Source organism: Geotrypetes seraphini, chromosome 5, assembly GCF_902459505.1.
Source record: "Geotrypetes seraphini chromosome 5, aGeoSer1.1, whole genome shotgun sequence".
In the NCBI taxonomy this organism is placed as follows: domain Eukaryota; kingdom Metazoa; phylum Chordata; class Amphibia; order Gymnophiona; family Dermophiidae; genus Geotrypetes; species Geotrypetes seraphini.
The window spans coordinates 50,666,511-50,738,599 of record NC_047088.1 but is presented as its reverse complement, the minus strand read 5'-3'; the positions used below and the strand labels follow the sequence as shown (position 1 = coordinate 50,738,599).

Sequence of the window (72,089 nt, the reverse complement as noted above, 5' to 3'; positions counted from 1 at the left end):
GTATTGTTGTCTTTGACTTTGACTTTGTTGTCTTTGTTGTTTTGTATTCATAATAAAACAGATTTGAACATAAAAACCTGGATGAAATATTAAAATAGTACAATATACAGTACCTTTGCTTATACACCAAATTAAGTTTGGAGGGTAGAATGTTGATTATGCACGCTAGGATTGGAGCATCAATGATATCTGTGGCTGGTGTAGAATTATGGAATGCCTTGCCTGGTATGTTGTGGTTTTGTATGGGGAGGATCAATTTTAAGAAAATGCTGAAAACTCAATTATTTGCCAATACCTTCCTATGCTAAGGCTTATTCCAGCTGATAATCTCCTTTTTAGACTTTTTTTTAAATAGTAATGTATGATTTAAAGCCTGCTTGTATTTCTAAATTGGTTGAATTTGCGTTCTATCCCTGTTCATAACAGGGACGATTATGATGTATGTGATATGGAAACCGCATAGTCGTATGCGGTATATACATTTTTAAATAAATAAATAAATAAGTCAGTGTATTGTCAGAACCTTCCTTAGCTTAATAGTTCTGTCCCTTTCAGTTTTTAAAAACTTCTTTTTATTAAACCATGTTAGAAATTTCTACTTTGGGCCAGTGAGGTAAATGCTCCAACGCTCTTAGGAATTCTATGAGCGTCAAAGCATTTACCTCGGCAGCCCGCAGTAGAAATCTCTAATGAGGTTTAGTAAAAGCCAGTGTAAAATAACAACAAAACAAAACAAAAAAAACTACATTTTTAGGACTAAAATACAGTTATTAAATAAACTATTATTAATGACCAGCAACATAACCAATACATTTTTAACTGTGCAAAAATGTATCAACACATACAAGAAAATTCTGACCAAAATGGAAGGTAAAGTTGAGCAATCTTTCTTACTCAGATACATCAGATGTTTTAATTTATTTATATTTTGAGTTAGAATAGTAACAGATGGGAAACAGAAACATAGAAACATGATGGCAGATAAAGGCCAAATAGCCCGTCCAGTCTGCCTATCCATAGCATCCATTATCTCCCCCTTTCCCTATTGGCTTTTTACACCTGCATCGTGATGTCATAGAACTTTATGGTTATAGAAACATTGTTATAACCACACCAAAATGATATTCATACACTCTTAATATCAGAAATTTATAAAAGCGGAAGAGACCTCAGTGTTTCTCAGGAATATTCCTGTGAAACCATCTATGGCAAAGATATCGTTGTCATAGAGAAATACATCCTTGGTCTCATATAGCACCGCTTTAAATTCACTATTTTCTTATTTTTCAAAGTGATCCTTATTCAACATTTTTGTCAAAAATTAGTGAAGATAAAAAAATGAACACTTATCTCAATAATCTCTTCAGATATTACAAAATCACCGCAGTTTGCAGTTAAAAGTCCAGCGCGGCTACCAATCTACCCCACTTGGAAAGTTTAATTCAATCTCATTTATCACACAGATATCCCGACAGGCCCTGTTTCGCCCTTCGGCTGCATCAGGGGATTATCTGAAAAAACAATACATCTAATAACTTTCAAGAAAAGATATTTGTTTAAAAAGTTCTACCCCTACTATAAAGCTACTTGCTTTAAGTTACGAGCCACCGCTTCAATGATTCTCTTCTAAAGAAATGGCGGCTCGGCGTTCGACCGGGCTTATCAAGAAAAGCAGAAAATAGCACCGCACCAATCACCATTTGTGAAACACGGAAGAATCAACCAATCATAGTTACTTCCGGTTTTCACTTTAAAAAAATGCGCGCCACTCTATTCTAGCATTTAAACCATATGGGGTGCAGGTTTTCAATTTAAATATCAATTTTTGTTCAAAGTAAGGTATACTTTGAAATCACCCCCCCCCTTACTAGAAGGATATAGCTTTTCTATAATCCAGCAGCGCATTTCAGAAAATTTGTGATTGGTGTCTAAGCAGTGCTGCACCATAGGTGCCTCTATTTTACCACAGGTCCAACAAGACCTATGCTCAATAACTCTTGTTCTAAATTGTCGTGAGGTCTGCCCGATGTACAGTAAATTACAGGGACAGCTGATAGCATAAATAATTCCACTTGTGTCACAGGACGTATATGATGTCAAAATATACTCTCTGCGATCAGATGGATTAATGAAAGATACACCTTCCTGCATGTTATTACATACTGAGCAATGCCCACATTTAAAGTGACCCACTTGCCCACCTTGCCTCTGTCTTGCCTTGCCACCTGAGTTTGGATAGCCCCCTTACTCGTAGGACTAATTATCTCTTGTAAATTTTTATTCCTAGAGTAGGCAGTTGTTATTTGTATATTCTGGAAACACGGATGTATGGATAAACAATTCCAATGTTTTTTCAGAATTTTAGAAAACAACTGAGTTTGTTGAGAGTGCCGTAGCACACAATACAATATTAGTAACTCTTGATGTACAATCTTTGTACACAAGTATTCCACAAGATCAAGTTTTAACTATTATAGAAGAATTCTTGGACTAAAGGATGCGTCAGCATTTAGTACCATCCGAATTTCTAATTAAATTGTTAGATATATCGCTTAAGAAAAATTATTTCATGTTCCAGGGGGTCTTCTATCAACAATGAAGTGGAACAGCAATGGGAGCTACACGTGCTCCGTCGCTAGCCAATTTGTTTATGGCTAGCTTTGAAGACAAATTTGTATATAAATCTGAATGGTTTCTGAAGATAACTCTTTGGTGTCGACATCTTCCTATTATGGGAGGATACAGTATCTAATCTATTTTTGTTTGTAGACTTTTTGAATACCTGTCTACCTATGATCAAATTTGAAGTATCTTTTGATACGTTGAAAATTTCATTTTTAGACGTATTAATTACAATAAGTGAGGATCAGTTCGATACTTCTATATATAGGAAAGAAACGGACAGAAATACGCTCCTAGAATTTTCTAGCTCTCATCTAGTACACCTTAAGGAAAGTCTCCCATATTCACAATTCCTCCGTTATCGAAGAGTATGTTCTACTAAAAGTGAATTTAAAGAACATGCTAAAACTTTAAGTGAGAAGTTTTTCACTCGTGGGTAGTCGGAGACATGTATAAAAAAAGCTTACACAAGAGCATTATATAATCAGAGAGACTTACTCCTAGAATATAAGGAGCCTGAACCTGAAACTGAAAAGTTAATATGTTTTATCTGAATAATATTGGCTAAAATAAAGGGTGAAGCAGTATTCACCTTTGTAAAAGAGGGCCATGCTCATCCTTCAAAGAAAACATCTGCTATTTTTTTTTTTTTTTTTGGGGGGGGGCTATACAAAATCCTCCTCTATAAATCAGGAGAAATTCTGTGAAGACTTCAAGCCTCTGTTCTGCTTCTCCCTTTATTTTTCTGTATCTCAACTTAGCCAATATTATTCAGATAAAACAGTGCATGGCCATAATCTATGCTCCCACAATCACAATTTTGACTTTTACTCTGTGTTGACATTAGTTTTTCACCATTGCAATCAAAGAAGCAACTCCCTGAAGAAGCAGGTCTATGGCAATACATGAACCCACACTGGACATTCTGAATATTATTTTGGGATCTGACTTGTGATACATATGGCGAACTACATTGGAGGAGGATTATTTTGAAAAAGCTGTTTGCAAAAGTTCTGGGTGATCACTGTAATGATTTCGCCACATCAAAGAAGGATTTCATGGAATACATAAATGTTTTATATATTTTTGAATATCTTGCACATACTAATGCTTTTCTCTGTGGGACCTTAGATAGTGAGTGCTATGTGCAATTATTATATTCGGTAATTGCCAGAGACTTGCATTTGTAAGACAGCAGCGACCCCTTCTGAGCACATATGAGGGTGGTTTGAAAAGTTCGGTAAAAAAGCAAGTTAAACAATATAAGGCTCCTTTTACTAAGTTGTGCTAGACAATAACGCCTCCATTGAGCTGGCATTAGTTTTTCCGCATAGTGCGGGGGTTAGCATGCGCTAATCTGCAGCGTGCGCTAAAAACACTACCGCAGCTTAGGAAAATGAGTCCATAGTCTTTATTGAGGGCCACACACTTACCCCCTGTTTTACTAAGGTGCGCTAAGTGTTTTAGTGCGCGTTTAGTGTGCACTAAATCTACACACGTGCTAACCGCTAACATGTCCATAGACTAACATGCATGCATTAGCGTTTAGCGTGTGGTTAGCAAGTGTTACAAATCATAGCACACCTTAGTAAAAGGAGCCCTAAGTCCAGCATGTTTCCAGTATTCCTCATCCTACTTCAGTTTTAGAAAATTAGTAAAAACAAAATTATTTAATCAATTTGTAAGTTAAAGTTTTACTGTTTCTACTTTCACATTGTATGTACGTACTGATGATTTTATATTGTGTTTTATTCCCTGATTGTCCAGCACTTCTTGTTGTAAACCGCCTCGAACTATTATGGCTTTGGCGGTATATAAGAATAAAATTATTATTATTATTTTTGTAAGCTATTTTTCCTAAGATATGAAAAAACTGGAAACTTGCTGGACTAAGTGTATAATTTTTGATGGAGACTATATTGTTTAACTTGCTTTTTTACCAAACTTTTCAAACCACCCTCATACACCAATATAATATAAGAAATGGTTTGGGAAGTTTTCTGTAATATTTGACATTGAAATAAATAACCCCTCTTTTTCAAAAGCGTAGCGCAGTTTGTAGCGCCGGTCATGGTGGTAACAGCTCCTATGCTCATAGGAATTCTATGAGCGCCAAAGCTCTTACCGCCATGGCCGACACTAAAAACCAAGCTATGGTTTTGTAAATGGGGGGGGGAGGGGATGTAAATGATTTATGTTGGCTTGCCCTGTGTCTACTATGTGGATATATAATTCTTTTTTGACCATATATTTTTGGGTTATTTTGAAAGATTTGCTATATTCTGTTGAGTTGCAACATGTGGAAAAAAAATCTTTATCCTTACTTTATCAAATAAATCCAGTCAATTTTTGAAATGAGGACAGAGAACCAAATCATAGTTAAATTTATGCAAAAAGCGATAATTGTAGAAGGATGAGCTATTTCCTCCAGAGATGTTTCTAAAGAAACAGATCTATTCAAACTGCCAGTAGAAGCCAATTATTCTTCTAGCTGAGCACCATCATGGGATCTCTTTCTAGGCAACAGAATATACCGTAATAAGTAAAATACACTAATGGAAAAGAGTCTAATGGTAACTTCAGTTTTTCAATTATATATTTTCCTTGCATATTCTATTATGATACTGAAAGTTTCTTTGGAAATTGGTAAAATATATACTCCTTGGTCTCAAAGTGTTCTCTAAAAATTCCAATTCATGGCAAATTAAAATGTCATCTCTTATCAAAGTTAGATCCTCCTGCCCTAACTTATCTATCTTATTCTCCAAAGAGTCCAACTTCAACCTCAACTTAGGGCTCCTTTTACTAAGGTTCGCATTTTTAGCGCGCCCTGAAGATTAGCACGCGCAAACCCCCGTGCTACATGAAAAATACTAGCGCAAGCTCTATGGAGGTGTTAACGTCTAGCATGCATGGCATTGTAGCGCGCACTAAGCGCACGCTAAAAACGCTAGCGCACCTTAGTAAAAGGAGCCCTTAATGTATAGCTAATTTAGGGCCTTTTTACTAAAGGGTGTTAAGCCCTAATGTGCATTTAGCATATGAGAATAAAAGGGTTACCACAAAATGGATTATAGCATTTTGAGGTAATTTGCCAGTCTGTGACTTTTTAAAAAGTAATCAGTATTTTGGGGATGAGATGGGGATTGGCTGTGGAAATGTTATCCACCTAGTGTATTCGCATTAGCATATACAACTTCCCTCCCCCCCCCCCCTTTTTATAAAACCGTACCATGGTTTTTAGCACCAGCCATGGCGGTATTAGCTCCAACACTCATAGAATTCCTATGAGCGACAGAGCTGTTACCGCTACGGCCAGTGCTAAAAACCACGCTATGGTTTTGTAAAGGTGGGGGAGGGTTTAATGTGGGAGCACTTAGGTTTTGATTCTATAATAGATGCCTAAAGTTAGGTACCTAACTTAGGGTTCCTTTTACTAAAGCCCTCTTTTACTAAGGTGCGCTAATTGATTAGTGCAGGCTAATTGATTTAGCACACGCTAAACGCTACTGCGTGTATGTTAGTCTATGACCGCATTAGCGTTTAATGTGTGCTGATTTGATTAGCGTGCGCTAATCGGTTAGCGCTCCTTAGTAAAATAGGTTTCTAAACTGATTTAGCATGCGCTAAAGTTTGTGCACGCTAAATGCTAAGGCGCCCATAGAATATAATGGGCACCTTAGCATTTAGCGCACGCTGAATTGATTAGCGTACACTAAATCGGTTAGCGCATGCCAAATTGGTTAGCGCGCCTTAGTATGAGGACCCCTTAATGTTCTTAATTGACTTAATTGTCATTTATAATTGAGAGTGCTATTACAAACAATTAGGAATCCATTAGATAGGAGGCGTCTACACCGAGGTATCTACCAGCAAAAGAGGAGAGAACAAAGGTAATAGAAAACCAAAATTTAATACTGCGTAAAAGGATATTCATAAAGGAAGAAGCCATGGAGCTAGAAAAGTACAGTCTATTGAAATAAAGACATGATCTTAAGAGTTGGACAAAAAGAGAATAGTTTTCAAAGAAAGTTGTCTCTGTCACCTGGGAAAATTCCCCTGGCTGAAAACTGTCCTCCTTTCACCAACTACCAAAACAGCCAGGGCCAGGAAGGATTCAGTCCATGTCCTCTTGTCCGTGTCACATTAGACATTGTAAATAATTTTTTATCGTTCTCTATTTGGTCGATTCCTTTCATGATCGAGACTTTCAAGATACTGAAAGGAATCGACCAAATAGAGCACGATAAAAAATTATTTACAATGTCTAATTTGACATGGACAAGAGGACATGGACTGAAGCTAAGAGGGGACAGGTTCAGGACAGATATCAGGAAGTTCTGCTTCATGCAACGAGTAGTGGACACCTGGAATGCTCTCCCGGAAGAGATAATTGCGGAATCCACCGTTCCAGGGTTTAAAGGTAAGTTAGATGTACATCTCCTTATGAGTGGCTTAAGGTGACATAGGTAAGGGTAAGCTAGATGTGCATCTCTTATGAGAAGCTTAGAGTATGGGGACTAATATTATGCCAGGGTACACCTGGCGGGGCCTCTGCGTGTGCGGATCACCGGACTTGATGGACCTAGGGTCTGTTCCAGAGATGGCACTTCTTATGTTCTTAAGAAAAGACATCATGACATCCTCACCTGTACTTTACCGCATCAACTTTGTTCTTGCTATAAAACAGAGGCAAAGTGCCTGGGCACATTTTTACCTCTATGGTCATTATCCTTAAAAATTGGCTTGCAGATCATTGGCACAAAGCCGCTCACAGACCTTCAAACTCACCGCAACATTTGAAAATTGCTCCAAAAGAGGCAAAATAATGAAAGAAGAGAGAGAAGAGATTACAGATAGGTCACATTTTTACAAGTGAAAAGAGTGATAAGTAGAATGTTCACCTTCAAATTATTTGTGAAGCACTTTGCTTTTCATCAAAATTTCTCTCCCTTGTAAACAACTAATTTATTCTGCATTATTTTTGAAAAAGTTCAAAACTTCTCAGAACTTGTGTTATATTCATTTTCTATTTTTTTTTTCTTTCTTTCAATGCCTCTCCGTGCAAACATTGATGTCATCAATGATGCTTGCATATTGATTGTGAATCAATCATCCAACTTCCCAGGAAGATTTTAGTTTTCATAATGAATCACAGCAAAGTTGGATGAGCCCATCTCTTCCATATCCCCGAAACAAACAGACCACTCACATGCAGGCTTAGCAACCAGTGAATATTCTTTTAATAAACATGTCTAAACTAGGCCAAGAGCCACGAGACCTCCAGGCTAGAGCTTCCTTCCTTGGTCATTTTTAGTCCCGTTTGTAAGTAATAAAACGGATTGTCTATCATTTACATTAGGTACGTGAGCACAACCACATCATTTCCACTGTTATTAAATGCGTCACACTGCTTTTGCCTCTGGTCATTCTTTATTGAAGACAAACGGCAAGTATTTATCAATCCCAGCAATAAACTGCACTGGCAGAAAACTTTATCTGGTGCTAATTAGGCTTGTGGAAAACTTAATCAAGCATCAAAAACCACAGATTATCTTAGGCTTCTTCTTGCATAAACAAAAAGGTTTGAGCATCCATACCATATTATTTTTGTTGACAGCTTTCCACTTTTCCCCAAACCTTTTTCATGTTTCTGATAGGTTATACCTTGATTGCTTTTAGCCTAGCCTGGTCTTGGCCTCTGAGCAGCAGTTTGTTAATACTTCCTATCTTGTGTGTATTTAAGAAGGATTACAGACTTCAAATGCGTTGTAAAATGAACCTGTATACAATCCTTCAAACCCACTTAAGTAGCCCAGTGCTAGAAATACCAGTCTCGTAAGGAAATACAGAACCTTTCGGAAATATTCCAGAGTGTTTATTTGTAAGCCATTTTTAATTACTATGCAGAAATAAATGAAAGAACTAGAAAATATGAAATGACAGTGGGGCTAGCATTAAGTTACAGCTCACTAAAAAGGAAGGGAAGGATCATACTACTTTTAAATTCACATAATTTAGTTATATGATTATGGCCTGATGGTAGACTGTGAAAATATAAATTGCATAGATCGTTATGGTATTTAACATTTTGGTGAAATTAAAGAGCAAAGGACTTTAAGGTCCTCTTTTACTAAGGTGCGCTAACCGATTAGCGCACGCTAATTGAATTAGTGGGCGCTAAATGCTAACGCGTGCATGTTAGTCTATGGAAGCGTTAGTGTTTAGCGCGCGCTAATCGGTTAGCACCCTTAGTAAAAGAGGGGGGTAAGATTGGGCTTCCCAAACCTGTTTTGGGGACTCCCTGCAGTCATTCAGGCTTCTTGGCTATTCACAATGTGAGAATGAAATAAGCAAGAGACGATGTTAAATGTGTTATCTCATACTTCATTATTGTGGATATTCTGAAAGCCTGGTTGGCTTTGGAATCACCAAGACAAGATAGGAAAGCCCTGATTTCAGATGAAAAGATGAATGAGGTGGGTTTGTTTGGTGTGAGAACAAACTGAGAAGCAGAGCAATGTAGTAGCCAACAGTATAAATATCAAAGAGAACATTGATGAGATGGCACTTTTTGTCATTAAAAGCCTTTAGATGTGTAAAATTGTGCAAAGTGGAATCAAATGAAATGGATTTCAGTTTGGTTCAATTATAAACAAATGAATATAATTTCTGTGAATCCCAGTAAAATCCATTGAAATATACAACAGTTCTTTGGAAACTGACTGATCCTCAGCTACCATGGGCTCCTTTTACAAAGGTGCGCTAGCCACTACCGCTTCCTTTTATGCAGGCAGTAGTTTTTGGGCTGTAATCGTGTGCGTGCACTAAAAATGCTAGCGCACCTTCGTAACCTTTGTTGAATTCATTTGCAAATTTTTTGTTTTTTTAGTATATCCATTCCCTTTCTTTCTCCCCTCTTAAAGTCAATCAATTTGTACCTTTGCTTAATCTTTGTAAACCGCATAGAACTTCACGGTATTGCGGTATATAAGCTGTTATTATTATTATTACTAGTTTTATAGCCCGTTACATTAACGGGTGCTAGAATATATGTGTGTGTGTCTGTCTTTATTTATTTTTCTCTCTCCTTAGCCGCTTTCTGTATTTCTGTCTTTCTTTTTTTTTTTTTTCCTTGGCTGTCCACCACCACCCCTTGCCTGCTCCCCCTGTCCATTCTCCCTTCCTTTTACCTCCCCTGTGTCCTCCACCACCCCATCACTGCTCAACTTATCCAGCAGCAGCACTTCTCCCTTTGTTTTACCTCCCCCCTGTCCATCATCACCTCCTTCCTGCTTCCCCTGTCCAGCAGTAGGCCTCACTTCATTTTTCTGCCCCCCCTGTCCATCAGCACCTCTTCCCCTGTCCATCAACCCCTTTTTCCTGCTCCCCCCGTCCAGCAGTACGCCTCCCTTCCTTTTTCTGCCCCCGCTGTCCATCAGCACCTCTTCCCCTGTCCATCAACCCCTTTTTCCTGCTCCCCCTGTCCAGCAGTATGCCTCCCTTCCTTTTTCTGCCCCCCTGTCCATCAACACCTCTTTCCCTGTCCATCAACCCCTTTTTCCTGCTCCCCCTGTCCAGCAGTATGCCTCCCTTCTTTTTTCTGCCCCCCTGTCCATCAACACCTCTTCCCCTGTCCATCAACCCCTTTTTCTTGCTCCCTCTGTCCAGCAGTATGCCTCCCTTCCTTTTTCTGCCCCTCCATTTCCCTGTGCTGCAACATTTCCCTCCCACCCCACTTCCCTGTGCAGCATTTTCCTCCCCCTCCCCCATACCTTCCTCTTTACATCCATGCCTTACCATTCTCTGCCCCTTTGCTCCCTTTCCTCCTTTTAGCGCGCCGGTGCGCTTCTCTTTGTTAGCTCCGCCCTCCCCCAGCCGGCTCGATGATCTGTAGCATTTTATGCTTCAACTATGGGTTCCTGAAGAAGGGGATTTGGTTTCCCGAAACCAGGCTTGGTTGGACCTGGTATTTAGCGATCCCTCATTGTGGGCAGCCGCTTCCGTGACAACTACTTAAGAACATCTTCAGTTAAGTCATCTTTTTGATTTTGGGAATTGTTTGGGGGAGGTTCTCTGAGTGGCTCCTTTATTGACCTCATCTGTGTTCACTGGTCTGGTGACTTATTTTTTCACTTTAAATTTTGATTTATTGCACACAAGGAGGTACCCTATGATGGTGTGGGGGCAGGGACTTGTTGGTCTCTGTCTCATGTTGTAAAGCGCTGGAGAATTTCTCCCCTCGCTGCTCTGTCACATTGAGGGTGCCCCAACACTAAATTCTATTATCTCTTAAATTATTCATGCTCTTTAGTGTGTGTGCACAGCTGGTTTGGTCATTAAGTTGCCACTCTTTGAACCGTGTGATCCATCTGCCTCTTGGTTGGTCCCTTTCCTCCTTGAACATCATCGGGCAGCAGCAGCAGTATTTACAAATAATTGCTGTTGCCGGCTTCAGGTCTTCCTCTCTGGCAGGTCCTGTCTTCATGAAAACATGAAGTAAGCAGGACCCACCAAAGAGGAAGGCCTGAAGCCGGCAACAGCAGCGAATTTTAAACGCTGCTGCTGCCCGAAGAGGAGCGGCAAGGTCGGAAGAGGCGGAGCTGAGGCTCCCCGCGCTACGATTTCTGCCGTTGGCTACTTCGGTCCCGGCTGTCTCTCTAAAGACGCAGTAGCGGCTCCTCTCAAGATCCCCGACTGCATCGGACTTCCGACGCAGATGGGGATCGCGTCCCGTTTCCTCCTCCCTTCCTTCCGATGGCAAGAGCCACCGCAGCCGACAGGCTCTGTGCTGCCGTGGCCGACAGGCTCCGCACCGCCGTGCGCATGCGCACTCCTACCTACGGGTCCCCACAGCTCACGGAAAACGGGCTCACGCAGGTGGGAGTGTGTATGCGCGGCTTAGGGTTTTATTATATTAGATTCAGATGCAGCTGAACTTTATTTAAAATATCTTTATTCATTTTGAAGCCAAAAATAAGTGCAACAATATTATACAATCATATTACACTATAATAGCACCTAAATTCAATCAAAATTGTAATCCATGACATATATATATCACCCCCTCATCTTCATATTCAAAAATTGCACTCAAATTAAAAATTAAACATATTTTCCAGCCCCCCTCCCACCCACCCACCCTGGACGTGCATGATCAAGGGCCAAGTTCAACAATCACTCTTTTGCAAAATTTTGATGCAGCTGAACTTTATTTAGATATACAGATATAATAAGCTGATATGCTAAGAACAGTATTGAGGCTATTGCAAAAGTTGATCTTCGATCATGGAAAACATGCTTGAACATCACCATAAACTTTCTTGCCGTACATATGGACATTTTGTTTGCTTTTAAGTTCAGATCTTTATGGCTGAGCTTTGTGCTTGATTGTGGAATTAAGGCTGTCTACAGTACATGTCTGTTATAATCATGCAGACCTTGAACCTCTGTTTATGTTTTCATGCTACAGTATATATTTTACATAGCTTCAATAAAAAGAAAGTAAAATAACTCTACGAGACTGACTGTGTAACATTATCCTGTCTGTCTACGCTTATGGTATCTTGGAGAATGTATACTGATGGTGACCAAATACAAATTTTCTTCCAAAATGTTCTTTTTTTTCACATTTCCCTCTCTGGCTGCCATGGAAAATGGATTTACCTAGTCAATACATAGCAAAAAAAAAAAAAAAAAATCTTTGTTAGTCTCCAAGAGAAAAGAAACAAATAAAGGTTAGGACCAGGCATTGGGTCCTTTACAGGTGAAAATTGTGGGATTGTAAGCGATGTGCCTGGGCTGCTTTAATAATGCAGCAACCAGATATTGCAGTCTGGCGACTCAAGCTGTGGTAGATCTAGGCCCTCTTTTACTAAGGTGCACTAACTGATTAGCGCGTGCTAACCGAATTAACACGCGCTAAACATAATGTGTGCATGTTAGTCTATGGACGCGTTAGCGTTTAGCGTACACTAATTCGATTAGCTTGTGCAAATCGGTTAGCACACCTTAGTAAAAGAGGGGGCAAGTTGTGGTAAAAGATCACCTTTTATTTTACTTTGGACCTGATTCTATAAGAAGTGCCTAGGTTAGGCGCCGCTAGGCACCCTAATTGTGGATGCCTAGCTTAATCTTCACCTAACTTTTAATTTTTTAATGGGTTAAATGGCAGGGTAATTGACCACGCTATTAAAACCCATGAAAAAACTATTAATTGTCAATTTGGACTGCACGCGGATATCCATCTGGCGCTAGCAACACCTATGTTAAGGTATCCTGCGATGCCTAAGTCGAGGTGGCAAATATAAATTTCTTAAATGCATCATAAGCAAAAGATACTAAGGGGAAAATTTATCAAGCTATATTAGGATTTAAAATTTTGTTATTTGCCCCCTTATACCACTTAAAAGACCCCAACGAAGCTTGACTGTTTTAATCATGGTGATGTTCAGGTCATTGTGGGTTGAATAGCAATGAGATACAAAACAAGAAGATGCATTCAAAACAACTCATTACTATCCCCCTGTTTTACTATGGTGCGCTAACCGATTAGCGCACGCTAAACACTAACGTGTCCATAGAATAACATGCACATTTTTTTTTATACTTGAATCTTTATTGATTTTCAATTTAAATTTCAAGAATTACACTTGTACAGAAAGCAATAATAGCATAGATATTAAATACAATGTAAATATAACTTTATAAGTTGATAAATTTACTATTTATGTTCAAGTCCTCAACTTAGGGTCCAAGAATCAAGGGAAAAATGGCGAAACATAAAGAAATAATACTAATAATTACACAAGAAACTGAAAGCTATAGTACTGAAATGAGGTCATCAATAATCAAATTATAGGGCTCATCCATTCAGACGAGACATTGCCACAAAGTTTGTCAATTGAGATGGTTCAAAAAAACACATACTTAACAGTACGGTAACACACAATACATTTACACAATAAAAAATTGCCCCAATAGATATAACCCCAGGTTTCAAAATAACATGTACATGTTAGCGTTTAGCACGCGCTAATCAGTTAGCGCACCTTAGTAAAACAGGGCCTATGTAAAAACCATTGTGGTGTGCCCCCAAATTGTAGCTGGCGGGGATCCACAAGCCCCCCAGCTGAAGAGGTCCTCCCCCGATGGCTGAAAGTTCCCCAGCACTCATAGTCAGTGGCACTTTCCATGTGCAGCCATCAAGACCCCTCTCCCCACGTATGCTGTTTTCATGTATGTGCAAAACATGAACATGTGGGGGGGGGGGGGAGGGAGGGGTCACTGCAAACTGAACTGGAAAAACAAAGGAACACAAAGACACAACAAATGAAAAAAAATAATTAATTAATTAATCATATCTCCAGGTGCCACAGACTCATCTGTACTATACCCTCCAGCATCCTTCAGGGTCCTTTTAATAAGCAGCAGTAAACTTAAAATGACAGTTTCCATTAGCTGCCACTCCGTTCCCCTTGTATGCTCTGTTTTCATGCATGTGCAAAAACTGAATACATGTGGGGGGAGTCAGCACAGACTGAGCTGGAAAAAGAAAGGAGAACAATGCAAACCTCACCACACAAACAACAGATGATTTCATTGAAAATTCTGCTGTTTCGATCTAGTACTTAGACTAAAAGACTGTATTTTCCAATAATTAGAGAATGACACAGGGACATATTTTTCCCCATCCCAGCAAGTTTTGTCACTGTCACTGTCCCTGTCCTTGCCCCCTTCCTGTAAGCTCATCCTTAACCGCACAAGCCTTGAACACTTATGATTCTACAATGTTTGAGGCTTGTGCAGATGAGGACAGAGCTTAGGTATTGGTGGAATGAGGCATGATGACATCACAATCTGAGCTCTAGAATATTACTACTTATGATTTTAAAGTGCTTGAGGCTTGTGCAGATGAAGACAGAGCTTAGGCATTGGTGGAATGAGGCATTATGACATCACAATCTGAGCTCTAGAATGTTGCTACTTATGATGTTAAAGTGTTTGAGTCTTGTGCAGATGAGGACAGAGCTTGCAGGAATAGGGCAGGGACAGGAAAAGAACTCGACGGGACGGGAAAATGATTTCCCACAGGAACGGGGAAAAAATGTGTCTCCGTGTCATTCTCTACCAATAATGCCAAACAGTAAATTCTACCTTGACTGCAGTCTTTTAAGAGGAATTTCTCATCTTTTGCCACATGATGGCACTTCAGCTTCAAATTAACCTGAAACCAGAGCTCAATTTTCTACTTTTTTCTACTGTTTATCAGAAGTCTTGCTGAGAAGAGTCTTGCTGCTTTCACTTTTGTTATGAATATGATACAAAAGCAAGTACACTCACTAATTCTTTTATTTCTTTGTTTTCTTTTTTTTATCTACATCTGGGCTTCCAGCTCAGTTGAAAGCAGGAACTGTATTCATTTGTAACAAAACAAGAATTTCTTACCCCTGTATTAGGGCCCCTTTTACAAAGCTGCGGTAGCGATGCTGACACGGTAAATGCACCAAAACGCTACCATGGCAAGGGACCCTTAATATCTCCCATCCACCCCCACAATGTACCTAGTCTGGTTATTGCATATTTTGGAAGTGACATTGTGGAGGTGTTGTCTTGAAACTTTTGAATTTTTTTTTTTTTTTGTGACCGATACTAAAACTGCAATAGTGTAGTATAGAGAAAATGAGAGGGGATCTAGCAAACCTTGAGGCATGGTTAGTGCATGTTAACTAAGATTTAGGGGTCCTTTTACTAAGGCACGCTAGTGCGTCTTAGTGCGTGCTAAATGCTAACGTGTGCTGTGTCCATAGGATATAATGGACGTATTAGCACACGTTAGCATTTAGTACACGCTAAGACGCACTAGTGCGCCTTAGTAAAAGAACCCCTTAATACTAAAAAAATGCAAAGTCCCAGTACAATACAGAGGTTGAAATTGTTCTGTGCCCAAAAGAAGAGAAAGACCTGACAGTGATTGCAACTGATGATCTTTAAGGTAACCAAATAGGTAAAGTCTTTTTTTTTCCCAGTTCCTTTCCTTTTTTTAAGATTCATTCCCTATAATATTCAACAATAGTGTCCTTTGTAATTTACAGTACAAACATACATAATTGAACAATACAATTTCAGACAATTTTAAGACCTTTTTTGAGAACTATATATAGTTCTGAAGATCATATCTCCAAAAGAGATATAAACCAGATACTTTAGTTTATTGCTTGTATTCTGCCTTTATTCAAAGCGGATCACAACATTACATACATAATTAAAACATGATACAAAATAAGTCTTATATCATTGTGACAGATTAAGGGTTTTTCCCTCCCTCTGCAAATCTTATATCCCCGGGCAGCAGGGGATGTTAATTAGAAAGAGAATGGACTACATGTCCTAGAATACCCTGAACTTTGGGGCTCAGTTCTGAGTCACAGGGGCGGGACTCACAGGAGAGAGAGGTATTTCTATTTCTGTCCAGCCTGGGTTTATTCTAGAAAGGTCCCTGAAGGAGAAAGAAGAAGTTTTCCCTAGACATAGACAGAAACAGGCTTTGGGAAAACAGACTGATGCCTGTAGCAGCTGGCTGAGATAAGCCACGGCTATATTCTTTGGTTGGTGTGAGGCAAACAATAAAGCCAGTGGCATGACAAAGCCCAAAGTGGGAGGTCCAAATACTGGGAATAAATTATTAATAAACAAAATTATAAGGAAATAGAAATTCTGAAGTAAATAGGCACTATCAGCATGCATGAACTATAACCTCCATAGTTCATCTCCACAGAATACAAACATCCAGCAATTTGCAAGGATTCATTTCTGTTACTATTCAGAAATAATCACAATTGGTTGTGGTCCCCAAAATTTAGCTATTAGATATTTAGAAAGCAATTGTGGGAAGAATAGGCCTCCAGGAGCCCTTACTTCCTACCTCATCTGAAGAAAAGCATCATGCTTATTTTGAGTCTGTTTACAGACATTAGAGAATATCCATATTTGCTGATCCATAATGTTGATGTTGAAAGAAATACAATCTCATAGCAGATTCCTTGACTGTTTCAAAAACAAAGGTCAGTAGAAAAGTTGTTCATTGCTCTATATCAGGGGTGCCCAATAGGTCGATCGCGATCGACCGGTAGCTCGCCAACGCAAAGTGAGTCGATCATCCAGGACTCCCTTTGCCTTGGTGATCTATCGGGCCGATCAATCTTCCTCTCCCCGACGTCAATTCAGCCGTTGGAGAGGAAGTTCGGGCCAGCCAATCGCTGCCTGGCTGGGCGGAACTTCCTCTCCGGCGGCAGAATTGATGTCGGGGAGAGGAAGATTGATCGGCCCGAAGCAGAGAGAGCATGGGGCGGCATCGGCGTCGGCTTTGGGGCCTGTTATCCGTTGGTGGCATTTGGGTCCTGTTCCCCGATGGCAGCAGCAGTGGCAGTGGCTTGGGGAAGGGCAGGGAGAAAGAAAGAAAGGGGGCAGGCAGGGAAACAGAAGGAAAGAAGAGAAACAGGAAAAAAAGGGGGCATGAAGAGAGAAAGAAAGAAAGGGCAGGGAGAGAGGAAGAAAAAGTTGGGGGAGGGAATGAGGTTTGGAGGAGAGGAAGCATACAGGCTGAAAGAAAGATTGGATGCACAGTCAGAAGAAGAAAGTGCAACCAGAGACTCATGAAATTACCAGATAAGGTAGGAAAAATGATTTTATTTTAAATTTAGTGATCAAAATGTGTCTGAATTTATATCTGCTGTCTATATTTTACAATATGGTCCCCTTTTACTAAACCACAATAGTGTTTTTTAGCGCAGGGAGCCTATGAGCGTCCAGAGCAGCGCTGGGCATTCAGCGCAGCTCCCTGCACTAAAAACTGCTATTGTGGTTTAGTAAAAAGGGAGGGGGGTGGGTTTTGTCTATTTTTGTATGGTTGTTACTGAGGTGACAGTGCATAGAGTCATCTGCTTTCACCTCTTTGAAAAAACCCCGGAATAGGAATGATAATTAACAATTCTATGTGTACAGTGTGCGTTGTGTTTTTTTTTATTTTATTGTTGGTAGATCATTTTGACTTGGTCATTTTAAAAGTAGCTCGTGAGTCAAAAAAGTGTGGGCACCCCAGCTCTATATCATCCTCAGACAATTTTAGTTATGCTGTTAAGTCTAGAATGTCTGGAGATGATGTCACCAGCTCAATATCCAATCTTTCTGGTTTAATCCATCTCCTGTAAGGGAGATAGAATACCAACTGGAATGGAGTATTAGCCTCTTCTGGTATTCCAAGAGATTCTTTCCAAAACTTTTTGAAAAGCTCCTTAGGGGAAAATAGAAAGGGATCAAGGGAACTTTAACACTCTTTAATTCAAGTTCCTAGATCTACAAGCACTTCTGTAGCACAGAAAGACTAAATCATAGAAACAAATAAAGGCTAAAAGGCCCATCTAGTCTGCCCATCCCATCTACACCCTCCCAGCCACTGAAGCCCTCCCCAGCCCATCCTCCACCAAACGGCCATATACAGACACAGACTGTGCAAGTCTGCCCAGTACTGGCCTTAGTTCAATATTTAATATTATTTTCTGATTCTAAATCCTCTGTGTTCATCCCACGCTTCTTTGAACTCAGTCACAGTTTTATTCTCCACCACCTCTCTCGGGAGCACATTCCAGGCATCCACTATCCTCTCCGTAAAGTAGAATTTCCTAACATTGCACCTGAATCTACCACCCCTCAACCTCAAATTATTTCTTCTAGTTTTACCATTTTTCTCTCTCTGGAAAAGATTTTGTTCTACGTTAATACCCTTCAAGTATTTAACCATCTAGTGTGCTAAATCGATGTACAATACACATTAACCAACAAATGAATGTGCCTTAAAACATTTATTTATTTTATTTTCATTAATTGATACACTGCATGGGGTCCCTACAGGCTATTAGGCAGTTTACAGTATTAAATCTAACATAAGTTTAAAAATTGCTATGAAAAAAATACGAAAAAAAAATGTCAGAATATTGGGAAACAAGTCTGAAAGTGACCCAGAAGTGAACAGATTTTTTCCATGCCCATCCTTAAAGTTTAAATCAATGAGCTAGCATGCAATTTTTCCCTATATAATACAGAACACAAAGAGGAAAGTAATTTCCAGTTTGCCTCATTTTTCTTCCCTTTGCTTCTCCTGCTATCTGGACTTTCTTTAGTAAATATGTGCTGTAATTACTACTTATTATTTATATAGCGCTGAAAGGCATATGCAGGACTGTACATTTTGACCTTTATAGATGGTTCCTGCTTGGAAGAGCTTACAATCTAACTTGGACAGACAGACATGACATATAGGGTTGGAGATGCAGAACCCAAGGTGAGAGGAGTTAGGAGTCGAAAGCGGTGGGCTTTTAAACGGGCCTTGAACACTGCCAGAGACGGAGCCACCATAGGGATTCAGGCAGCTTGTTCTAAGCATATGCCACAGCAAGGCAGAATGACAAGTTCTCTATCAACTATCTTCTCATGATATCTGAAGTCAGAGAAGGAGCTTCACAGAATAGAAAGAGGCCAACCACAGATTCATAGATTTCCATATTTGCAGTTCATTTTCTGAAAACGTCAGAAAACAACGGTTTTAATTAAGAGAATGCTACATTTGTGAAAAGCACACAAAAGGTTCTAAAACATTCCGATAAGTCCAGGTGACAAGCACTACAAGAATTTTTAGTTAACATACATTTTGTAAACACAACCACTAGTTTAAGCCATAAATAACTGCCTGCTATAATGCCTTATTCACAAAAGGCTTTTTAAAAAAAGATTTCTGAACTGATTGTCTAACAATACTTGCACAGGTGTTGCTCAAAACAAAACTTAAAAAGGAAACAGAATCTTACTTCTTAGCCCACCCACTATGTTCTGCAGTCTTGCAAATCACTTTGGAAAACATTCCATTTGAGTATTCAGTGAAATGTATTTCAGACTCATTGCTACCACTGAGACTATTACAGAGCTTTCTAGTTAGGAACTTGTGAAGGAAAGGAAAGGAGATAAGATTTGGTATACTATCTTTCAGTGTATACAAAGTAGTTGATTAGAGGAACTTAGAGCCTCTTTCAGTAAAATGCAGTAAAATTTTGCACTTATACATAGAAGATACTGCATTGATGCCACTCATGATAACAGTTACTGCAAGGGCACTGTGTTATATGCAGTGCCAGATAGAACTACTGCAGGTAAAATGGTGCCACCCAAGCAGATATAAATATATAATTATGCTCAGATCTGCTGTGCCAGTGCTCTCCTCCCCGCCTACCTCCCCCCCCTCATCCCCAGCTCACATGCTGCTGTTGTTGCCAGGGCTGTGGAGTCGGTAGATAAATCCTCCAACTCTGACTCCTCAGTTTCTGGTACCCACAACTCCAACTCCAGGTACCCAAAATTGTCTCCAACTCCAACTCCACAGCCCTGCTCAGGGCTCCGACTCCTCAGTTTCTCCGATTCCGACTCCTCAGTTTCTCCGACTCCAACTCCTCAGTTTCTCTGACTCCTCAGTTGCTCCATCTCCTCAGTTTAAAAACATAGAAACATAGAAATAGACGGCAGATAAGGGCCAGGGCCCATCTAGTCTGGCCACCCCAATGACCCTCCCCTACCTTTCTCTGTGAATAGATCCCACGTGTCTATCCCATTTGGCCTTAAAATCAGGCACGCTGCTGGCCTCAATAACCTGAAGTGGAAGACTATTCCAGCAATCAACCACCCTTTCAGTGAAAAAGAATTTCCTGATGTCCCCGTGCAGTTTCCCGCCCCTGATTTTCCACGGATGCCCCCTTGTTGCCGCGGGACCCTTGAAAAAGAAGATATCTTCTTCCACCTCGATGTGGCCCGTGAGATACTTGAATGTCTCGATCATGTCACCCCTCTCTCTGCGTTCCTCGAGTGAGTACAGCTGCAACTTATCCAGCCGTTCCTCTTACGGGAGATCCTTGAGTCCCGAGACCATCCGGGTGGCCATTCTCTGGACCAACTCCAGTCTCAGCACATCCTTACGGTAATGCGCCCTCCAGAATTGCACACAGTATTCCAGGTGGGGCCTCACCATGGATCTATACAATGGCATAATGACTTCAGCCTTACGGCTGACGAAACTCCTGCGTATTGTGACATTTCCGCTCCCCGAGACGATCATGTCAGAGTGAAACCCCATAGTAAATCCTTTGACCGAGACCAGAGACTGACCGAGAATGATCAGGCAGGAGATCCTGAAAGCAGAGCTGCCTATCCTGAGCCATCTGAACCTGAGCAGGAGCCAGAATACAGGTTAGCTCCACGTCCCAGTAAAAAACCCAGCTCCCTTAAGAGGTTTAATCAGGCTCCCAGTTGTATTCTGCCCAGCAACCTGGGGGGGAGCCAAAGAGCACGAAAGCTAGGAACTTAGACACCTAGAACAGGGAGTGGCACAAACACTCTTACACAGCTCTCCAAGGTAGTAAGGCAGGATGCACATGAGGACCTGGCAGAGAAGGTTCTCCGGGCCAGGCAAAGGCCAGACCTCGCACAGGAGCCTATGGAATGGGAGGATTCCATTGACCAAGAGTCAGCAGAGCAGTTGGGTGTTCCAGAAAACATGGACGCGGCTGAATGGGTGCTGCCTGGAGCTGAGAACGTGGAAGCCATGGATGTCAGCTTGGCAGTCTCTCACTAAGGACTGGAGGTACTGGTTTCCATAAGGAGATAGTTATTGGGACTGTTTGTTTTGGTATAAAAGTTTTGGTTCTACTGAAAAACCAAGCTGAGAGCAGTGCAGCAGCAGCATTCAACATCAATTATATTGCTGCACTCCAGGTGTGCAAAAGCCTGAAGAAACTGAAAGGAGTTTTCTTTTGGGCTTGTGGAGCAATTTCCCTGTTTCCTGTTATACTCCAAGGGACTTTCAGAATTGGGGTAGGATCCCCGAAGATCTAAGGGTTGGGATTCTGCGGGAGCTTGTTAAAGCTATTGAATAAAGGGGAACCAGCAATTCTGTGGCCCAACAGTGAGAAGGACTGGAGAGTAGCTATTGCTGGATTGACAAGAGCCTGCAGTAATGCCTTACTTTTCTTTTTATGTTTGAAGTTTGCTTTGCAATACAGAATATAAGAGCCTGGTGAAGAAACAGGATTATATGTTTGAAAGTCCAGGACTCAAGAATATTCTTGAGGACTTTTCCTTTTTGGGACTAGTTTTGTTTTCTCTTGCTGAGAGTGTGGTTCAGTGCTGGATGAAGCCGCTAGAACCTTTATTGTGGACTTCTATGGACTTACCTAATATAAGAACTGCTGTTCTTCCATTGAACTGTTTTGGGAGGATAGAAACCTTTTTCCTTTGAAGCAAAAGTAAGATAGTACTAGTGCTTCCTTATATGATTTTGGTTTTCTATTTTTTTTTTTTGTTTTTTGGTGACAAATTAAACCTTGGACATTTTTGATTTGACTTGGCTCTCGCTGTGGTTTATTGTAGCGAAGCCCAGAGTATTGGGACACCAGTGAGGTCTTCCACTTTGGGAGCCACCCCAGGGTCGTGCTGCCGCCTGTCGGTGGTCCTCCACAAGCTTCCAGAGACCCCGGCAGGTGACAGTATGCAACCTATCATTTGCCTTGCCTTGGATGAAGCTTGCTCCACTTGATTGGCAGTCTTCCATGTTCTCACTGACGATCACACCTAAGTCTCGTTCTGCTTCAGTTCTTGTTAGGATCTCGCCATTAAGGGCGTAAGTCTTGCATGGATTTTGGCTGCCCAGGTGCATGACTTTGCATTTTTTGGCATTGAAGCTGAGTTGCCAGGACCTAGACCAGCGCTCCAGTAGGAGTAGGTCGTGCATCATGTTGTCGGACATTGAATTTATGTCTGTTGTGCTTTTGCCTACTACATTGCTTAGTTTGGCGTCATCGGCGAATAATGTTATTTTACCTCGCAGCCCTTCTGCCAAGTATCTTATAAAGATGTTGAATAGGATCGGGCCCAGGACCGAGCCCTGTGGCACTCCACTGATTATCTCCGTCATTTCGGAGGGGGTGCCGTTCACCACTATCCTTTGAAGCCTATTTCCAAGCCAGTTCCCAACCCATTTCGTCAATGTGTCGCCCAATCCTATAGAACTCATCTTGCTCAGCAACCTGCAGTGTGGTACGCTATCGAATGCTTTACTGAAGTCCAGGTATACGATGTCCAGAGACTCCCCAACATCCAGCTTCCTCGTCACCCAGTCAAAGAAGCTGATCAGGTTGGATTGGCAGGATCTCCCCTTAGTAAATCCTTGTTGACGGGGATCCCGTAGATTCTCCTCGTTCAGGATCATATCCAATTGGCGTTTGATTAGTTTCCATTAGTTTGCACACTATTGATGTGAGACTCACCGGTCTGTAGTTTGCTGTCTCCATCTTGGAGCCTTTCTTGTGGAGTGGAATGACGTTAGCCGTCTTCCAGTCCACGTTACCCATACTAAGGGAGAGATTGAAGAGCGAGAGAGGTGGTGGAGAGTAAAACTGTGACTGAGTTCAAAGAAGCGTGGGATGAACACAGAAGATTTAGAATAAGAAAATAATATTAAATATTGAACTAGGCCAGTTACTGGGCAGACTTGTACGGTCTGTGTCTGTGTATGGCCGTTTGGTGGAGGATGGGCAGGGGAGGGCTTCAATGGCTGGGAGGGTGTAGATGGGCTGGAGTAAGTCTTAACAGAGATTTCAGCAGTTGGAACCCAAGCATAGTACCGGGTAAAGCTTTGGATTCTCGCCCAGAAATAGCTAAGAAGAAAAAAAAAAAAAAAAAATTTAAATTGAATCAGGTTGGGCAGACTGGATGGACCATTCGGGTCTTTATCTGCCGTCATCTACTATGTTACTATGTTACTATGATAGCGGTTCCGCCAAGACATCACACAACTCCCTAAGCACCCTGGGGTGTAGGTTGTCAGGCCCCATTGCCTTGTAACCTTAAGCTTTGACAGCTTGCAGTAGACACCGCTGGGTGTAAACTCGAAATTACTAAACGGGTCATCTGCGTCAACCCTTGTCTGTAGCTGAGGGCCGAGTCCTGGCGCCTCGTGGGTGAAGACTGAGCAGAAGTATTCATTTAACAGTTGGGCTTTTTCCGAGTCCGCTTCTACATAGTCTCCATCTGGTTTCCTAAGACGTACTATCCCGCCTGAGTTCTTATTTCTGTCACTGATATACCTGAAGAAGGATTTATCTCCTTTCTGGATGTTCTTCGCTAGAGACTCCTCCATGCGGAATTTGGCCTCCCTAACTGCTGTTTTGACGGCTTTTGACTTGGTCAGATAGACTTCCCTAGAGTCCTGTTTCCCTGATTGTTTGTAAGAGATGAATGCTTTTTTCTTCTCCTTGATGAGGTCCAAAATCTCCGCAGAGAACCACTGTGGCTTATTGTTCCTTCGCCGTTTACTTACTGATTTAACATAGCGGTTTATTGCTTCTTGTATGGTGGCTTTCAAAGTCGACCACATTTCTTCCACGTTATCGGTTTCTGCTTGGCTTTGTAGCGCCTGGTGAACGAAGTCTCCCATTTCTTTGAAGTTTGTGTCCTTGAATTTGAGGACCTTGGTCAGAGTGGTAGATTTAGTGAAACCTTTCCTGAGATTGAACCATACTATGTTGTGGTCACTGGAGGCCAATGTGTCGCCCTCTGTAACACTCTCTCCATTGGTAAGTATCAGGTCCAGTATTGCCTGATCCCTTGTTGGTTCCAACACCAGTTGCCTGAGTCTTGCTTCCTTCATAGAGTTTAATAGCCTCCTGCTGCTGCCGGAAGCAGAGGAAAGCGTGTCCCAATCCACATCAGGCATGTTGAAGTCACCTAACAATACTGTGTCCCCACGCAAGGTGATATTCTCTATATCTCCGATTAATTCCATATCTAGGTCATCCTGTTGTCTTGGGGGTCTGTATATTACGCCAAGATACAGGCATTTTTCCTTCCCTCTGGCCAAATTTACCCAAAGGGATTCCCCAGTGTAGTGGACATCTGTGATTCTGGTGACCTTAATGTCATCTTTAGTATATAAATCTACACCTCCTCCCATTTTGCCCTCCCTGTCCTGGTGAAGCAAGTTGTAACCTGGTATGACCATGTCCCACCTGTGGGAGTCCGTGAGCCAGGTCTCAGATATCGCCACCACATCCAGGTCAGCATTCCTCATTTCTGTTTCTAATTCCAGGATCTTGTTTCCCAGACTGTGGGCGTTTATGTACATAGCCCTCCATGTTGTATGTTTGTTACATCTCAGTGGGGATGTTCCCGCTTGAGCTACTTGGACACCTTTAGCATTATTCGCATGTTTTGTACTTTCCCTAGACCCAGAGTTACAACGTGCACCTATCCCGATCTCCCCAGACCCAGAACTACAGTGTGTTCCTATCCCAGACTCGGAAATGTGTGTACCCTGTGGGGGTATTCCCGCTTGGGCTACTTGAACTCCTTTAGTACAATTTGCAATGTGTGTTCTCGCTGGACCCAGAATTACAATGTGTACTCCCTCTAGACCCAGAATTACAATGTGTACTCCCCCTAGACCCAGAATTACAATGTGTACTCCCCTTAGACCCAGAATTACAATGTGACCCAGAATTATAATGTGAGCCAACCCTAGACTCGAAAGTGTGTATACTCTCCCCTGACCCAGATCGGTGTTTACTTACCTTAGTCTCAAAAAAGTATTGGCAGCTTAGCTCGCCAGGTAGGTTGTTTGTGCTCGTACCCTCCCCCAACTTACCTAGTTTAAAGCCCTGTGTAGTAGACGGGCTAGACGGTGTCCAAGGACATTCTTCCCTCTTCTGGTCAGGTGTAACCCGTCTGGTCCCTGTAGTCCTTGCAGTGCCTCTCCATGGTGCAAGAACCCAAAGTTCATCTCCTAGCACCATCCCTGCAGCCAGTCATTTGCCCTCTGGATGCGATCCTCCCTGGCACTGCCCTTGCCCCTTATTGGGAGGATCGAGGAGAAGACCACCTGCGCATCCATCCTCCTCAGCTTCTCACCCAGGGCTCTGAAGTCTTCAGGTATGCTCTCCGGGGTGCTCCTAGCAATGTCGTTGGTTCCGACGTGGATGAGAATCATGGGGAAGTGGTCACGGGGCTTGATGAATCTGTCCAGGCAAGCGGTTACATCCCGGATCCTGGCCCCTGGCAAACAGCAGACCTCTCTTGTTGCAGGTCTGATCTACAAATTGGACCCTCGGTGCCCCTCAGCAGCAAATCCCCGATGACCACCACTCTGCGCTTCTTAGGGGTGGGCCGATCTGTTGACTCCGGAACTGGAACTGTCTGCTGAACAACTTCCTGTTCCTTGTTGTCAGGACCTTCCTGTAGCAGCTGGTATCTGTTCCTCAGGGTGATTTGTGGTGTCCATGTAGAGCTGCCCTGTATGTGAAAGAAAGAGACAGAGTAAGGTCTTCTGCGTTTTCCTGTGCAATGCTTCTTTTATTAAAGAAATGTCTCCTCTTTAAGTAAAAAAAAAAAAATCAGAACAGTTAAAGAACAGGTTGTGCTGGTATAGGCTGGGTGCTTCATAGTTGTAAAGAATGTTGTTCCTTTTTATACGTTAATAAAAAGACAAATATACAAAATTATTCTTGTTTGAGGCTTGTATGGATACTGGAGATGGAGCTCATGGGAATGGGTACAAGATGGGGACGGGGCTTCATTCTCTAATCAGAAGCAAGAGCAGGACATGAATCATATCAAATGTTCCATCGCTCGGCTCAGCACCCTGAAATCACAATTTCTAAAGGAGCCTTTCTTTAGTAAAAATAACTTCCCTGACTGACAGCAAAACCTTCATCTAGGGGACTATTATGTTTTGTCACTCTATCATGTATATTCTGTACAAGAGGTTTTTGTTTTTTGCTTTAACATACTCTCTGCAGCAATAGTTTTTTTCTGGAATAACAAAATATAAGAAACTAGTCTTTAAACCCGTTACATTAATGGGTGCTAGAATAGATATGTGTGTCTGTCTGTCTTTATTTCTCTCTCTCTTTCTCCTTGGTCACTTTCTGTCTGTCTTTCTTTCTTTCTGTTTCTCTCTCCTTGGCCGCTGTCTGTCTTTCTTTCTTTCTGTCTCTCTTTCCTCGGCTGTCCACCACCACCCCTTGCCTGCTCCCCCTGTCCAGCAGCAGCCCTTCTCCCTTCGTTTTACCTCCTCCCTATCCAGCAGCACCTCTTCCCTGTTTCCCCCTGTCCAGCAGTAGGCCTTCTCCCTTCCTTTTACCTCTCCCTGTCCAGCAGTAGGCCTTCTACCTTCCTTTTACCTCCCCCGTGTCCAACAGCACCCCTCCACTGCTCTCCCTGTCCAGCAGAAGCCCTTCTCCCTTTGTTTTACCTCCCCCTATCCATCAGCACCTCTTCCCTGCTCCCCCCTGTCCAGCAGTAGGCCTTCTTCCTTCCTTTTACCTCCCCCTTGTCCAGCAGCACCTCTTACCTGATCCCCCTGTCCAGCAGTAGGCCTTCTTCTTTCCTGGATATCTTGAAAGACAAATGGTCAGCCCTGTATGATGTCAGGACTATTCTGCTATCCTTACAGAGATTACTTGGAGAGCCTAATAACAACAGCCCTTTGAACACAAAGGCAGCAGAACTGTGGCAGAATTTAACGGCGTTGCTGCCTTGTTCGGCTCCTTTCCCCACCAGCACAGACTCAATGACCGCCGGGTCCATATTCTGAAACGCCATCGGGTCCCGATCAGTTAACCACCGGATCCCTCGCATGGGTGCAAACGCCAACACACACTGGTCGCCCTGCTCTACCACACAAGTGAAAGAGCGATCAGAGCCAAACCGCTACCGCCGCTGAAACCTCTGCACACGCGCAAGCCGTCGCAATCCGCCCCGCGTGCCTGAAATAGAATTTGGCACAGAGGGACACATCATGCTGTCAGGGAACACGACCACCTAAGTGCACATGCGCGCTTAGGGTTTTATTATAGAGGATGATAGTGAAACAAAGAATCATGCTGTTAGGTATATTCACCTTTAGAAATATTTTTTAACTGTAAAAAAATGCCATGAGCTTCATAATTTGCTGTAGAAAACAGCCACAGTAGATAACATTTACTGACTTTTTTTTGTGTCGTTGCAGGTGTTATGACTTTTCTAATTTTAAATTTCAGGTTTAAAAGGAAGGAAGACATCTGTGTGCTAAAAACACTGTGTGGGGAAGAAACCAACCCCTTGTGTTTTATTATAGAATATGCTTCAGATGTTCCTATTCTGACATGAGAATAAATTATAACACAAAATCTATGCACCAGGCCTTGATCGCATTTATTTGTATACAGTCAAACCTTGGAGAGCGAGCAACGTGGTTTGCGAGTGTTTTGCAAGACGAGCAAAACACTTTCTTAATTGCTAAACAAGCGTTGTCTCGCTAAATGAGCACCCACATGCACGTCACAAGTGTGTCACACCCCCCCCCCTCCAGAAATCCCTAATAGTGAAGAAGAGCAGGAAACCCCGGTGTCACTTTGGGGTGAGGCGCCCTCCACTCTCACAGATTTCTGAAAGCAGTTGCTACTCACAGCGTTTCTCTGCCACTGCTCCATCTCTCTCTCTGGCTTGCACTGTTAAAGGAGCCACAGTACCACATCTTACGCGCACAACTTCTCCCTCACACCAGCCAGTTTTTGGGATGTGGAACGAATCGTCCGAGTTTCCATTAATTCCTATGGGGAAATTCACTTTGATATACAAACACTTCGGATTATGAGCATGCTTCTGGACCGAATTATGCTCCCAAACCAAGGTACCACTGTATTTACTTCCATTTAGGCAAGGCATTAAAGGGGAACCATCAAAACGCCTGTCCTGGGCCTTCATGGAGCCACGACACAGCCTGTGAATGGGATTTTGGTTCCCAGCCACCTTTTAAATGTGCGCCCTGTGCTCTTACATCTTTGACTCTGGCTATCATTCTGGTATGTAAAGATTTTTAGTGTTTTTCATACTAAAAGATTAGTCAGCCCTTCACATGAGCAGGCTAGGTTCTTTGCACTTGTGAGATTTTTTTTTTTCTGGATGGATTTTTAGATTTAACTGATGCCTTTTCAGTAGTAACTCAAAGTGACTTATACTTAGGGTTACCAGATTTTTCCATGGAGAAACCCGGACACGTGATCCCACCCCATTCCGCCCCCAGTCCCACCCTGTTTTGCCTCCAGCCCTGCCCTATTCTGCCTCCAGCCCTGTACTGGTCTGCCTCCAGCTCATTTTTCTTTTCTGACTCCAGGCTATATCTGGAGGACCTCCAAGCTTGCGCGGATGCATGTGATGCTCAGAGGCCCTCCAGACATGGCTGGGAGGTTGGGGCTTTCCAAACTTGGACAAACTACCAGATTTTGGAAAGTTCATCCGAGCACCCATGTAGCATGAAATGATTTTATAATTCTGATATAATCTAAAAATATGTAGTATGATATGAAAATATAATTCTGCTTATTTTTATAATTCCGCTTGGAGTTAAAATACGTAGCAGGATATATTTAGTTTTATTGGAGGTAAATTATTTAAGTTTGCTTGAAATTATGGACTTAAAGTAAATTCTGAAAAGTTCTGAGTCCAGCCCTGCCTCCAACCATCTTATCCAGGTATTGTGTTAAATGCACCTATTATAAAAGAATGGACTGAGCCATTCACCTTCAGAAAATGTTAAGTGCATCTATTCAGATAAGACAAAGACATGGCCAGGATGGATACCAGAGCTAAACAGAACTTTAACAGGATGTAGGCAAGCATCTCTTCACACCAAATCTCATCTCTGGACTACCCCAATCTGCAAGAACAATAGAAGCTCATCACACCATTTTAAGCTACTCACAGAAGATTCAATCAGATGACCTCATCTGCCTAGAAACAGAGGGAATTGAAAGACTACTCCATGAATGGAAATATTAACTTCAAGTTAGAAATGTTAGAGAATCTTTCAAGAAGGCAAAATTTGAGGATAATAAATTTTCCCAAGATGATAACAGTTTCCATTCTTGATATGTTCAAGAAATATTACAGAGATTTTGAAAATTCCTCAGGATAACCATCCTCCTGTATCAAAAATTTACTACCTCCCGATGGGGGCGCTGCTGAGCCCGATCGGAATGGCGGCTGGTTTCTAGTGCTCCCGCGCTGCCCCTCGTGAACTTCAAAATCCTTCACCAAATCGACCCGTAATTGCGGCGGAACGCTACAGCAGACATCGGAAGTGTCACAGAACACATTTAAATCAGCTATATTTACCCTGCGCCTCACACCCGATGGCGGAAAAAAAGGTAGGGAAGCGGCACAAGCCCGAGCCGCTCTCCCCATCAAAAGCGCCGCTTCCTCCCTCCACTGACGATTCGACTCGCGAGATTTTGGCAGAGTTGCGGGAGTTGAAAGAACTGGCTACCGACACTAAGGCATGCACCGACGAAATAAATGAAAAAATAACTAATCTGTCGGCAGACTTCACACAACTACAAACTCGAGTGTGCACACTCGAATCAAAGATGGAGGCGACCACGCTGGAGGTGTCTGGCCTCAGGAAACAAGCTGCTCGTATAGCTGCACTGGAGAGAGACTTGGAAGACAGCAACGACCGGTCTCGAAGATGTAACATTAGAATCCTGGGACTACCAGAGAATGGCCGAGATGGTGAGCTCATAAAATATCTGGAAACTTTGATCCCTCGGCTCCTTTATCTCACTTTCACTCGGGAATTTGAAATTGAACGTGCACACAGGGTGCCCTCTTCATCTGCTGGAGACCGTCGCCCCAGACCTGTAGTGCTCAAGCTGCTGAGATACCAACACGTCCTAGAGATCATGCAGAGGGCTAAGATCAGGGCTCCGATCAAGCATGAGGGATCCACCATTTTATTTGTCCCTGACCTGAGCAAAACTACTGCCCGTCGACGCAAGTTGCTTCTCTCATATAGACCACAGCTAAAATCTCTGAATGCAAGATTTGGTTTACTTTATCCAGCCCGCATGAGAGTAACTCTGAACAATTCAACTAAGGACTTTGTAAACCCTGACGAGCTGGCTTCCTTTATTGAGCTACATTCACCCACTCCAATTAATCAGGTTTGATTGTCTGACATCATGTATGTCCTGATGCTGTTACACTGGAAGTTTAAACTCTGTCTGCAGTGCATGCTATAGTCTTTTTATATGTTTTATATATTCTGCACTGTATTTGTGACACTTGTGACTACTGTTAAGTGATTTGTTCCGCTGTTAAACATGTTTACATATCAAAACTTGATACAGACGAGGGTGCATGGGTTCTATCTGCCATTCTGGTTCCCTCAGTCGCGCTCACACGGTTAATGTATAGAAGTGACCGTTTTGTCACTTTTGTTAATTCAGGGTGTTCATCACTGTGTTTGGTTCATTTTATCATTCTAAGATATATGCTGATATGGTTTCTGTTTTACTCCTGGTTTCAATTTACAGGAATGCATCACTGTTCATCTCACATAACTGCTCAATACTGTCTCATGCTAGTATGCTTTCTCCACATTAATTATGTCCCTTAAAATCATATCTTTAAATGCAAAGGGTCTTAATAACAAAATTAAACTGAAAAAGGTGTTAACATATCTTGATGATCATAAACCAGATGTTATAATGCTACAGGAGTCTCACTTAGATGCCACTGCCTCAACTAGGGTGCTTCTTCCCTGGACCTTACCTCCATTTTACTCTCCGGCCTCAGACAAAAAAGGTGGAGTTATCACCCTGATCCGGAAATCCAGCAACATTACCATTATTTCTTCCTCCAATGATCTTAACGGACGCTGGGTCAAAGTCACGATAAATAATTCAGGTGTAGTGTATTGTCTGTTTAATTTATATGGACCGAACCTTGATCGCCCAGATTTCTTTCATTCTATATCTGAGTCTTTGTTGGAAGAAACCACGGCTAATCTGATTGTGGCTGGCGACTACAATATGGTCATATGCCCTAAAATAGATAGGAAATCGACCTGTACATATAGGAAAACCAAAGCTTGGTATGCTTTGCAAGATCTTATTACGGATGTACATCTTCTGGATATCTGGAGGCACCTTCACACGGATGCGGAAGCCTATACTTTTTTCTCTCCACCACACTCCTCGTACTCAAGGATTGACTTCTTTCTGGTGAGTGACTCCTTGTGCTCTTCTATCACAGATGCCACAATACATCCGATCACTGTATCGGACCACGCGGCCATTACAATTACAATTAAAGGTAAAGTTTATTCTCAGAACCCTCGGCAATGGCGTTTCAATAGTTCTCTCCTGCAGGATGAACAGTTTTGCATGCTGATAAGAGCTAAAACACAGGAATACTTCCAGCTCAACACTCCTGATCAAACTTTATGGTCCTGCTGCTGGGATGCATACAAAGCCTTCATTCGTGGTATTATAATAAATTATATGGCTCACAAACATAAACAATTGAAAGAAGAACAGCAAAAGATGGAACATGAAATCAAAATTCTAGAATCTCAACATCAACAGACTCCTACCAACATAGATCTCCTTCTCCGTTTAAATAAGGCACGTTTTTGCTATAACTCAATCTTGAGCAAAAAAGCCTCTCATGCAATATTTCAACAATCTGCATCCTATTTCGCTGAAAATAATAAATGTGGTCATTTACTGGCTAATCTACTTAAACGATGTGAAGCGAAATCCAATATTGCTTCTATCAAATTGGATACAGGATCTGAAATCACGGATCCGGCGGCCATCTCACAAGCTTTAATGTCTTTTTATAAATCTCTATACACTGCTGATTCATGTAGCCCGCAGCTGATCACAGACTTTTTAACCAACATACCTCACCCGACAGTAGATGAGATTGATAATGAAAATCTTAACAAACAGATCTTACCGTCTGAAATATCCTTGGTCATTCACTCTATGGCTTCTAAAAAATCACCGGGTCCTGATGGTCTGACAGTCGAGTTTTATAAAGCATTTCAAGAGGTATTATTACCGTTTTTCCTTCCACTCCTTGAACATCTAATCTCTACGGGTGATGTCAATGGCTCATTTACAGAAGCTACCATAATCGTTCTGCCTAAACCAGGGAAGGATCCCCGTTACATAGCTCACTACAGGCCTCTCTCCTTGATTAATGTAGATGCAAAAATCTACGCCAAACTTTTGTCAAATCGATTACAAGCGGTCATAACTAAACTCATACCTTCATCCCAAAGTGGATTTATTGCTGGGAGATCCTCTAGCGACAACACGAGAACATTCTCTCATGTCATAGCTCAAACACAATATAAGAAACAGGAGCTGCTTGTGGTCGGTCTAGATGCGGAGAAAGCCTTCGACCGTATTGAATGGTCATTTCTTTTTAACACCTTACGCTGGTTTGGTTTTTCGGAAGCTTTTATTAATAAAGTCAAGGTGCTCTATTCCAAACCTACCACCAGAACATTCATTAATGGTACTTTGTCAGATGTTTTTTATCCTAATAGGGGTACCAGGCAGGGATGTCCTCTATCCCTCTTGCTCTTTAACCTTGCATTAGAACCGTTGATACAGAAGATATGCCACAATTCTAGAATAGCTGGCTTCAGATATGGTGAACATGACCGGGAAATTAAAATCTCCGCTTACGCAGATGATATCTTATTATACATCACTCCAACCTCTTTCCCTCACCTACTCTCAGACATAGAACTTTATGCGACTGTTTCAGGATATAAACTCAATTTGAGTAAAACTGAAGTGATGCCCCTCAACTGTCCGGAGGTAAAACCTGACTTATCAGATCATGGCATGAAGTGGTCAGCAACATCTATAAAGTATTTGGGCGTGATGTTTGGTCCGAGTATCGACGAAACTATTTGCCTTAATGTGGACTATATCTTGGACATTGTCAAATCATCTACATCTAAATGGTCTCCCCTAACCTTGTCATGGTGGGGACGGGTAGAGACAATAAAAATGATGATTGCACCCAAGATTAACTACATCTTGTCAATGTTACCCTTCCATCTACCTCTCTCATTCTACAAACAAGTAGATTCTTTACTCTCAAAATTTCTGTGGAAAAACAAGCAGCCTCGTATAGCGCTGGTTAAACTGAAAGCCCCTCGAGATATGGGAGGAGTGAACTTTCCCAGCTTCTTACACTATCACCATGCCTTTATATTGAAGCAATGGGCTATGGGTTATCATAGACCTGATACTTTGGATACACCGGTCTGGAAACCGATTGAGAGGGCTTTATATGGAGATGGACGCCTTAAATATTTGGCTAGTATTAATTTATCTAAAGTGGATAAGCTAGATAAGATCCTGGTAGCCTATAAACTGGCGGTAGACTGCGCAGACTCCACTTTCTCCTCTAGATGGTCAAACACTACTAAGATACCCTTATGGAATAGTGACCGTTTCAAGATAGCAGAAAAACAGATATCTTGGCAGGAATGGAAAAATTGCGACATATGGCTAGTCCAAGACCTAAGGAAGAATGATACATGGTCGTCCTTTTCGGATCTCTCGACAGTTCGAGGACTTACTGGAAATCAACACTTTAGATGGCTTCAATTAATGCACTGCGTCAAACATTCAGTACAGATAGGTCTACAAATACTAGATCCTGGATTGCTTCATTTTTTGTGTTCCTCACCTAATTATCATATTACAGCCTCCGATTGGTATCATATATTACAAAGAGCTCTATTTGCTGATCCCTTGGAACTAGAAAAGAGATGGTGTAAAGAACTTAGTCTACCTTCTGATGCAATAGACTGGGTGTCATTGTGGTTAACGTTTTTCAAATCCATACGCTCAGCTTCATTATTGCAATCCATATATTTTCTACTACACAGAGCAGTTTGGACTCCGGTGTTATCTCATAAAATTGACCACTCCTCATCCTCTCTATGCTGGTCATGTTCTACTTCTATTGGCACTATAGAACACCTACTCTTCTCGTGTCCACTTTTGAGTGATTATTGGAATAGGGTGTGGAATGTAATTTGTGACGTACTAGGTTTCAATGTACCTTTAACATATTCTGCTCTTATCATTATGTCACAAGCTATCACTGTACCTATGAAGTCAGATAGAGCTCGCTTATTTACCACTATGTTATCCCTAGCTATACAGACTGTGCTGTTCTGCTGGAAAGACTTTACTAGAATTGACTATCATATGTGGTGGAACGCTCTTTGCCTTACAGGGAAATATGAAAAAGTATATGCTGATAGAACTAACAATATGCATAGATTCCTAGCTATATGGCAGCCTCTCCTTCTTTATTGCAATGTTTAAACCCTTGCATTTACATGCTTCTGTAGATCTGCTTGCTTGCATTCCTTAACACTTACTACTCATGTCTCTCAGTTAAGCTTCCAATGCATGAGCACTCAGATTATGTCCATTGCATTCGCTCGTTGTACCGGAATACATCTAGGATATTCTTATATTCGTCAGCATATTTCCTATGTATAGCGGTGCTTTACATCCTGAATTGTATTGTATTGTATTACATTCTATATTTTCATTTTTGTAATGTGAAAACTTAATAAACAATTTTGAACTAAAAAATTTACTACCTCCCAACAGGGAAAAAGAAATTATCTGAAGATCAACAAGCCCAGGGATGGATCTATTAGATCTTACAAAAATTCTAGAAACTTCAGATTCTGAGCAAATGGAAGTGGCTACATTCTTTGTACAATTGGCACTGGACTCTGATAGAGACTGGTTATTAAAAATTTTCTTTAGATTTAAAGATAAATTATTCCTAAAACAAAAAATAAGAATGTACCCAGATGTTTCTAGAATAACTCAAAAAAAGAGGAAACAGTTTCTTCTTTTAAGACCTCAGGTCTTGAAGCTGGGAGCTACTTTTTTGTTAAGATTTCCTTGTAAATGTTATATTATCAAGGAGCTAAATATATTCTCTTTGAGTCTTCACAGCTGTTAAGATTTATAACCAGTAAAAATGTGATTTCTGAGAGCTCTTATGTTAACTTACAAGAAGAAGGCTCCTGAATAGAGAATGACACGGTCACAAAATTCATCACCGTTCACATCCCCGTGGATAACCGCGGGAAACCATCTTCATGTCATTTTTTAAGTAGAGAGGGAAGAATCAGAGTATAATTGGGCACAACCAGTGACCCGCAAGCTTTGCTTTGAAGAATGCTGGTGTAGAAGGACTGAGGATGAAATAGACACTAGAAAATGACATGGGATTATTTCCCACGGTTATCCGCGGGGACGGGAACGGTGATGAATTTTGTCACCGTGTCATTCTCTACTCCTGAATAGAATCTGGGTAGTAATCAGAAGTGTCATTTTTTTTCCTTAAGAAGTTTTTCTGAATTTAATAATGTCCGACTATTTTATGCTTGCTCCCTCTCATATTGTGGACTAAGTAACAGAACAAATGAAAATGTTTTCCTTTTTTATTAGTTTTTGATATTTCCTAAATCACTTGAATTTACTTCTGTTTATTTGCAAAAATTATGATTAAGAATATGTAATACTGAAATGCCAATAAATAATTAAAAATAAAAAAAAGACTGCTCCATGATTGGATGCGATGCCAGCCTCAGGGATGGGACAATTGCTATGCATCATGGGTCCAGTTTTAAAGCCAGCAACATCTATAAAGCCAGACACACGGTCTGCCTTCTCTCTCTTTTCCCTGGATCACCAAGGCTGAACACTCTCTCTTTTCTCCTGGGGTGCTGCAACCATGTCTTCCACTGGCCATGTGCTCAACTAGGCCATGCAGCCTCTTCTTCATTTTAAGGACTATTCACATTGTGAGTGACTTTTTTGAATCCAGATAAATTGATCCTTCTGCTTTAGCAACATTTTGTCTAGTGCATCCTATTATCTTTGCTTAAAGATCTTATCTGTAACTGCTTTACCTGCTTGATTTTAATTTTATGCTTAATCTTGCTTGGTGAGAAAGAAAATTCTAGTTTGTTTGCAAATGCTTTGAATCCTCTGTTTATTGTTAATTTTTTGCTACCTAACACTATACCATTTCTTGTACCTTTCTTGTAAAAAACAGCTTATATTCTGCATTTTATAAATGTATTTTTTACACACTTTTTTGTTGTAAAAACAGTCTCTTGATATAACAATACTAATGGACAGCTCTACGAATATCTTCACACTCATAGGAACACACTCTGCATGACCATGAAAAGTGAAAATGGGCACTTCTAGAGGTGCAATTCTGGTATTTTTCTTTAGGTGCCAGTAGGCACTGTAAAGTTTGCCATTTCAAATGGCATTTCTCTATTAACTTAAGCACTGGTACGGCACCTAAGTTAAGACATTGTTTGTAGAATTTGCCTTAGTTCACAAAATTGTACATGTAGTTTATATAATAATAGCAATGCTGCATATACAGTAAGTTATTATCTAATAATGTGGTAATTGGCACTAATATGCAGATACAACCATAACTGCACTTATGCACTATTTCATAATGTTAACACCTACATTCTATTGCACATAACAGTGAGAGGGAGGTGGATGTGGGAGGGGCAAGCCAACACTTATGTGCTAACCATTTAGAATGCTGTCAGTTACCACATAATTGACATTTAAGTGTGAGCATTTATAGCAGCTTTTAATATGGCATAAATGGTCATGCCTAGTTAAATAAAGCTTGTGGGCTCAAATAACGGGGATGTGAGCTGAGCAGAGCTGAATTAGAATAACAAAATTGGATATTTACTCCCCACAAGTTCAGAAGGGAGAATAAATAGGGATAACAGAGCCAGCATGCTGAAAGGGAGTTTGTAATCTATGAGTTTACACAGCATAGAGTCATATTTGTGCATTATACTTATTTGGGAGGTAGCTCCCTAAATGGGAAACTCTGTCATTGGCTGACAGAGCTCTTTTCAAATCTTAATAAAACTTGAAACTTGTACTTGAAACTCTAAGAAGCTGCTGCCATAGGCAGCTGGCCAGTCTTGCCTAATAGGTTGGGCAACCCTTGCCCAACCCTCATTTAGGATGCTTGGTGGGGGGTGGTGCCAGCTCATCCCTCGATTCAGGCAGCAGATTGCTTTGTGCTGCCCCTGGGTAAGAATGAATATTGAGAAGTGCCATACAGTGTGCTTTGTGTAGTTTAATTTTGTGTAGTTAAATTATGTGTATATATATGAAAAATGAATGGAAAAAAATGGCATTATAATACGTACTATTATTATGGGGCAGGGCCTGGGGCAGAGCTTGGGTGGGGTCATGGGTGGAACTTGGGGGGGGGTCTGGGACAGAGCTTGAGCATCCCCAATCATTTTGAAAAGTTGGCTCCTATGTATAGCAGGACTGCACAATCACCTTGTACTGCCCATGTGATGTAAGAGCGAGAGTGGGGGAAGGGAAAGGCAAAGAAAACTGAGCCCCATGTGGTGGGTGGGATGCAAAGCAAGATGCCTGAGCATCATGTTGTGAGTTGGTGGGTGAATGGATGAGGGACACAAAGCAAGGTAACCAAGCATCATGTGATGGTGGTGGGTGGGCAGCCATTTTTATTTTTTGTGTCCTCTTTTTATTGTCTCCTCAAATATGGTAACCCTAGTTTTGGGGATATTCTTTCCAGTTTGAAGGTTCCTCAATCCCCTCTACGTAACACTCCTCTTTTATGGTTGAGGATTTTCTAGGTCATTATCATCATTGGTCAAATAAAAGATATCACACCCTAAAATTTTTTTAAGCTGATCTGAAGGCTTCCATTTTAACTGACAAGCAAATGTGAAAATAATCATGTCTGCAGAATACCTAATTGTTTGGAGGGGCCAAGCTAACCAGCCTCTACACTTGTCTCTCCAAGGCAAGCCATTCGAGACAAAATGTTGGTCAGGCCTAATCATATGCTTTTAGCCCTATCAATTTTTTAACCCACACCGATTAGCAACAAGGAAGATGGGGGTGGGTGAGGGGTGAGGTGGGCAGGAAAGCACAGTTACTTACCGTAACAGTTGTTACCCAGAGATAGCAGGCAGATATTCTCAACAGGTGGGTGACGTCACCAACGAAGCCCCGCAGCAGACAGCCTCGCAAGCAGACTTGCTTGAAGATCTTTGTAAGAACTTACAAGTGCTACACCACAGATGTGCGAGTGCCTTCCCACCCGAGTCAGGGTGCGCGTCTCCTGTGAGGTACCTCAGTTCAGATAGCTAAGAAGCCAACCAGGGGAGGTGGGTAGGTTGTGAGAATATCTGCCTGCTGTCCCTGGATAACAACTCTTACGGTAAGTACTGTGCTTTATCCCAGGACAAGCAGGCAGCATATTCTCAACAGGTGGGTGACCTCCAAGCTAAGCATAATGGGATGGAGGGAGAGTTGGCAACTTAAGAAAAGAGATTTTGTAAAACAGACTGGCCAAAATGGCCATCCCTTCTGGAGAAAGTATCCAAACAATAATGAGAGGTGAAAATATGAACCGAGGACTAAGTGGCAGCCTTGCTGATTTCCTCAATAGGAGTTGATCTGAGGAAAGCTACAGATGCCGCCATTGCTCTAACTCTGTGACCCGTGACTCGACCCTGCAGAGGGAGACCAGCCTGAGCGTAGCAGAAAGAAAGTTGGATATGGTTCGCTTCGAGACAGGATGCCTCAACTTATTTGGATCGAAGGAGATGAAAAGTTGTGGGGCTGTTCTGTGAGGTTGAGTGTGTTGCAAGTAGAAAGCCAAGGCATGTTTACAGTCCAAAGTATGGAGCGCCACATCTCCAGGATCAGTATGAGGCTTTGGAAAAAATACTGGAAGAACAATAGATTGATTAATGTGAAATTCTGAGACAACTTTAGGCAAGAATTTTGGATGAGTATGGAGGACCACTTTGTCATGGTGGAAAACTGTGAAAGGTGGATCCGCAACTAAAGCTTGTAACTCACTGATAGAGCAGACGTGAGGGCAATCATAAACACCACTTTCCAAGTAAGAAACTTGAGATGAGCCGTATCAATTGGTTCAAATGGAGGCTTCATCAATTGAGCCAGAACGACATTGAGATCCCAGACCACTGGAGGCTGTTTGAGCGGTGGATTAACATTGAAAAGTCCTTTTATGAAGCGGGAACCCACAGAATGTGCAGACAAGGGTTTCCCATCAAGAGGCTGATGGAATGCAGCAATCGCACTGAGATGGACTCGGATAGATGTAGACTGGAGGCCAGATTGTGATAAGTGAAGTAAATAATCCAAAACAGATGCCAAGGAGGTAGACATTGGCTCTGTTTGGCGAGTAGAACACCAAGCAGAAAATCTAGTCCATTTCTGACCATAACACTGCCAAATGGACAGCTTGCTGGAAGCCACCAAAATGTCCTGTACAGATTGAGAAAACTGTAGAGTCAGTTAGGTTGACTGTTAAGTGTAGAGTCTGCAGGTTGGGATGAAGTAAGGACCCTTGACTCTGAGTCAGCAGAGAGGGAAAAACTGGTAGAAGCAGAGGCTCCCTGGTGCTAAGTTGAAGTAGAAGGGAGTACCACAGTTGTCTGGGCCACCGAGGAGCTATCAGAATCATGGTGGCAAGTTGCGACTTGAGCTTGACAAGAGTCTTGAGGATCAGAGGGAATGGAGGGAAGGCACAGAGAAACTAACCCGTCCAGTCCAGGAGGAAAGCATCTGCCTCGAGACGCTGGGGAGAGTATATCCGGGAGCAGAACTGAGGCAGCTTGTTGTTGAGGGGAGACACAAAGAGGTCTATCTGAGAGGTCCCCCATTGAGCAAACACCTGACGTAGAGGCGAGGAATTGAGTGTCCATTTGTAAGGTTGCAGAAGACGACTCAATTTGTCCACCAGACAGTTGTGCTGACCTTGAATGTATACAGCTCTGAGAAAGATGTTTTGATGGATCGTCCAATCCCACATCTTCAGAGCTTCTTGACAAAGGGAGTGAGAACCCGTACCTCCCTGTTTGTTGACATAGTACATGGCGACTTGGTTTTAAGTCCGGTTCTTCACCTGTCGTGAAGGTGTTGAAAAGCTTTTAGAGCATTGAAAATTGCTCTGAGTTCCAACAGATTGATGTGACAAAGACGGTCTGCGGGAGACCAAAAGCCTTGTGTACGGAGACCGTCTAGATGGGCTCCCCATGCGTAGGTTGATGAGTCTGTTGTGAGAACCTTCTGATGAAGGAGAGTGTGGAACAACAAACCTCTGGAAAGATTGGAAGAGAGCATCCAGCAGTGGAGAGACTGTCTCAACAAAGAAGTTACTGTACTTGTGTTGAGAAAGTGGGTCGGTAGCTTGTTGCTACTAAGATGCCAGGGTCCACGAAGGTGCGAAGGTGAAGTCTGGCAAAAGGAGTCACAAGACCTGTAGAAGCCATGTGACCGAGTAGAATCATCATTTGTCTCGCTGAAATTGATGTGAGATGAGACACTTGATGGCAAAAGCGAATGAGAGCATCTTGACGTGGTTGAGGCAGGAACGATCTGAGCTGAACAGTGTCCAGAATGGCCCCAATGAACTGGAGAGACTGAGAAGGGTGCAACTGGGATTTTGGAAAGTTGACTTCGAACCCCAGACATTGGAGGAACATAATAGTCTGTCGGGTCGCTGCAATAACCCCTTGTTGAGAGGGCGGTTTGATGAGCCAGTCGTCCAGGTATGGAAAAACGTCAGACACTTCGTGAAGACTCTGGGGGATGAGGTGAGTCTGAAAGGAAGAACTCTGTATTGTAGATGAAGATTCCTCACCCGAAATCTTAAATATTTGTGAGAGGCTGGATGAATCGGGATATGAGTGTAAGCCTCTTTGAGATCCAGAGAGCATAGCCAATCCCCATGATTCATCAGGGAATACAAAGTTGGTAACATAGAAATAGACGGCAGATAAGGGCCACGGCCCATCTAGTCTGCCCACCCTAATGACCCTCCCCTACCTTTGCCTAGTGAATAGAGCCCACGTGTCGATCCCATTTGGTCTTAAAATCAGGCACGCTGCTGGCCTCAATCACCTGCAGTGGAAGATTATTCCAGCGATCAACCACCCTTTCAGTGAAAAAGAATTTCCTGGTGTCACCTCGTAGTTTCCTGCCTCTGATTTTCCACGGATGCCCTCTTGTTGCCGTGGGTCCCTTGAAAAAGAAGATATCTTCTTCCGCTTCGATGCGGCCCGTGAGATACTTGAACGTCTCGATCATGTCCCCCCTCTCTCTGCGCTCCTCAAGCGAGTATAGCTGCAGTTTGTCTAACCTTTCTTCGTACGGGAGATCTTTGAGTCCCGAGACCATCCGGGTGGCCATTCTCTGAACCGACTCCAATCTCAGCACATCTTTGCGATAATGTGGTCTCCAGAATTGCACACAGTATTCCAGGTGGGGCCTCACCATGGATCTATACAATGGCATAATGACTTCCGGCTTACGAAACCCCTGCGTATGCAACCTAGGATCTGTCTTGCCTTGGATGAGGCCTGCTCTACCTGACTGGCAGCCTTCATGTCCTCACTGACGATCACCCCCAAGTCCCGTTCTGCTACCGTTCTTGTTAGGATCTCACCATTAAGAGTATAAGTCTTGTATGGATTATGGTTGCCTAGGTGCATAACTTTGCATTTTTTGGCATTAAAGCTGAGTTGCCAGGTCCTAGACCAGCGCTCCAGTAGGAGTAGGTCGTGCATCATGTTGTCGGGCATTGAATCTTCATCCGTTGTGCATTTTCCCACTACATTACTTAGTTTGGCGTCATCGGCGAATAAGGCTATTTTACCTCGAAGCCTTTCTGCCAAGTCTCTTATAAAGATGTTGAATAGGGTCGGTCCCAAGACCGAACCCTGTGGCACTCCACTGATCACCTCCGTCATTTCTGAGGGGGTGCCGTTCACCACTACCCTTTGAAGCCTACCACCAAGCCAGTTCCTAACCCATTTCGTCAATGTGTCACCTAATCCTATAGAACTCATCTTGTTCAGCAACCTGCGGTGTGGTACGCTATCAAATGCTTTGCTAAAGTCCAGGTACACGATGTCCAGGGACTCCCCAACATCCAGCTTCCCCGTCACCCAGTCAAAGAAGCTGATCAGGTTGGATTGACATGATCTCCCCTTAGTAAATCCATGTTGACGGGGGTCCCGTAGATTTTCCTCATCCAGGATCTTATCCAATTGTCGTTTGATCAGAGTTTCCATAAGTTTGCTCACTATAGATGTTAGACTCACTGGTCTGTAGTTTGCTGTCTCCATCTTTGAGCCTTTCTTGTGGAGTGGAATGACGTTAGCCGTCCTCCAGTCCAACGGGACGCTTCCTGTACTAAGGGAGAGGTTGAAGAGTGCCGACAGTGGCTCTGCCAAGACATCACTCAACTCCCTAAGCACCCTGGGGTGTAGGTTGTCAGGCCCCATTGCCTTGAAAGCATCCGAAACTTCTCTTTGACTAGAAATTTGTTGAGGGCTCTGAGGTCCAGAATGGGTCGCAAATCCCCCGTCTTCTTTGGGACTAGAAAATAACGGGAATAAAAGCCCATGTCCCGTTGGTTTAAGGGAACCTCCTCGACAGCTCGACGGCGAAGAGCCTGAGCTTCCTGAAGAAGAAGGGGAAGTTGCGACGAATTGGAAGGATACTCTCTTGGAGGGAGATCTGGAGGCACCTGAAGAAAGTGAAGTGAGTATCCCTCCCGATGGATGGTGAGAACCCAGAGATCTGAGGTGATCCTCTCCTACTGGTGATAAAAATGGTGAAGACGACTTCCAATGGGCAGAAGAGAAGTCTGAGGAGGAAGGTGGTATACTCAGATTGGGGATGTCAAAAAGACTGAGCTGGTTTAGCTGCAGCAGGAGTCTGAGCTTTCTGCTGTCGTTGTTGCTGTGGCGGTCGTCTAGGCGGAGGCCTGGAGAAAGCTGGTGTCATTTTTTTAGGATAATGACATGGTGGATGCTTGTGTGGCCGAGCAGGAGGAGTCTTAGGCTTCGGCCTAATCAAGGAAGCAAAAAAGCGCTCATGTTCAGAGAGGCGCTTCGTAGCAACTTCAATGGAATCAGCAAAAGCTCATTTCTCTGGCAAGGCAAGCTCACTAGACGGTTCTGCAAATTGGGATCCATATCAACAATGCGGAGCCAAGCGAGGCGACACATGGCTACTGCAAAAGCAGAAACTCTGGAAGAGAGCTCAAAGGCATCGTATATGGCTTGCAGCATGAAGAGTCGAAGTTGTGATAGAGTTCGAATAATTTGTTTGAATTCTGGAAGACACTGTTCCTCAAGAGCCAGATAAAACTTAGGCATTATTTTGAGGAAGTGATTAAAATAAGCAGTGAAAATGTAATTGTAATTGAAAATTCCATTTGCCATCATGGAATTCTGATATAGCCTACGGTCAAACTTGTCCATGGTATGGCCCTCTCTGCCTGGAGGGACCGCAGCGTAAAGCTTAGATGGTTGAGCTTTCTTTAATGAAGATTCCACAATCAAGGACTGGTGAGATAATTGGGATTTCTCAAATCTCTTACAAGATACGGTGGGATACTTCCAGCTTAGATGGTATGGCCGTAATAGAATAAGGGGTTTCCATAGTCCTGAGGAAAGTTTGCTTTAAGACAGGAGTCATAGGAAGCCTCAATGTCTCTTTGGGTGGATGGGGTAACTCCATGTCGGCCAAGTACTCAGGAGTGTACTTGGAATCAGAGTGGAGATCCAGCTGAAGAGCTTTCCCCATGTCAAAGACAAATCTCACAAATGAGGCAGACTTCGAGGTAGATGGACCCTCAGGAGAAGGAGAGCGAGACTTAGGAGCCACCGAATAGGAAGGAGAAGCCTCTCTGGAATATTGAGAAGGAGGCTCAGAATCCAGCAGCATAGTCACTGAAGAAGCTCCACTACCTGTGACAGAAGGAGTCAAAGACTGCTTGCGCTTAAGAAGCCTCAATGGTGAAGTACCCGGGGTCCAAGGAACAGAGTGTGTCGAGGCAGGAGGAGAAGGCTCCCTCGTACGCAGTCTCAATGGAGGAGTCTTCGACCTGGATGGACTGCAAGGAGAAGCAGCCAGTGTAAAAGCTTTGCGAGACTGAGACTTATGTTTAGGTTTTGAAAAAGTCTCGACGGCCTTTGATAAATGAGGCATAGAAGATTCAGTATCCGGAGGAGGGATGAAGACTTAGAAGGGACTGCAGTCGAGGCCTTCGAGACCGAAGTTGTCGAGGTCGGTTAAGGCAACCACGGGTGTCGGGGTTGAGGTCTTGGAAGTTGAGGCCGTCCCTGAAGCCGAGGTCGAGACCCTCTCAGCAGACTGCTCCATAGTGCCAAATAGTTGAAGAATTTTAGCACGGCGTCTGCGAAGGGCTCAAGGTTGAAGGGTAGCACAGTGCGAACAAGTGTCGGGGCAAATGTTCGGGACCCAGGCAAACAATACACCAACGATGAGGGTCAGTGATTGAAATTACCCTGCCACACTGGCTACACTTTTTGAACCCGGTAAGAGGCCGAGACATAGAAAAAAGAATGACCGACAAAAGAACTTGGTTAAGCGGTCAGGCCTAGGCCGAAAGGCCGCTGGCCAAAAAAGAAACAAGAAAACTTTTTTTTTTAAGAAAAATAGGTAAAAGACATGGGCACAGTGACTAAGAAAAAATAACAAAGCTGTGGTACAAGAAGGCAACGAAGAGCTGAAGTGAAGAGGACTTCTCGGCTCCGTGGAAAACGTTGAACTGAGGTACCTCACAGGAGACACACGCCCTGACTCAGGTGGGAAGGCACTCGCGCATTTGCGGTGCAGCACTGTAAGCTCTTACAAAGATTTTCAAGCAAGTCTGCTGCGGGGCTCTGTTGGTGACGTCATCCACCTGTTGAGAATATGCTGCCTGCTTGTCCTGGGATAACAAGAGTTTGCTTTGCTTGTCCCATCCTAAACAAAAATATTGTTCTGTTGCCTCAGATTACATCTAAGAAGTGAAATTTGGGCTCGACTCCACAAGCACACTATGCACTTCCGGCCTGTGAAGGCCGTCACGTGATACCCAGAGGACGGAAAGGCCTCTGCTCTTGGTGCGTCACAGGCAGCTGAGCTCAGAGGAAGCAGGCAATAAAACAGCTCGCGCCGGCGTAGCTTCGTAGACAGGATGGTGAAAATCGCCTTTAGCTCGCCCTTCGCCCACAAGCAGCTTAAGAAAGATGCTGAGGCGCTGGTGCCGGAGCAGGTGGGTGGCGTGGAATCGGCTTTGGCGGTGCCTCGCGGTGGGAATCAAATGAAGGGCGGCTACGGCCTTCTAGCTCGATCGTGTTCGGTTCGCACCCTGTGTTCGACGCGCGAGTGTCGCTTTCAGTTCGGCTTTTGGATAGTCAGAAAGCGCCCGTAGGTTTGCTTTGCCTCAATACGATTAATGCAAAATGTTTGCTTGCCCCATTGTTCTCTTCTCTCTCTACCAGCCGCTATCCCCCCCCCCCGCGCTTCCCGTAAGTGAGCGTTTGAAAACGGCCCTCAGCGTGACCTGAGATCGAGTCTCCCTGACGTACGGGACTGTTTTCAGGTTTGGTTGCAGTGAATGGTGATTGAATGACCAATAAACTAATAGCTATAAAACATATGCTAAAATAACAATATGCGCAGACTTTATTTCGTCTATTTGTAGAAGGTAGGGGGCAAAATAGTACCTTGGCCTTGTGAATTAAGCATAAATGTTCTGGGTTTATTTTTCTTTCTCAATATAGACACAGTGGTTAGGAAGAAAAAATTTAGGGACATTTTTTTAAAACCAGGCAATGTGCAACCTTCAGGGGTACAATGGGAGCAAAATCAGAATTTCTAATGCTGATTCTGCATTGGTGTTAGTGTATGGAACCTGGCTGCAGTTAGTGGGAGTACTTAGTACCTTTATTTAATTTTATATACCGTTTTCCCAAGGGAGTTCAGAATGCTTTACCGTATATACTCAAGTATAAACTGGGGTTTTCAGGCCCAAAAATGGGGGTCCCGGTTTACATTCGAGCCAATACATCCCCTTCCAAAATTATTGCAGGCCTCTGCCAGGCTCTGCACCCTGCCGCCCTTCCTATCCTAGCCTCATACCTCTAGTGCAGCGAGCAGGCACTAACTTTCCATGTTCCTGCCCCACTGTTAACTGGCTGCCGTGAGTGTCTTCGGCCACTGAGAAGCATGAGCAGGCGCTGCTGCTCAGTGGTGAGTGGCCTCCATTAAAGAAGTTGCTCAGCACTGAGCAGCAGCGGCCGAAGACACTCACGGCAGCCAGTGAACAGTGGGGCAGAAACTTGGAAAGTTTGTTCCTGCCTGCTGCACTTCCACTGGTGATCGGCAGTAGAGGTATGAGACTAGGACAGGGAGGGCGGCAGGATGCAGACCCTGGAGGGAGGGTGCAGAGTCAGGGGGTAGGGAAGGAAGGGTGCTAGGTGCAGATTCTGACGGGAGGGAAGGAAGGAAGGGGGCTGGGTGCATTGTTTGATGGTGGGGGAGGGAGAGAAGGGAGCTGGGTGCAGTGCCTGGCAGGAAGAGCTCGATGCAGTGCCTGACTGGGGAAGGAGGAAGGAAAGGAAGGGTGCTGGGTGCAGTGTCTGGCAGAAAGGGAGCAGAGCCTGGTGGGCACTTGAATATTAAGCCGTCCGAATTTTATTCGAGTCAACCATTTTTCCTCCTTTTGGGGGGGGGGGGAGGAAAAAGGGTCTCGATTTGTATTCGAGTATATACGGTATATGAATTTATTCAGGTACTCAAGCATTTTTCTGTCTGTCCTGGTGGGCTCAAAATTTATCTAATGTACCTGGGGCAATGGGGGGATTAAGTGACTTGCCCAGGTCACAAGGAGCAGCGTGGGTTTGAGCCCACAACCTCAAGATGCTGAGGCTTTAGCATTAACCATTGTGCCAGAATGAATTAAGTGCTGTTAATTGTGAAATAGCCACTTGGCACACCAGCTGGCTAATGCTTCTACTCTCCCAGACAAAACACACACAAAAAATTAACATGTGATTTACTATGTGCTAACAACCATCCTCAAAACACCTCAATATAGTTGTGGACTTAGCCTGTTTCTACACATTAAGGGCTCCTTTTACAGAGCTGCTGTTGTCAGTACTAGTATGTGCTCACTGGATGCGCTGGAAAAATGGCATTACAACTAGTATTATTATGGTTTGGGGTTGGGGTGGGCAAGCCCACACTAATCAGCATATCCACATTATTGTGTACTGATGATTGCATGAGCCCTTGCTTCCTACAAATTGGGTGGTTGTAAGTACTGACATGCCAACAGTGTGTGATAGACTGATGGACTACCCTGAATTGCCCTGTTCTCTTAGTGCAGTTATATAGTAAATAACAGCAAATGTTCTGAGTGGAAGAAGCAGTCTAATTCAATATTAAACAACAAACACTATAATATAGGAGTTCTGAAAAATTCTCAGCCCAACCAAGAAGGGAATGAGGTGGAACCATAAAATTTGTTAGTTATTCTACATATTCACTCCTAAGTTCAACACATTTGGCGCATTGTGTCTGAAGTTTCACCCTTGCCAAAAAATACTCTGAGGTCTGGTCATTGGATACTGCTCCACTGCCGCAGTTACTTCTGAATCGCTCACATTCTTGCCCTTTCAAATTCTTTTTAAGGTTTGGAAACAGAAAATAGACGGAGCAAGATCTGGTGTGTAGGGTGAATGGTCTATGCACTGAAACCCTAATTGCGTCAAAACATCCATCATTTTACCAGCCTTGTGAGCAGATGCATTGTCTTGCAAAAAAAGAGAATGCCTTTCGGCAGCTTCCCTATCTTTTTTTCCTTTCAATGCCTCCTTTAATTGGCACTGCCAGTTACAGTAGTATTCTGTATTAACTTCCTGATCCCAAAACACTGTGGCCATGACCTTTCCTGCTGACTTTTGGGTCTTGGATTTCTTTGGCTTTGGAGAACCTGAGTACCATCATTGCATGGAATATTTTGTCTGTTTCATAGTGTGTAACCATGTTTTATCAACAGTAACTAGTCATTCCAAAAAGTTGGAACTAGCTCACTGAAAGTGCTGAAAAATCAACTTGGAAGTGTCCACTCGATGTTTCATGTCAGCATTCAAACATTTGGGCACCCACTTGGCTGACAGCTTCTGCATACCCAGTTGCTCGTGGATTATACATCCAACACGTTCCCTGGATATCTGTAGTGTCTCGGCAGTTGTTTAGCTGATATTCGCCAATCTGCCAAAACTAGGTCATGGACATGATCAACAATTTCAGGAGTTGACCATTTGAGGCCTTCCAGACTCTGCTGCATATTTGGTCTCAATCTCCACGCTGAAAGTTTGCACACCAGTACTTCACTGTGGAGTATGATAGGCATTTGTCTCTGTGTTTGCATGATGCATTCAAGGATTTCCTTTGGAGTTTTCTTCTGTAGGAATAGGAACTTCATGATGGCTCAGAGTTCCATACTTGAAAATACCTCACTTTTTTTGACATGATTCAGTCGATGATCTGAAACAATGTTCAAAACATAGCATTACAGTTCTGTAAATTGGCACTTTGCAAAATAAAATAGCACTTTTTTCAGCTACAGTGGCAAAATAATGCTCAGAATTTAGGAAGTTGGTGGACTGAATGAAATCTTTTCAGTGCTTCCTTGTACACGGTGCTATGCTCAGCATTGCTGCAACTTGTTGTGTAATCAAACCTCAAACCTCTAGGATATAACACAATTTTGTTGTCAGTTTCTTAAATAAAAATAGAGAAAAAAATAATATTGAAAAAAAAACTCTACCTTTAGACTTAGGCGGAGAGAAAGCCGTCAAAAAAATGCTCTCTTTACTGTGCACAGCAGTTCTATAAAACAATGTTCCAAAAAAAACATCAATGTGCATCAAAACAGTCCAAAAAATTTGTTTTATATAAAGAAAAAGCTCAACAAAAAAAACATCAATGTGCATCAAAACAGTCCAAAAAATTTGTTTTATATAAAGAAAAAGCTCAACAAATGACACTTATTTGGCAATGCTCCTATAATTTCAGCCTTCAAATTTCCAAACAACATTAACATGCTCGAGAAATGGACCGCATCATGGCAAATGAGGTGTAACGTGGATAAGTGTAAGGTGATGTATGTCAGTAACAAAAATCTTATACACGAATACAGGATGTCTGGTACAGTACTTGGAGAGACCCTCCAGGAAAGAGACTTGGGAGTACTGGTTGACAAGTCAATGAAGCCATCCATGCAATGTGTGGTGGCGGCAAAAAGGGCAAACGGAATGATTAAGAAGGGGGGGGGAATCACGAACAGATCGGAGAAGGTTATCATGCTGCTGTACTGGGCCATGGTACGCCCTCACTTAGAATACTGCGTCCAGCACTGGTCGCCATACATGAAGAAGGACACAGTACTACTCGAAAGGGTCCAGAGAAGAGTGACTAAAATGGTTAAGGGGCTGGAGGAGTTGCCGTACAGTGAGAGGTTAGAGAAACTGGGCCTCCTCTCCCTCGAAAAGAGGAGACTGAGAGGGGACATGATCGAAACATTCAAGATAATGAAGAGAATAGACTTAACAGATAAGGTTGTTCACACTCTCCAAGGTAGAGAGAACGAGAGGGCACTCTCTAAAGTTAAAAGGGGATAGATTCTGTACAAACGTAAGGAAGTTCTTTACCCAGAGAGTGGTAGAAAACTGGAACGCTCTTCCGGAGGCTGTTATAGGGGAAAACACCCTCCAGGGATTCAAGATAAAGTTAGACAAGTTCCAGCTGAACCAGAACGTACGCAGGTAAGGCTGGTCTCAGTTAGGGCACTGGTCTTTGACCTAGGGGCCGCTGCGGGAGTGGACTGCTGGGCACGATGGACCACTGGTCTGACTCGGCAGCGGCAATTCTTATGTTCTTAAGATATGTTGTTCCTCTTTTTTTCAATCATGCCTACATGTCTTAGGTCCATAAGAGCTATACTGAAACAGTGTTATGCGAAACAAATGCCCCTTCTGGTGCAATAGGCACACCATTACGGAGAGGCCAAGGGTTTGGGTATTGAATCCATTGATTGCTTTTGTATAAACTGAGGGAGCAGGTGTAGCTCCCGTGGAAGGAGGTGGAGTTGGAAGACATGATTTTACTTCTGCAAGCAGCTTCCTGGTTCAGCTACAAGACCCTAGCGTTCAGGACCACTAGACAAGAGAGAAGATAACCGAGATAAGAATCTAATCTTAAGCATGTACTGCCTAATCTTTAGTCAAGAGGGGTCGAAAACTGACGTTTTGTCTAAGTCATCAAGTACCCTAGTTGTAGCCCTGTTCAGAAGTATTTATGTGAAAAAGCTTTAAAATCTTCATTTATAAACACAAATGTAGTGTTAATCACAGTAGTGCCTGATGACTTGATTTGTGTGGTTTTGTTGAACTGGGCCTGGTGCTCAGTGACAAGTACAGCCAAACGGAGGACTTGGTAGAGGAATAGAGTTTTATTGTTTGGCTGGAGTAGAGGATGCATCCAGTCTGTGGCCCTCGACAGACAACGATGATCAAACTTGATTCCTGCTACTAAGGTCTCCGAGGGAATCTCTGCATGAGAACTTCTTACTGTGTAGCTAGGTGGGAAAGCTTAGGAGCCACTTGTCTCCCCCTCCCCTTCAATCAAGTTTTTATTCAGAAAAGGTATACATCAATGAACAATACAATATTTATACACCCATTCTACTATAAAAGATTTTTGCTGACTCTTTGGGTGCCTTAACCAGACCCATTTTCCTTTCCTGCCCCATTCCATTTTTGCCAGCAGGGTAAAACTGAGGCTCTGATTTTGATGCATCTAATACTATTTACACTTTTTTGTGTGTGTTTTTGTTTTTTTTAATGTTTGAAGGATCCTGAAATAGCAACCCATGGAACTGAAAATTCAACTGGAAGATGTCTGCTTACTCTTCTGGGTCTTGCATTCATTCTTGCTGGTGTTATAGTGGGTGGAGCCTGCCTCTACAAATACTTCATGCCCAAGGTAAGAGTAAAGCTGGGGATTTTTGCTTTTTGTGGGGGTTTCTTCCTTCTTCCAGAAGTTGGTCACCTGCCTGCATAAGTCACTCTAGTCACATACACAAAAAACTATACAGTGTTCCCCCGCGAATTCGCGGTTTCACTCATTCGCGATATTCTCTGACCGCTTCTTTCTGTACTAAAGTCGGGTTACACCAATCAGGAGATGCATGTCAAAGCAGCTCCTGATTGGTGTAGCCCGACTTTAGTACAGGAAGAGGTGATTTCCTTCACTTGCCAGCGCTTTAGCTCCCCTCTTCTGCTTCCCCAGGTGAAAAACCGTATTCGCAGTTTTTCGATATTCGCGAGGGTTCCGTTCAAATACTAATCTATAATCCACAATTAAAATTTCAAACCGTAAAAATTCTGGGACTCTTGTGTTTAATGTACAGTGCTGTGTATGTCTAGCAGTACTGGAGAAATTAGTAGAAGTGGTAGTATTTATTTTATTTAAAAATTTCTTACTACATCTACAATTCTGAGCGAGTTACAAGTAAACATGCATAAACTAAGCAAACAAACCATTAGACAAGAAACATCACATCCAGTAAGGTAACCAAAAAAAATCTAAATACCAACCTCAATGCAACAGGCCTAATGACAGGTGGCCATATGACGACTTCCTCTCAACCATCTCGCTTACATTAAAAAATCTCTCAAACAGCACTGTTTCAACCAGCTTCCTAAAATTTATTTAGTAGTAGAAAGTGAAAGGGGCAGGTGACAAGAATAGATGATGGGGTGGGAGTACCAGCTCTCAGAGAACAGAGGGTAGGTGGTGGTGTGTTGGTTTGCTTCCACCTCCCAAGTCCCTGTCTTTTTTGTATGTTTAAATTAGGTATTCTGTTTCTGCTTGGGGTTTTTTTTTTCTTCTTATTGGTGTTACTTTGGATTTTCCTGTGTTCAGATAATATTGTACTTGCAGCTTCAGTAGCTGAGAACCCTGATTTTTTTTTTCTCATATGTATTAGAAAGTGTTTTCTTCTCAAAGGGACAGACACCTGTTTGATTGCCTTATCTGCATGTTCTCTCTGATTTTCTATACTGTGTCCTATGAAGCGCAAGATTTTTAAGGCGTTGTCAGGGTGAAGGGGAGACTAGTGAAAATGACTGACAGGTTCAGTGCTTAGTTCATATATGACACAAATACCCATATGGTTGTATTGATGACAGCTACTCCTTTTTATTTTTTGCATTTTGAAAGCGCTGATTTTATACTCACAAATTGCTTTTTAAGTTGCCTTTTTTTTTTCTTTGAGGTTTGCATAGTCCACATCAAACGTTTGGTTTAAGAGGGGAATCTTGATATAGAATACACATTTAGAAAGGAAGAGGAGTATTGACTAGTTCTATATATGACTTCCGTGTAATTACTTTTTGAGTGATGTATTGTAAATTGTACGGAACATAACCAGAGCAGTGAGTCATTGAATTTCTTTTGTTGTTTTTTAGCATAAGGTTTACCATGGCCAGTTATGTTATACTGAAAGCCAGGATCGTGTTCCAGAACCATACTTCCTGCCCATTGTGGAAGAAGCAGATATTCGGGAAGAAGAGAATTTTGCACTCATTGATGTTTCTGTTCAGAAGTCCTCTGATAGTGACCCAGCAGCTATCATGCATGACTTTGATAGGGTGGGTATAAGATGACTTCTGTTGGAAGAATTTTTATGATAAAAATATATTACTGTTCTTCCTGCACTAGAATAGCCATTATACAAAAATCCCATATTGCTTCCAACATGACTATAAAGAGGTATGTAATCATTTTATACAGTGATGGCCAATTACCCAGCAATGTTGCACTCTTCAGATTTTCAATAACTTCAGCTGACCTGAAGATTTAATGAGCCTTGTAAACATTTATCATTCTGTTTTTCTCCTCTAAATAGCTTCTAACTGCTTACCTGAACTTGCATCTGAATAAATGCTATGTAACACCAATGAATACATCAATCGTCATGCGACCAAGAAGCCTCATTGTCCTCTTTGTTAAACTTGGGGTACGTATGCTGCTGTGTGTATAAACCAATTTGCTATATGTGTGTTTATTTTATAATTGAAGCCTTAATCACAGCTATAAAACAAAAAAACTAAACTTTAAAGTACAAAGTGCTTTTGTTTGTCTTTTGGTGATTTAAATCTACTTATTTTTATTAGTGCTAAGCTTGTACATTTTTCATATTTTGCTAAGTTCATATGAATTAAGACTTTATAGAAAGTTGAGTAGATAAGTTAAAAAACAAAATCTAATATCTACCTATCAGTCTTAGGGCTACAGTATTTTCTACTTCCAGTCTAACCCGGAAGACTATTCTGCTTCAGATCATACCCAGAGTGTAGATTTAGAACTTAACACTCATAACAGATCAGATAACATTTTGGATTCTGCGCAAAGCAAAGCTGAGCTCAAGTATTACAGGAGGCTGTCCAAATTAGGACTACTTTCATCTCTGTGACTTTTGGAAGGTAGAGTGTTCATCAAGATCAACATCTCCGAATGTGGCTCACACCTCCATACTGGTCCAGTGTGCTTGCTGTTCCAGAGGTGTATCTCTTTGCTTTTCAGAGGATAGCTACCTTATATACTCGAATATAAGTCGATCTGAATATGTTGAAACCCCCATTTTCCCCCCCAAAAAGGAGGAAAAGTGGTTGACCTCAAATATGTTGGGTGGCTTAATATTCAAGTGCCCTGCCCCATCAGGCTCTGCACCCAACCCCCTTACTTCCTCTCTCTCTTTCCTGCCAGTCTCTGCACCCAGCCCCTTCCCTCCCTGCCCTGTCCGTCGTACCTCCTCTGCCGATTCCTGGTGGTCCAGAGGTGTAGCGGGCAGGAGCGAGCTTTCCATTCTCCTGCCCTGCTGCTAACTTGGTCAGTCAGTGGCTGCCGTGAGGTCTGCTTTCTTCTGCCACTGAGCGGCACCAAGGAGCAGCGCGGCTTCCTGACTTCTGGAGACTTTGTAAATTGAATGTACTTCAAATCTGTTTGTGATAGACAATACATCAAGTACAATAAACAATAAGCAACAGCTGTAGGTTGGTGAGAAAGGGATGGGTACTTGGTGCCAGATGAGCTACCGCATGAAAGGCTGAGAACTACTGCTATAGAATAATCCTAATAAAAATACATATATGCAGTACCATAGAGCTTATACTATCAAAAATATCCTAATGGTTTGGGCTTGAAGTAACAAAGAAAATGAAACTTCCAGATAATGATGCTATTTTATTTACAAAATTTTGTAGCTAAATATTGGGAATTTTAAGTAGCCTTCTCCAATTAAATGTTAAGAGTTGAGTTAATACTTTTGCAGACCAGAGACAATTGTGATCCCTCTCAATGTATATTAGAGTAAGTGAAAAATAAGTAATACATGTAGATAAATTTGTTACTAAAATACATTCTGTTATGCTTTAATTTTGTTTAGACCAGTTCCCATGTTCCTCCTTCATCTGTGGTCCATGAGGAGATGGTGGTAACAGAGACTGAAAATGTGTCTGAGCTGGGCATCCTTATTTACCAACTTTGTGCAGGGAAGGAGACCTTCAGAGTGCAGCGCAGAGACCAGATGACTGGTATATTTTCTAACTTTCTATGTAGACTCTCTAGGTTTTAGGATTTTGTGTGAAATATTTTATCACTTGAAATTTTTTTTCCCTGTGGTAGATGGCAATAAAGATAACACAAAACTGCATAATATATTCAGAGTTCTAAGGAAGCCTGCTTTTCACAGCACTTCTGCAGAATTTCGCTTGGCATGAATTCCTCCTCTGCATTTATTTATTTTATTTATATACCACTTATATCTTAAGTGGTTTTACATCCAAGTACTTTATCATATTTCCCTATCTGTCCTGGTGGGCTCAAACTCTTTATCTAGTGTACCTGGGGCAATGGGATTAAGTGACTTCCCTAGGTCACAAGGAGCAGTGTGGGTTTGAACCCACAACCTCAAGATGCTGAGGCTATAGCTTTAACCACTGAACCAGGAGGAATTAAGTGCTATGTTAACTGAGAAAATCCTGTCCAAACATTTTCTACTCTGGCGATACGATATGACGACAGATCATGTAGATGAGCCTCCCTTCATTCCATCAACCTTGCTGTTTCTTGAGCCATCAGGACACAGGTGAAGAGGGGCAAAAATGCTTTATCCTCCGTTTCCTTCACCAGTCTTGCAAACCAGGATGGCTGCATCAAAATGCATGGGAGACTGAGAAGGTAAAGAATAAGAGGTTAGCTTTCATGAACTACAAAAAGATCGCAGAAAGAGGAAGGCAGGCAAAATTATCTGGAAAAGTTAAGAGAGGCTGGTCGTGTAGTCAGGAAAGCAAAGTTGCAAATGGAAAAAAAATAGCTGACACGGTAAAACGGGGAGACAAGACATTTTTTAGATATATTAGTGATAGGAAGAAGTGCAAAAGTGGCATTGTGAGACTCTAAGGGGAGGAATATGTAGAAGCTGATAAAGAAAAGGCCAAATTGCTTAACAAATATTTCTGTTCTATGTTCACGGCTAAAGCACCGGGAGTGGGACTGCAGAAGACAAACGTGAATAGGGATGGAAGAGTAATAGACCCTGATCAATTTTCAGAGGGTTGTGTTCGTGAGGAGCTAGCTAAAATAAAAGGTAGACAAAGCGATGGGGCCGGATGGTGTACATCCGAGGGTGCTGAAGGAACTTAGGGAAGTTCTGGTAGCTCCGCTGACTGACCTTTTCAATGAGTCCCTAGAGTCGGGAGTGATACCGGAGGACTGGAGAAGGGCAGATGTGGTCCCTCTCCACAAAAGTGGAAGTAAGGAAGAAGTAGGGAATAACAGGCCGGTAAGTCTGACTTCTGTGGTAAGCAAATTAATGGAAATGCTTTTAAAACAGAGAATGGTGAAGTTTCTGTAATCCTGTGGATTACAAGACCGGAGGCAACATGGATTCACTAGAGGTAGGTCTTATCAGACAAATCTGATCAATTTCTTTGACTGGGTGACCAAAGAATTGGATAGAGGATGTGCGCTAGATGTGGTGTATTTAGACATTAGCAAAGCCTTTGATAGTGTTCCACACAGACGTCTGATAAATAAACTTGAGTGCCCTCGGGATGGGTCCCAAAGTGATGGACTGGGTGAGGCACTAGTTAAGTGGAAGGTGACAGAGGGTAGTAATCGATGGAGATCGCTCTGAGGAAAGGGATGTTGCCATTGGTATGCCTCAAGGTTCTGTTCTTAGGCCTGTTCTTTTTAACATTTTTATAAATGATATTGTTGAAGGGTTGTCTGGTAAGATTTGCCTCTTTGCGGATGATACCAAAATCTGCAATAGAGTAGACACGTTAGATGGTGTGAATAACACAAAGAAAGACCTGGTGAAGCTTGAAGAATGGCCTGAAATTTGGCAGCTAAAATTTAATGCTAAGAAATGCAAGTCATGCATTTTGGCTGCAAAAACCAGAGGGAACGGTACAGTTTAGGGCAGTGGTTTCAAACTCACAGCACGGGAGCCACATGCAGCCCGCCAGATATTCTCTTGAGGCCCTCGGTATGTTACCATTGTTCTGGAACATTGTCCGCCTCATTGCTGTAACCTCATGCAAGCACTTTCCTGTGTCTGTATGCGATTGTGAGGTGGAATGGAGAAGACAATTCCCGTATAAATGCAGGAAAGCGCTTGCATGAGGTTACAGCAGTGAAGCAGGCAACGTTCCAGAACATAAGGTATTGGAGGCAGTGCAGCTTGTGCATATGTACATAATCTCGTGAACTCTTGCGAAATTCGGCACCTCTCCTGGCGGTGACGGCTTGATGTAAGATGGCGGTTGTGTCCGGTGCTGGAGGAGTTGAGAGCTGAAGGCCGTTGTGGATGTGACCACCGGATACTTAAAACACAAGTTTTCCAGGCGCAAGTCAGATATTGATTCTCCCCTCTACAAAAAAGCCTAGAGGTCTACACCAAAATCTTGTCTCTTGCAGTTGATACTTTAGATTAGAATCTAAATCACAATTTTGCATGAGCTAAAACTCTTTATAGTTTATAAATCTTTCCTTAATTGCTTCTGATAAATTTCGGCTATACACAGCTGAAAGCAGTGCAACATGCAGAAAGTGAAAAACTACCTGAACTTTACTTTCTGCATGTTGCATCTTCTTTCAGCTGTGTATAGCTGAAATTATCAGAAGCAATTAAGGAAAGATTTATAAACTATAACGAGTTTTACCTCATGCAAAGTTGTCATTTCTTTAATAAGACATTAACAATTTTTTCTGCTGCCCTCCAAGTACCTACAAATCCAAAATGGGTTTGAGTTTGAGACCGTTGGTTTAGGGGGTGAAGAACTTATTTGCACGACAGTAGAGTGAGACTTGGGTGTGATTGTATGCGATGATCTTAAGGTGGCCAAACAGGTTGAAAAGGTGACGGTGAAAGATAGAAGGATGCTAGGTTGCATAGGGAGAGGTATGGCCAGTAGGAAAAAGGAGGTATTGATGCCTCTGTTTAAGACTCTCTGGCGAGACCTCATTTAGAATATTGTGTACAATTCTGGAGGCTGCACCTTCAAATAGATATAAAAAGGATGGAGTCGGTCCAGAGGAAGGCTACTATAATGGTATGGGGACAGACTGAAAGATCTTAATATGTATACTTTGGAGGAAAGGCCGAAGAGGGGAGATATGAGAGAGGCGTTTAAATACCTATGTAATATAAATGTGCATGAGTCGAGTCTTTCATTTGAAAGGAAACTCTTCAATGAGAGGGCATAAGATGAAGTTAAGAGGCGATAGGCTCTGGAGTAATAATAATAACTTTATTCTTCTATACCGCCACAATCTCCGAGGAAATACTTTTTTATGGGAAAGGATGGCAGATGTGTGGAAACAGAGACTGTCTGAATTCAAGAGGGCCTGGGATGGGCACGTGGGATGTCTCGCAGAGATAAAGATAATGGTTATTGTGGATGGGCAGACTAGATGGGCTATTTGGCCTTTATCTGCCGTCATGTTTCTATGTTTCCTCCCACCCCCACTAAGACCACAATTTGAAGTGTAGCTCAGAAGTTTGGAGAGATCTCTGCTAAATGCTCCTGTCGCAACACAATGCGGTTCTGTTCTACCACAGCAGATATTTCCAAACAGGTAAGTACACTACATTTTCAAGTGAAAAGATTCCAGTGAGGATCAACATGAACCAAACCTGAGGCAGCTTTTAAGTGTTTGGTGCTTTGCAAGAGGGATAAAGGTAACAAGTTCTTTCATGTGTTTGATGCGCATAGAAAGTTGATTGATATTTGGAGGTGACAACATTTTTTTGAAGTCATGATCTGTATAATTCAATAGTTTGGGTGTCCGTTTTCTCCCTTAAATGTCTTGCAAGTATTGTGCCTGATTTATTACTATAAATACCAACCCCCCCCAACTTCTTCAAAAAGTAGTTTGAAAAAAATCTGCAATCTCTCTGGTTCCACCCTTACTTAGCTAAGCTCTTCAAAAGCACCTGCCGTGGTTGTTTTAATGAAAGACAGTTTAGAGCAATGGTATTCAACCCAGTCCGCATGGTTTTCAAAATCTGTCATCCATATTCATTGTGGATATCCTGAAAACTCAACTGGCCAGGTGGTCCCTGAAGACTGGGTTGAATACCACTGGTTTAGAGTACAAGCAAAGCATGCTGATTAAATGCTTCTTTCTATGTGACCCTTGCCACCATTTCTAAGTGCAACCCACATGTAACGCATTCACTTCTCCCGTTTTCAATTACATTCTAAATCATCCCTTACCACAAATTTTAATAATTTTCCCCTAATTTTCATAGTCAATTTAATTCCCACTTACCCAATTTCCTAACTGAAATGGTTTTCAATTTGTTCTTCCCTTATCTGACCCATAGGTTTCTGACATAAGTCTATTTGTCTATAGGTATCCCTAGAGTGTAAATAAAAAGTAGTTTCTAAGTGACATGATACAGATGCCATGCATCTACTAACTCTAGTGCTTTCATTAAGGAAAGTAGTATTTTCTATAATTCTAAATTCTTTATTCATTTTTACATATTGCAACAAGTGTATCATATGAAATCATTCGAAATTGTATATATACACTTGATTAACTTTCATGTAACACTTTAAATATAACATTTCAATCAATACCTATGTTCTATAATATCTTAAATATTATATACTACATTTAATATCTAAAGAATTAATATTAGGATAGAAAACCCTCCCATCCCCTCCCTCCCTCTACAGAAATTCCATCTACAATATATCAAATTATTAACACATTCCTCTACATTATAGTATTAATAAATATTACCCACCCACAACCCCTCATGTCGAAAGCAGTATTTTCTTAGGGGATTTGCCATGGGGGGGAGGGGAGATTCTTGGTGTAACTCCAGAAGCACCCCTCAATTGGCTTCTCTGTAAAAATATCAAAAGTTGAATGAGTCCTTTAAAATTCCCCTTGTCCAGCATTTGGAGCATGCATATAAACAATTGTCACCTCTTTTTTCCTGCAATAGCCCCACCAATGCTAAACATCCTCCTAAGTAATCCTTATAGCTCTCCCTAATTATGAAGGAATATCTTGAATGAACTAAAATTGCCCAACCTGATTGTTCCCCCCCCAAAAAAAAAATATCAATGCACAAATGAGGTCCCAAATTTCTTGCTATATAAGATGCTGGTCCCAAAGATGCAAACGCATTTCTTGCAATATTATAGCCCATTCGGCTCTTGAAATATTATACAGTTTTCCCATTAACATTCCATGAATCCACCTAAACATTGCAATCCAGTACTACCCCAATCTTGCCGGCATTTTCACCTTTTTCGGCTAGCTTCTCCCTAGAGAAAGCTGCTCATCGGAGTGTAGGACTCATTTATTCCACCCCTCCCTTCAGAACACTCCAGTTAAAGAAAAGAGGATGGGAAAATCCAGAGTAAAATATTTGTCTCCCAATAATTTGCAATCCAAAAAGTTTCTCCAGCAACAAGTTCTGATTATAGTAACATATGACAAACAGCCCTCCCCTTATTACCAGTTTGCAGTGTCTTCCCAAATGAACAGCATCCCAATGTTATCAACATGCACCGTGCAGCATTAAAATCTCCAAGAACCAAATGTTTCAAATATCTTGATAGTGTTGCAGGTTCCAGGAACCTTCTGCCAGCCTTTGTCCTGTAGTGACTTAAGGCTTACAGGACAAGGGCTTACTCCTCCAGTACTTTCTAGGCTTCAAGAGTAGACTATGCCCCCCTCCCCCTTTAAAAAAAAAAAAAAAAAATTTGCCTTCTGTTAGCAGCCGTTCAAACCGTGTCAAAGGCTTTGCTGAAATTCAGGTAGACTACATTTAGCACACATCCTCTATCTAAGTCCCCTGTTACCCAGTTTAAAAAAATTTGATCAGATTCATTTAGCACAAATTTCCCTTGATGAAACCATGTTGTCTCAGATCTTGTAACCCATTGAATTCCAGGTAGTTCACTATTCTTTCCTTCAGCGCTTTAGCTCTTAGATCAAACCATACCATATGATGATTACTGTTATCAAAGTGGACATTGTACACTTTCTCCATTTGTGAGCACCAGATCTATTGTCATCCTTTGTCTCTTTGTTTCCATCACCACCATTTGTTTGAACAGAGCACTGTGAAAGGCATCTACCATCTCTTTGCTATTTTGTGATTCTGCAGTAGGGACCTTCAGTCCATGTCATGTAGTTTTGAAATCTCCTAGGAACAGCAGCTCCCCTTTCAGACTCTTTTTCTGGATTTCTGCAACTAGCATTTTATCCAGCTTCTCAGTTTGTGTCAGACCTATAGATGATTCCTGTGTGTGTATAGTTCCATCTTCTCTCTTTAAGCTGATCCATAAGGACCCTTGTATTTTAGCTGCTTTAATATTGTTTTTCATATATAGCAAAGAATGTGGATCAATGGCTGAAAAAATCCTGCTTTTTTGTTCTATAGCATTAGAGAACTCTATTGTGCAGAGCTCTCGAGCAGGACTGTTTTCAGCCTTTGATCTCCGTTCTTTGACTTGGGACTCTTAGGGACCCCTGAGGAAGACAGGGTCATCGAAACACGGACCGTGTTGGGTCCACAGTTCCCATCTTATGGGTCCTAGACATTTTATTATGTGGATTTTATGACTGTATCTTCAATAAAGCTTGCATCTTGGACATCTCCACAGCGTTTTTGTTTTTGGTTGCTCTTTGATTCTGTGGCATACCAGGGTCAATTTCTGTTTGGTTGTGTTTTCACATATAGCACCACTCCACCTCTTTAGCTATCTCTCCTTTTTAAAAGAGATTAGAGCCCAGTATGATTATATTCCACTCATGGGAACCATTGAACCGTGTCTCTGTGATAGCAACAATATCTAATTCAGCTTCCAACATTGGGGTTTGCATGTGATATATATAGGATGGAAAGCTCCTGGGCTCCAGTAGGCGAGTGGATGGTTGTCCTAGGCTCCTGGCTTCGTCTGTGCCTGTGATGAGACTCGGCCTAGCTTGGCTACAGTCTTAATATTCTAATTCAGTTGAGCGTGGTATTCAGGCTTGCTGGGTTTTCAGGGTATAGCTGGAGGTGTCGCAGCACTTTCTGGCACACAATTAAGGGAGCATGATCTTTCCAGCAGGACAAAGCTTTGGTATGTCACATTAATCAAGTTTCAAGTTTATTAGGTTTTTATATACCGCCTATCAAGGTTATCTAAGCGATTTTACAATCGGGTGCTCAAGCATTTTCCCTATTTTCCATTGCAAATGCAAGCAGTGTCTCACTTCCGGTTCACCACACAATTGTTTCCCACGTACTCACCTTTATAGGGACCCCTGAAGAAGACTTTTTGTCGAAACATGGACCATGTTGAGTCCTGTATCCCTAGCGGACTAGGTCCTTTAAGGCTCTTATGTGGATGATTTACTTTTATGTGAATGATTTTAGTGTACCTTTGGAACTTTGATACTTTCAAATAAAGTCCATTTGGGAACATGGTCACTCCACAGTTTTTTTGGTTTTCCCTATCTGTCCCAGTGGGCTCACAATCTATCTAATGCAATCTGGATTGGTCTGGTAGGAAGATGAGAAAAACGATTAATAAAAAACAAATTTTCCCTTTAGACTTAGGGCTCCTTTTACTAAGCCACGTTAGGGCTTTAACGTGCGGAATAGTGCGCGCTACATTGCTGCACGCGCTAGACCTTAACGCCAGTATTGAGCTGGCGTTAGTTCTAGAAGCGTAGTGTGCGGTAATTTCCTGCGTGCGCTAAAAACACTAGCGCACCTTAGTAAAAGGAGCCCTTAGACCAGGGGTTGGGAACTCTGGTCCTCGAGAGCTGTATTCCAGTCGGGTTTTCAGGATTTCCTCAATGAATATGCATATTCATTGGGGAAATCCTGAAAACCCGACTGGAATATGGCTCTTGAGGACTGCAGTTCCCTACCCCTGCCTTAGACTATTCAGATCCCACCCAAAGAAGAGTTAGATTAAATGATTTTATCTATTTGTTCCTGAATTAGTAGCTTAGATCTTGTGATATGGTTTTTTTTAAAAAAATTATTTAAAATAAATGTTATCCTTGTTTAAGGAGCAGTTTTCTTGAGTGTTGGTTTGTCTTGTATACATCAGCTTGGACAAAATCTATTTGGAGTATTACAAGACTGCACTAGTACTTATAGGGTAGTGGTATCACTTAAGTTCTATGTTCTCTGCATCCACTTGCTTGCTGGAGAGGACATATCTGTATTGGCCTAGTAGGACTCAAGGAAAGGAAATTATCAGGTTAAGAACAAATTTCATTTCAGTGAGATGTGTGCAGTTTATGTTGCTGTAGGAATGCTATCTTGCATATGTTTCCAAGTTTATTGGTTTTTTATATACTGTTTATCTGAAATAGCTAAACGGTTTACAATAAGCTTTTCATAAAATATAACTGAAAATGAAGATAAAATTATAGGCATTGTGAGTATATTATTGGGATAGTTGGTCAGCTGGCTGGGGGGAGGGGGGACTGATCAAGGGTCCAGAAGTAGCCAATAGGTCATAATTTGAGGATCCCTGGTATAAAATATAATACACAGATCTAGCATGGCATGTAGGATATTTCTATGCTGATTAAAGTGTTCCGGAAGTGTTTTGTTTCTGTGATGGTAAAAATTACATACGTGTACATGAGATATTTTTTGCATGCATGTTTAAAATGTTTTTCTCTTCTTATTCTTCATAGGTCTTCAGAAGAGATCAGCTGACGAATGCCGTCTAATTCGGCATTTTGAGAATAACTTTGCAGTTGAAACAAAGTTCTGTGAACAGTGAAAAGCACCAAAATACAAGTGCCAGTGTTGCACATTCTTAAAGAAGTAACCTGCACATTTCTAAATCATGATCTGCAGTGATAATCAAAAGCCACCTGTGTTGTGTATTTGCTTCAGTTGAAAATACCACTTTCAACTTTTTGTAGGTCATACATTAGCTAATTTTAATTCTGTTAAGTAAGCTAAGTAGTTAAGGTTAGAGCAATTTATCCATGCACTCGTCAATAGCTTGACGAGGATAACACATTTTAAAAACTGTATTGCTTTTTTGGGTGGGTGTGGCTTGCTTATTCATCAGCTAAAGAAATTTTAACAGATATTTACAGCAAGAACTTAACCCTTGTTTGACTTCTATTTTCTCTATGTTGTGCAACTACTGTAATGAATGTATATATTTAGAATCTTCCTTAACCTTCATTTTAGTTATGTATTTTCAGTACTGTACCAGAAATTGTATACTTGCTCTGACCTCCTATATGCTATAAATACCTTGTTTTAGTTCTGAAGTCATTGTGCAGTATTGATTACAAAGTTGTATGTTAACTCTGGAACTTCTTTGCTTATGGCCTTTTCAGGTAGTCTAGTAGCTTTTCATGACATAATAAAAAGGCATTCATTGTGAAACTAAGACATATAATAAAAATACCACACTAAGTCAAAGATCTCAATTATACAAAATCTAATTTAGAGGAGCTTTGGAAGCTTAGAGATCAAACTTGTGGTCTGATATCTTAAACTATCCCTTTTTGTATAAACATCTTATAATTCATCTACTTTAACAATTTGAGTATCTAATTCCGTCTCAATCTGAACTACTCTATTGCCGTTTTTACTACAGCTGCTACTTTCTTTCCAAAAGTATTAAAAATAAAAAAACTGCAACATAGCAGTTGCTAATAAAGAATTAGCAATATACTACATATTTGAATTTCTTTAACATGAATTTCTATAGAAAAATAGATGTTATAATAAATATTTCTCCTGAAAGACATCGGTTGATTTTTTTGAATTGGTCAAATTGAGAGTTTTTTTGTAAAGATGCATCAAAATAACATGTAGCTATTGTCATATTGAAGCTTTTCCTTGCTGGTGACTTGCTCCTGATCCTTCTTTAGCTTTGGAGAGCTTGTACCTTAAAAATAAAAAAAAATCTAATACTCCTGCCCACTTAACTAGCATCCTTACTAATGAGCAGTGGATCCAATACAATTCCTTTTCTTTCCTGTGCTGATGCCTGCTGCTTGCTAAACAATGACCAGAAAGTGTATCTTCATGCTGACTGAGAGGAAACTTTTGACTTCTGTTTAAAGATGTTCTAATACCCTGCCCTCCTTTTACCAAGCTGTGGTAGAGGTTTCTACTGGAGCGCTAAATGCTCCAAAACTCATAGAATTCCTATGAGCTTCGGAGCAGCATTTAGTGCTCCAAGCCATGGTAGAAACCTCTACCACAGCTTAGTAAAAGAGTATCACAATTATTAACAGAACACTTGCTAATCCTGTTAACTGACCCACATTAATTAGTGATACCTTCTGGCACTACCTTTTCTAGCAGAGGATATATACAATGATCCAATTCATACATGCATAATTTGGCCAGGTACTAGTGACCTGGATTGGCCACCGTGAGAACGGGCTACAGGGCTTGATGGACCATTAGTCTGACCCAGTAAGGTTATTATTAGGTTCAATACAGTTTTAAGTTGATTCCTTAAACACTAGATGGCAGTATAGCACTGAGTCATATGTCAGAAGAATACCCCGCTATCTTGTAGCATGTCATTTTAGCTTCAGTAGCAATCTAGTATTCAGTAGTAATGTAATGTAATTTATTTCTTATATACCGCTACATCCGTTAAGTTCTAAGCGGTTTACAGAAATTATACATTAGAATTATAAGAAAGAAAGGTACTTAGAAATTCCCTTGCTGTCCCGAAGGCTCACAATCTAACTAAAGTACCTAGAGAGTAATAAAGAAGTGAAAAGTAGAGATAGAGGAAAAATAATCAAGTAAACATTCTAACAAGACTGTTTTGAACTAAGTACTTTGGAAGGTAGAAGAGAGGAGAGAAAGGAATAGATGCAGAAGGAGGAACCGTTAGACAAAAGAATTCTGGTGAATTTTAAATGATAGAGATAGAACAAAAACAAGTGGAAAAACAATGAATAAGATTAAAAATAATTCAAAAACTGGAAAAAAATAAAACATTATTTTCAATCCACTGTTTAGATGGAAATTTAGAGACGCTGGGATTTCGGGGTAGAAGTCCTCAAACTCCGGGCTGGGCTGGCGCCAAACAGTCCGCCGCCGCTGGAACCAGGTGCGCAGGAGACAAGCGGAGTCAGCGAAGAGGACCTCATCGACCAAGGGGCGCCGAAGCTGGACACCAGGGGCGAGATCCCCACTCCAGTACGATCCATCAGGCACATCCAGACAGTGGATCTCTCTCCAGCTCCTCCAATTGCAGGCCGTCGATCGCAGTGCGGCTTCTGCGCTGCTCTTGCCTCAGGAGTTTGGCTTGATCGTTGCCTCCGGCCGCCCGCTTGTCTCGGCAGTCCGCTGAAACCTGCGCTTCCTAAACCCCCGCCGCCACATCTCAGCAGGTGATTCCCGGGGGGCTTCAGAGCGATCTTGGCAGTGACCTGCAGATAGACAGTGGCGGCGCTACCACAATGGCCGGAGAGCTCGTCGGCTATGTGCGACAGTATCTTGTCAGGGCTGTTCAGCCTCAGCTCGTCGTTGTGTTCAGGTTTGGGCGATAGGTATTGCGGGTTTAAGTAACTGAAGTCCCTCGGCTACCGCTGCTGCTGCGGAGATGACTTGCCGCAAAACCTCAGTCGCTGCCGACCTCGACCACCGGAGCAGGCCACTAAGACCGTTGCAAGCGGGTCAAACCGTCAAAAAGACAGTAGGCTCCAAATTCGAAACAATAAGATCAACAAAAAATGAAAAAATTACAGGAGTGTAAATAATAATGTAGATAATAAAACCAAATTAAATAAGAAAAGAAAACAAAAGAAACAAAAAACATAAACAAAGAAAATGGCGGGAGGAACTATAACAGCAACCTAACCTGGCGCCATCTTGAAAAAAAAAAAAAGTAGTCTGTGAAAGTATCTTACACCCTTTTTTATGGATGGAAACCATAGGTTTTTAGCACCGGCAATAACTGCTCAGACAATAGATTGGAGCAGTTACCGCTACTGGCGGCAGTAAAACCCGCACTTTGCGTTCGTAAAAGAGGGGGTTAGAGAGCACTGAACTAGACCTTGCAATATATAGAAATGATTTTTGGTTGTCTTGTCATTAACTTTAATGACAAAATATAAATCATTAACCAATTTGGTTGTCATTAGCCATAATGACAAAATATAAATCATTTTTCATTCACGAATAGTATATAGTACTCAAAGCAAAAAAATAAATAAATAAAATTCAAGGCAGGTTTTTAACTAGATTCTCTGAGAGAACGAGAGCCAGAAGCTCAAGATGCTCAAGGCCCAGTCTGGGAAGAGGCAGGATCTTCGGGCACCGGCACCTCCTGTGGATTGGTGCTGCATGCCGATGCCACATTAGGGGTAAGCCTTCAGTTTGGGTGGGACAAGTCAATGCTCGATTTGTGAGTCACGATAAACACTCGCAAACCGCGGTACTCGTAAATCGAAGTTTGACTGTATTTGAGAACATCACTTGAGGTTTCCATTTTCTGAAGAACTAATGAAGACAGCAGATGATAGTTTTGATCAGAATCCATTTTAGAAATCTCTTCCTCAAATTCTGTTTTGTAAATTTCTTAAAAAATTATTAGTGTAAGCACTACCTATTAGTGCATATATATATATGTAGTGTTGTGAAGGGCTGTTGAAGATTTTGAAAAAAAAAGTCCAAAAAAGCTAGTGTCAAATATGGTCATTTTTGAACCACAACGATGTATAACTTTTTTTGGTTTGAAAACTGCCCCATTTTAGATGTTTTTGTACTCCTTATGTCTTAGGAGCAATCTTCAAACAAAAAATGTCCAAGGGAAAAGGCACAAAAACAATTTTAGTAGACTGGCCACACAGATGTCGCAGTAGAGCAGTTTGGTAAACTTGGGGCCACTGCAATGAGCAGCACATAAAAGGTCCCATGTGTACCTTACATCATAACTTCCTTATGGTTAGCCAAAAATTACTGTACCCAACCATACACCACTTAAAATAGCTCTTAGGCTTGCAGGTATCGCCTATATGTGGGTTTAGTAGGTATTTTGTGGTTTGGGGGAACTCTCCCCTTCTACCATGAGTGTACTAGTTAGAGTGGGAGATGGGCCTACCACCCCTTCTCTACATTCCACTGCACTGACCACAAGACTACTCCAGAAACCTGCTCTAAGAGGAATGTCCATTCTATCTACAACTGATTCAGAACCTCCAAACTTACAAGAGGGTTTTTTATGACCTTTGATTACATGAAATCTCGTTCAATTGACCAGCTTTGGCTCTTTTGAATGACAGAAGGTGTCAGGTCTTTTTTCCTCATTTATTAAGGGTCAAATTCTATAAACGGCGTCCTGATTGTAGACAGCCAACTACTGCCTAACCAGCCAATCAGGATCCAGCTTTAAAAAAAACCTCTCTCCTGAGGCAAACGCCTCCAGGAGCCTAAGGAGGCGCATAGGCCTGCCTTAGCTCCCTTAAGGCTAGGTGTGGGTGTGCCTTGGCCCAGAAGTAGCCTTCGGCGGGCCTAGGCGGCACTACGCACCTCCCCCGGCCTGCGGTAAATGCGAACATTGTAAGCCAATGCAGCCACTGAGCTTATTGTAGCAAAGGCAACCACAGCCACTCATCCCCATCGAACATTGCTGTCAAGAGGGATGCCCAGTCCCTCCTGCCACCTCCCCCGGTACATTGACGGCAGGAGGGATACCCAATCGCTTCTGCTGGAACTCCTCACCCTCTCAAACATTACGGGCATCCCCCCCCCCCCCCCCCCACACACACACACCTTAAAATGTTGGCCGGAGGCATCCTTCCTGCCTCCAATGGGCTGGGCCGTCTTCTCACGAATGACGGGCCTTCCCTTCCTCAGTCCAAGCAGCAACAGTTTTTTATTTCCTAGAGAGCTTAATGTTTTCTTAACCTCTGCCTCGGACTCTGCCTAGTGAAGGTTGACTCATCCATTACTATCACACCAGACCATTAGGTCCTTCAAGTGATGAATCAGAGCTATGCCCTTTGCAGAAAAGACCTCCCAACCATCCTCCAAAACAGACTACTTTCAACTCCTAGCATAAGACCCTCCTTCATCAAGAGCTTTCAGCCCTCCTTCAGCTCAGTGCCTTAGAATAAGTTACTCTGCAGGAGCAGGACCGAGGGTTCTATTCTGAATATTTCCTCATACCAAAGAAGACTGGAGGTATCTGTCCAATTAGTTTTGCATGGTCTCACTATTAGAGAACAACTGGCTTTGCTCTCTAGACCTCAACGAAGCGTACATATTTCCATTCTACCTGCTCACAGGCGGGTAGAATGGAGCATGTCACGTTCAATGCAAGGTGCTCCCATTGGTCTGGCATCAGCCCTAAGTGTTCACAATGTAATAGTGACTGTGGTACTCCGCCCTTATAGTACACTCTGTTCTGGCTTTGTGCTAATTCAACTCCTTTTTGTGTGTGTATAATTTCTAAGTTCACTAGCACACTACCTTTTCTCCCAGTTATTAATATGTACTTTTATTTTTTTTAAACCAAAGGAAAACATTTTAGCTTCATGTGGAGTTGTTTGGCTGTTGTCTATTGCAACTTTATTAACCACGGTCTGAGTAGTTACCAGGTCCTTTTCAACCAACAGGAAAACAAAATTTGAACTTGCTGAAGACAGCTGAATCTTGTAGAATTAGCTGTTAACTTGCGGGGACTTTTCACTTGTGTTTGCATAAAATATGTTTGGTAAACCAAGCTGAACTGCTGAAAATATTAGGTGCTTTCCTGTAAAACAATTCATTCTGATTAATAAGAACAAACCGCATTACTGCAGGCAAGACTAAAGTAAAATTCTGCACCCACGTTCCTTTCTAGATGTGAAGTAAGGCAAGCCTGTAGGAGATAATAGCCTGTCTGAAAAGTTCAAAAAGGCACCTTTCTACGTTTATTTTATTAAGACATCCTCCAGGGATTCAAGACAAAGGGGTCCTTTTATCAAGCTGCGGTAGGGGTTTAACTTGTGTTAAACCGCCTGCCACACTAGCCGCTAACGCCTGCATTGAGCAGGCGTTAGTTTTTTAGCCAGCCGCGGGAGTTAACGCGTGATGAAATGTCCGACACATTGACCCCGCTAGTTCGGCTTGATCAAAGGACCCCAAAGTTAGACAAGTTCCTGCTGAACCAGAACGTACGCAGGTAGGGCTAGTCTCAGGGCGCTAGTCTTTGACCAGAGGGTCGCTGCGTGAGCGGACTGCTGGGCATGATGGACCACCGGTCTGACCCAGCAGTGGCAATTCTTATGTTCTTACATCTTTATAAAAATTATTAAAGTAATTACAACAGTTGGATTACCCTCTGTTGGACCATCTTACCTATTCATAAGATGTACAGTGAAATCTAATGCTAGGCTTTTTATTGATTTATATAAAGGTTATTGTTCTTCTTTAACTAGAATATAAATTACCCCTAATCACTTGTTTCTTCTATAAAGGCATACAAAATTGTGGTAATAAGCTACTCTTAGAAATGAAAGTATCCAATCCAATCAATTAATGTCTTTCACCTCAAGTTTGCTATGTAAAAAAAGGTCATCAGAAAGCATTTAAATGTCACATTCATGATGTTCACCAAAATTCCTCACTGATCAATTTATATATATATATATATATATATACACATATACCCCCGTGTGTAATAAGACATTTGGGAAAATTATTACCATTTATTAGGATTTAAAGGCACTTATCTGAAAGAGAACATTGCAAGACTTTATTCAAGTCCAAAGTTTATTTTTGTTATACAATCAATATAAATATGTCCATGTGGTTAAATAAAATATAAAGAAAACAGATTAAAAGAGACAAGCTGTAAAATAAACAAGGGTAAAAGAAAGAAAATAGGAAAAGGGATAAAAATTAAGCCCTTTTTTACTAAGCCGCAGTAGATGTTTCTACCATGGGCTGGAGTGCTACATGGTCTGATGCTGCTCTGTGTGTTAATTTCAGAATAATAACATAGAGGGCAGGGGGATGTGGAAAAACACATGAAAGTATGCTGTGACTAGCCAGTTGAAATAATGGCAAGAATCAAAGAGCAAAAACAAGTTTTGGGAAAGCTTATTTGGAGAGAGGGGTTTTTAAATTTCTGATAATTCAGCCCTGAAGGAGACAAAGTGAATTCCAAAGGGATGTGCAACACTGAAAAAGGAGTGATGAATCGTGTCAGGCAATTTCCTGACATGATACCATGTTTTGTTTTGCTGTGTCAGGTTCCTGTAATGACATTTAACGGTGATTCTTCCATCTAGTACTATGACTCAACAGGATTTCATGGTACACTTCGCTGTGATAGGGGATTAACAGACCCTTGAATACAGAAAAACCGTGAATAACTTTTTCATGTTATTCGCTGTTTTCTATTAAAAACCATCGTGAATATGGTGAAACCGCGAATAACATGATGAAGAAAGTGCTGGGAATCAGCGATTTCTCTATGCAAACTGATGTAATGGGGGAGGAGCCAGCAAACTAAAACCTGCAAGTAATCAAAACTGCGAATGCTGAAACTGCAAATATGGAGGGAGAAGTGTACTATAGTGCAGTATTCTTCAACCACCGGTCCATGGACCAGTGCTGGTCCACAGAAATTTTCTGCCGGTCCACAGAGCCAGCACTTGCATCAGGCCCAAAACAGTGTTCTTCAACTGCCGGTCCACAGTGCAATCGATGCGGCATTATCTTCGAGCCAGTTCCCTTTTCCTAACTGATTCAGTGCACAAAACCATGGGCAGCGGCTCCTATGGGCATCCTGCGCCTGAACCGGAAGCCTACTCTCTGACGTTGCAACATCAGAGGGAAGGCTTCCAGATGAGGCACGGGACGTGCAAGGTGAAATTAGTACTATTATGGGGGCGGGGTCTGGGGTGGAGATTGGGTAGAGAGAGATGGGCGGGGTCTGGCCCATGACTTAGCCCCGTGTTCTTCAACCGCCAGTCCACGGACCGATGCCGGTCCACAGAATAATTATTTTA

The 72,089-nt window shown here is 42.0% G+C and overlaps 1 protein-coding gene across 1 annotated transcript; it reads left to right on the top strand.

Moving 5' to 3' along the window:
* Positions 1 to 45,541: 45,541 nt before the first annotated feature.
* Positions 45,542 to 64,867, top strand: ITM2A (integral membrane protein 2A). The gene is made up of 6 exons (XM_033945260.1): positions 45,542 to 45,747; positions 51,396 to 51,527; positions 53,015 to 53,197; positions 53,455 to 53,565; positions 54,994 to 55,141; positions 63,789 to 64,867. Exons 1-6 carry the CDS (start codon positions 45,670 to 45,672, stop codon positions 63,875 to 63,877), a joined length of 741 nt encoding a protein of 246 aa, XP_033801151.1. The 5' UTR covers positions 45,542 to 45,669; the 3' UTR covers positions 63,878 to 64,867.
* Positions 64,868 to 72,089: the final 7,222 nt, after the last annotated feature.

Excerpts from the sequence above, each read along its gene's own strand:
- ITM2A (XM_033945260.1), top strand. The coding sequence starts at position 45,670 with ATGGTGAAAATCGCCTTTAGCTCGCCCTTCGCCCACAAGCAGCTTAAG. Across the intron at positions 45,748-51,395 it reads AGGCGCTGGTGCCGGAGCAG|GATCCTGAAATAGCAACCCA; the intron begins GTGGGTGGCGTG and ends TAATGTTTGAAG. Across the intron at positions 55,142-63,788 it reads GCGCAGAGACCAGATGACTG|GTCTTCAGAAGAGATCAGCT; the intron begins GTATATTTTCTA and ends TATTCTTCATAG.